Source organism: Cricetulus griseus, chromosome X (genome assembly GCF_003668045.3).
Source record: "Cricetulus griseus strain 17A/GY chromosome X, alternate assembly CriGri-PICRH-1.0, whole genome shotgun sequence".
Taxonomy (NCBI): Eukaryota; Metazoa; Chordata; class Mammalia; order Rodentia; family Cricetidae; genus Cricetulus; species Cricetulus griseus.
Window position 1 is genome coordinate 116,551,022 of NC_048604.1, and position 72,089 is coordinate 116,623,110.

The 72,089-nt window shown below is 42.4% G+C and overlaps 1 protein-coding gene and 1 pseudogene across 1 annotated transcript; one reads left to right on the forward strand and one right to left on the reverse strand.

The window, feature by feature from the left end:
* Positions 1-15,791: 15,791 nt before the first annotated feature.
* Positions 15,792-16,439, reverse strand: LOC100767129 (ferritin heavy chain). Its single transcript, XM_027433252.1, has one exon. It carries the CDS (start codon positions 16,437-16,439, stop codon positions 15,792-15,794), a length of 648 nt encoding a protein of 215 aa, XP_027289053.1.
* Positions 16,440-28,166: 11,727 nt separating this feature from the next.
* LOC100767417 lies at positions 28,167-28,851 on the forward strand (annotated as a pseudogene).
* Positions 28,852-72,089: the final 43,238 nt, after the last annotated feature.

A 72,089-nucleotide genomic window follows, 5' to 3' on the forward strand; every position in this document is an offset into this window, starting at 1 on the left:
CTCTCTCTCTCTCTCTCTCTCTCTGCTTCTAGGGGCTTTTCTGCAAGAAAAACTGCCACTTTCAAGGGGAAGTTTCTTCAAGACATTCAGGAAGCGCTTTGTTCGTCTCCATGGAAAGCAGCTCTCTCAAACCGACAGTCCATTCCTGGGGTTCTCCATTCCCTGTTCCAGGCCCCAGAGCTGGTCATCTACTAAAACCAGTCCTCTTTGGTACCCTCTAAAATGGGGTGTGAAGATGATGCAAATGAAGAAGAGGGGGCAAAACAGAGGGGCTGTTGGAGGAGCACCCAGGGAGCAATCCCATGAGGAGCTTCCACTAAAGTATCTTGAAAGGGAATGTTTCTAGGGGTACTAACTCTAACAATGAAGCTGGAGGAGGCCTATGCCCTAACATGAATTCAAAGGGGGCTGGCTGCCGTTTGAAGTCACAAGCTAACAAGGTCCTGTGACATCCATTAGAACTTGTGTTTGACTTGTGGGATGTAAGAAGAGGATAATTCACTCCTTTTCTCCATCCTCTTCACCAATGCAATTTCTCAGAAAGCCTTTCCTTCCTGAATGAAATCACAGGCAGGTACTGTAGGCTTTCAGTCCCCCTAGTCTCAAGTGTATTCTAATTTCAGTCCATAAAATATCCCATCCAGGCTAACCTGGAAGCTTCACTTTTACGTGTTTTCAAGCACCTTTCCAATTTACCCTCATGCAAGTCAGCTTCTGACTGAGACAGTACCGGGGACACAGAGTGTGGCACAGTTGCTGTCCTCTGTCCTCTCTTCCCTCCTCTTTTGTTACCTTTCCTGCCCTTTCCAGCCCTGTAACTACCTGCTATTTGTAGTCCTTCCAGAGCTGACACATAGGAAGTTGGAGACAGCACTATACAGAGTCCATCACCAGCCTGGTGCAGTTGTTACTAAACAAGGCACTTGTCAGTACAGAGCATTCAAAACTGACTGACTTCTACTTTGGCATCTGTGGGGCTCTCTGGGATTTGCATGGCTGGGCTTCTCTCATTAGCAAGCCTCCGATGACAGTGACAGCGAGACTCCTGGAGCTGTTTTACTTGTAGTGGGGGCTACTCCATTCTCATTGCTTGCAGGGTCCACAACTGTGTGCCCACCCCTGCCACTCCAGCACTAGCAATGCTGCTACTTTTCATGGCAGTCACCTCTCATTCATTCTGCTTTTAGGGCAGCGATAGATTTGGATCTTTATGTTTCCCCCACGGGGGAGGCTGGTGACTTGCCGTTATGTTCCTAAATCTCCAGGGAGCATAATTCAGGTGATAATTAGTTCTCCAAAAGCCCTTCTCACCCGGTTCAAGTGAAGAAGGTTCCTGTCCACCATGGTCGTGGAGGCAGTGGATCATCAATATCCCTCTCTTTTCAACATTGAATAAATATTGCTTACTTCTTTGACGTCGCCTGGGTTTGTGATAGGTATTGTGACAGTAATAGTAATCTGTAGCTACTTGTTCCCGTTGTATAAATCACCTTTACTTATTAAATAAAGCAATCATATAGCAAAGTGGACGAATCATTAAGTGTATGTCTCCATGCATTTTCACAAAGTAAAATTGTCAACTTCACAGGATTTAGAATCACCTAAGACTCGGACCTTTGAATATGTCTCTAAAAGAAGTTCCAGGGGAGTTTAACACAAGTAAGAAGAAACATCCTGAGTATGGGCAACATTGTCCCATGGGCTGGTGTCCCAGACTGAATTAGAGGAATTAAGTGCATCGCCAGCATTCCTCCCTCCTTCCCCTTTCTGCTTCCTGACTGCTGATTCAATGTGAAAAGCTATTTAAGGTTCCCAGCATTATGCCTTCTCTGCTCTGATGGACTGAACCCAAACTGTGAGGCAAACTAGAACCTTCCTCTTTTAAGCTGTTTTCTCTCAGGAATTTGGTCACAGCAACAGAGAATAACTGACAGTTCACATCTCTACATACTAACCATAGCATGTGTCTTCTTGATAAAAAGAAATTTTGGGTAGTGGAACAGGTATCATATACCCCTTATATAGTATACCTTATACAAGAGTTACTATGGTGATTGATCTTTGTTTTGTTGATTTTTAAATGTTTTTCAAGACAGGGTTTCTCTTTGTAACAACCCTGGCTGTCCTGGAGTTCTCTCTGTAGACCAGGCTGGCCTGGAACTCTGAGATCTGCCTCCCGACTTCTGTGTTTAAAGGAATATGCCACCACTGCCTGGCTTTTCATGTAATTGTATATACCTAATTTGACAAAAATTCAGGGTTCTCAATAATACCCCTAAGATGAGGTGTTGTTGATGTTGATTTAGTCACTGTCCAGAACATGTTGGTAAGAACCTCAGAGCCTAATGTTGAAAACACTTCTTACACCAAAGGAAAAATGCAGTGGTGGCACATGCTTGCATGCCTGTTAATCTCAATACTTGGAAGGCAGAGACAGATGGATCTCAGAGTTAAAGGCTAGCCTGGTTTATAGAGTGAGTTCCATGATAGCCAAGGCTATGCAAAGAAACCCTATCAAAAAAGGGAAGGAACAAAGGAAGGGAAAAAAAAACACTACTTACCCGAGTCATAGAACATAGGGAAATCTCAAGCTGATACTGACCTGGAAGTTTCATCCCTATGTACTAGCTTTCATAGTGCTGAAAGATTCTATTCACAACTCTGCAAGCTACAATAACAACTGAATTAACAAGACTTCCCCACGGGTGCAATAATTGCATAAATATTACAGGAGTAAACAACCACTCTATGATTTGATTTAAAGTCTGCTCCACAATATGAATCTCATGCCTGGTGCCATCAACTGGGTCCAAATCCTGTGGCTATCTAGGTCACAGACTCTAGAGGAGAACATAATATTGTTATTCTGCTAAATGGCCATAGCAATAGACTGCTTTCTGAGTCCTCATTTTTTATCCCCATAGGTCAGTGCATCTCACAACTTTCATTATGGAACTGCTTTTTGAAGTAGATAGAGATTAATGCAGAGACCCATACCCAGTCAAGGTACAGTGAATAGGGGTCTGTGCAGGGCTTAGCTCTAAATGGGACATCTATATCACACCTTCCTCAAGACTCAGGAATCACTGAAGAGGCAGAAAGATTCTAACAGCCAGAGGCAGTAGAGGTCTGCAGTGAAAATAGTACTTTCTGAATATGACCTAGTCAATAAACACATGAACTTTCCATGGCTGTGGCAGTCAATACACACAAGACTGCAAAAAGATCAAACCAATCAGAATCTCAGCATGAATGAGGAAAAGGGGCTTCTGAATCTCACCCCTAGCTGAGAAGATATTGGTAACTGATGGTTACTAGGGAAAGGAGAGTCCATTTGCCTCACAGGAAGTTAGGTGAAAAAAGATGATGGGGGGTGGGGTGGGAGGAATTGGAGGGGAGGGAATGGGGGTTGAATTTGATCAAAACCTATTCTATGCTTTATAAAATTCTCAAACAATAAAAACGATCACAAAACAAATTTAACAAAACAAGAGGTGGTGAAGAAAGCCTGCCAAGTAAGGAATGCTATTTCTTGAGGAGGAGGAGGAAGAGGAGGAGGAGGAGGAGGAGGAGGAGGAGGAGGAGGAGGAGAGAAAACAATTGTAAAGTATTTGTAATTAAGTCACAAACAATGAGAACTGTTTATTCATAATGAAGTGAATAAAACGCATGTCTTCTTTTGAAAAAAGAAACTGGGATAGTATTTCAGTTAGGAACGTTAAGCAATTGTGGCCCACTTCTGACTCTGAGTGTCCACGTATAACATCTAAACTACTCTGTGGAGAGAAGACTCTATGGGAGGAATATCTGAGTACCAAAAAATCAATATTGAATGTTCAGTTTAATGAGTTCAGCCCCTGCCCCTACTGCCTTCTAACTATACGTGCTGAGATTCTCACCTGTAGATCGAAATGGAAACCCCTTTTGGTCCTCAGTTACTACAAGTCACTCAAGTACAGGTAACTTTTGCACTTAGAAAAGAATTACTCATTAATTATTACTTACAATTGATTCACTTTGCTGTATGAAGGCTGTCTTTAAGTAAGCACAGCTTATATGATGGGGAATAAAAATAGTTAATCTTTGTTTTAATCACTTTTTATTAATTCCTTCATGCCTTTCCCAAGTGTTTTCCTCTCTTGACTTTCAATTGATCTGTGGACCCTTGGTGCGGAGACCATTCTGTGTTTCTTTTGCATGGCAAAAAGCCAAATCATGTTGACTACTGAATGCATCATAATTAAGGTGCCTTAATCATTACAGCATATTGGACACAAGATATCTTCTGTCCAAGGCAGACAAAGTCATATGATAACAGACTGTTGTATGGAGCTCTGTGATGCTCTTTTTGCCTTTGGTGTGATATCATGGAAGAAAGGCAAATAAAGTGTCTGCCTGGCTCCTTCTCACATTCTCTCCATCTACTTGGGGTAAATAGCTAGCTGATGATAGCCAGAGTGCATAAGTATAGAAGAATGAAAGGAGGCTTAGCCAAAGCTGGATAGGAACCAACGAGAGAATCATTTCTACTTATCCCTTAGAGGAGAGCTATTTGTCCTTTCTGAAAACTAAGACGGTCTATTTGCTCATAGGTCTTGACATGAGGTGGCAACATCTCTAGGCTTGAGTGCCAGCTTTTCTCTTGACATTAAGCCTTCTACTTGTGTAACTGTGTTTTTCAAAATGCTAGAGGAAATACAGGTTAATTTCAGGAGAAGTAGGAAAAAGGGAAATAAGAAATAAGCAGTTATTAGGATGTGTCTTCTATAGTGTCAAGCATGAGATGCAGTGTCAACTTTAGCATTGGATCACAGCTGCTTGATTAGTCTCTCTAGACGTTAGGTTATAAGATTTTTGAGCTGAGCAGCTACTGTTGTCCTTAGATCTCAGGCTTGGAGATGGCCATTGCAGCAATGCCCAGCTACTAGCCACATAAGCAAAGCGAACAAATGCAAGATCATCAATAAACTTTCTATCAGTTCTGCCTGACAGATTTCTAACTGGCTACCCACATTCAATGTTCCCCCATGATTCTATGCTACTATATTATTCAAAGCAGTCACTTGGCCTATCTCTTCTTTTCAATATCACAAATATGTATACCTCTGGTGACCTCAGGGATTTTTATTTATTTATTTATTTATTTTTATTAGTTCAAATTAAGAACAAGCTTGTTTCACATATCAAATCCTTTTTCCTCTCCCTTCCCTCACCCCTCCTACCCTCCACCCCATCCACCCTCCACTCCCCAGACAGGGTAGGGCCCTCAATGGGGGCTCCACAAAGTTCACCACATCATCCTGGGCTGGACCTAGGCCCTTCCCCATGTGTCCAGGGCAAGAGTGCATCCCTTCACATGGGATGGGCTCTCCAAGTCCCTTCTTACACCAGGGAAAAGTACTAATCCACTACCAGTGGCCTCCTAGAGTGCAGAGGCCTCCTCATTGACATCCATGTTCAGGGGTCTGGATCAGTCCTGTACTGGCCTCTCAGACATCATCTGGGGTCAATGTGTTCCCCTTGTTCAGGCCAACTGTTCCTGTGGGTTTCTTCAACCTGGTACCGACCCCTTCGATCTTCATTCCTCCCTCCCTGCAACTAAGTTCCAGAGTTCAGTTCAGTGTGTATCTGTGGATGTCTGAATCTGCTTCCATCAGCCACTGGATGAGAGCTCTAAGATGGCATAAAAAGTAGTCATCAATCTCATCATAGGGGAAGGGCATTTAGGTTATCCTCTCCACCATTGCCTGGATTGTCAGTTCGTGTCATCCTTGTAGATCACTGGAAGTCTCCCTAGTGCCAGATCTCTCCTCGGACCTATAATGGCTCCCTCTAATATGGTATCTCTCATCCTGCTCTCCTCTATTCTTCCCCCAACTCAATATTTCTGCTCCTCCATTTCCTCTTCTCCCCTCCTCTTCTCTCATTCTGGCAGCTCCCTCTCCCCTACCCTCATGCTCCCAATTAGCTCAGGAGTTTCTGCCCCTTCCCATTCCTGGGGTCCATGCATTTATCTCCTAGAGTCCTTCATGTTTCCTAATTTCTTTGGTGGAGAGGATTGTAGGCTGGTAATCCTTTGCTCTATGTCTAAAATTTATATATGAGTGAGTACATACCATGTTTGTCTTTTTGTGCCATGTGTGTTTTTTGTTACCTCACTCAGGATGGTTTCCTCTACTTCCATCCATTTGCCTGTGAATTTCAAGATTCCATTGCTTTTTTCTGCTGAGCAGTACTCCATTGTATAATTGTACCACATTTTCTCTATCCATTCTTCAGTTGAGGGGCATATAGGTTGCTTCCAGGTTCTGGCTATTACAAACAATGCTGCTATGAACATGGTTGAACATATGTCCTTGTTGTATGAATGTGCATTATTTGGGTATATGCCCAAGAAAGGAATTGCTGGATCTTGTGGTAGACTGATTCCCATTTTTCTGAGCAACCTGCATACTGATTTCCAAAGTGGTCTTATAAGTTTGCACTCCCACCAGCAATAGAGGAGTGTTCCTTTTTCTCCACATCCTCTCCAGCATAGATTGTCATTGGTATTTTTGATTTTAGCCATACTGGCTGGTGTAAGATGGTATCTCAGAGTTGTTTTGAGTTGTATTTCTCTGATGGCCAAGAATTTTGTGCACTTTCTTAAGTGTCTTTCAGCCATTTCAAATTCCTCTGTTGAGAATTCTCTATTTAGTTCTGCACTCTACTTTTTAATTTCATTGTTTGGTGTTTTGTTGGCTAGCTTCTTGAGTTCATTGTATGTTTTGGAAATCAACCCTGTGTCAGATGTGGGGTTGGTGAACATCTTTTTCCATTCTGTGGGCTTTCGGTTTGTCTTATCGACTATGTCCTTTGCCTTACAGAAGCTTCTCTGTTTCATGAGGTCTCATTTATTAATTGCAGACCTCAATGTCTGTGCTACTGGTATAATGTTCAGGAAGCAGTCTCCTGTGCCAATCCATTCAAGGGTATCTCCCAATTTCTCTTCTAGAAGATTCATTGTGGCTGGATTTATGGTGAGATCTTTGATGCATTTGCACTTAAGTTTTGTGCATGTTGACAGATACAGATCTATCTGTAGTCTTTGGCATGTCCAAATCCAGTTGTGCCAGCACCATTTGTTGAAGATGCTATCTTTCTTCCATTGTATAGATTTAGAATAAAAAATGCGGTGTTCATAGGTGTGTGTGTTAATATCAGAGTTTTCAATTCGATTCCATTGTTCTGTCTATTTTTGTGCCAATACCAAGCTGTTTTCAGAACTATGTCTCTATAATAGGGCTTGAAGTCAGGGATGGTGATGCCACCAGAAGATCCTTTATTGTACAGCGTTGTTTTGGCTATCCTGGGTCTTTTGTTTTTCCATATAAAGTTGAGTATTTTTCTTTCAAGGTCTGTGAAGAACTGTGTTGGGATTTTGATGGGGATTGCATTGACCTTGTAGATTACTTTTGGTGGCAAGACTGCCATTTTTACTATGTTGATTCTTCCTATTTAAGAGCATGGGAGATCTTTCCATTTTCTGGTATTTTCTTTAATTTCTTTCTTTAAAGACTCAAAGTTCTTACTGTACAGGTTTTCACTTTTTTGGTTAGTGTTACCCCAAAATATTTTATATTGCTTGTATATATTGTGAAGGGTGATGCTTCTCTGATTTCTTTCTCATTGCATTTATCGTCTGTATAAAGTAGGGCTACTGAGTTTTTGAGTTAATTTTGTATCCTGCTACTTTGCTGAAGGTGTTTATCAGCTGTAGGAGTTCACTGGTAGAGTTTTTTGGGTCACTTATGTAGACTATCATATCATCTGCAAATAGTAAAAGTTTGACTTCTTCCTTTCCAATTTGAATCCCTTTGATCTCCTTTTCTTGTCTTATTGCTCTAGCTAGAACTTAAAGTACAGTATTGAAGAGATATGGAGAGAGTGGACAGCCTTGTCTTGTTCTTGATTTTAGAGGAATCACTTTGAGTTTCTCTCCATTTAGTTTGATGTTGGCGGTTGGTTTGGTGTATATTGCTTTTATCATATTTAGATATGTTTCTGTTATTCCTGTTCTCTCCAAGATCTTTATCACGAAGGAGTGTTGGATTTTGTCAAAGGCTTTTTCAGCATCTAGTGAGATCATCATGTGGTTTTTCTTTTTCAGTTTGTTAATATGGTGGATTACATTGATGGATTTTCATATGTTGAACCATCCTTGCATCCCTGGGATGAAGCCTACTTGATTATAGTGGATGATTTTTCTGATGTGTTCTTGGATTTGATTCACCAATATTTTGTTTAGTGTTTTAGCATCGATGTTCATGACGGATATTGGTCTGTAGTTCTCTTTTTTAGTTGCATCTTTGTGTGGCGTGGGTATCAAAGTGATTGTAGCTTCGTAAAAAGAGTTTGGCAATATCCTTTCTGCTTCTATTGTGTGGAACAACTTGTGCAGTACTGGTATTAGATCTTGTTTGGATTTCTGGTAGAATTCGGCAGTGAAGCCATCTGGCCCTGGGCTTTTTTTTTTGGTTGGAAGGCTTTTGATGACTTATTCTATTTCATTCGGGGTTATAGGACAATTTAAACTGCTTATCTGTTCTTGGTTTAATTTTGGTAAGTGATATCTATCCAGGAAACTATCCATTTCCTTTAGATCTTTGAATTTTATGGAGTACAGGTTTTCAAAGTATGAGCTGATGATTCTCTGGATTTCCTCAGTGTCTGTTGTTGTATCCCCTTTTGTTGCTGATTTTGTTAATTGGCATTCTCTCTCTCTCTCTCTCTTCTCTCTCTCTCTCTCTCTCTCTCTCTCTCTCTCTCTCTCTCTCTCTCTCTGCCTTTTGGTTAGTTTGGATAGAGGTTTGTCTATCTTGTTGATCTTCTCAAAGAACCAACTCTTTGTTTCATTGATTCTTTGTAATGTTTTCCTAGTTTCTACTTTATTGATTTCAGCTCTCAGTTTGATTATTTTCTGGCGTCTACTCCTCCGTGGTGAGTTTGCTTCATTTGCTCCAAAGCTTTCAATTGTTCTGTCAATTCTCTCATGTGACTATTCTCCAGTTTCTTCATATGAGCACTTATTGCTATGAACTTTCCTGTTAGGACTGCTTTCAAAGAGTCCCATAATTTTGGGTGTGTTGTGTCTGCATTCTCATTAAATTCCAGGAAGTCTTTAATTTCTTTTTTCTTCCTCAACCCAGGAATGGTGCAATTGGCTGTTATTCAAATTGCATGAGTTTGTAGGTTTTCTGCAATTTGTATTGCTGTTGAATTCTAGCTTTAAAGCATGGTTATCTGATAAGATACAGGGGGTTATTTCAATTCTTTTGTATCTGTGGAGGTTTGGTTTGTTGCCAACTATGTGGCCGATTTTAGAGAAAGTGCCATGTGGCGCTGAGATGGTATATTCTTTTGTGTTTGGATGGTATGTTCTATAGGTATCTGTTAAACCCAGTTGGGTCATAACTTCTGTCAGATCCTTTGTTTCCTTAAGTTTCTGTCTGGCAGTCCTGTCTAGTGGTGTAAGGGGGTTGTTGAAGTCTCCTACTATAAGTGTGTGTGGTTTTATGTGTGGTTTGAGCTTTAGTAATGTTTCTTTCACAAATGTAGGTGTCTTCATATTTGGGGCATAGATGTTCAGGATTGAGACTTCATCTTGAAGGACTTTTCCTGTGATGAGTGTGAAATGTCCTTCTTCATCTCTTTTGATTGATTTTAGTTTGAAGTCTAATTTGTTAGATTTTAGAATTGCTACACCAGCTTGTTTCTTGGGCCCATTTGATTGGAAAATCTTTTCCCAATCCTTTACTCTGAGGTAACGAGTGTCTTTGAAGTTGAGGTGTGTTTCTTGTATACAGCAGAAGGATGGATTCTATCTTTGTATCCATTGAGTTAGCCTGTATCTTTTTATGGGCAGGTTAAGACCATTGACATTGAGGGATATTAATGTCCATTGATTGTTCTTGTTTGTTTTGAATTTATTGTTGGTGGTGTCATTGTGTGTTGATTTCACCCTCCTGTTTCTTTTTGTGTTTGGTAGAATTGGATTATCTATTGCCTATATTTTTATGAGTGTAGTTATCTTTGTTGGGTTGGAGTTTTCCTTCCAGAACTTTCAGTAGTGCTGGATTTGTGGATATGTATTGTTTAAGTCTGGTTTTGTCACGGAATATCTTGTTATCTGTATCTATAGTGATTGAAAGTTTTGCTGGGTACGGTAGTCTGGGTTGGCATCCATGCTCCCTCAGTGTTTGTAGGATATCTATCCAGGACCTTCTGGCTTTCAAAGTTTCCATTGAGAAGTCAGTTGTGATTCTAATAGGTCTGCCTTTATATGTTACTTGGCCTTTTTCCTTTGCTGCTCGTAATATTTTCTCTTTATTTCTTCTGAAGCTTTGATGTTTTGATTTTTATGTGTCGAGGGGACTTCTTTTTGTGGACCAGTCTGTTTGGTGTTCTGTAAGCTTCTTGTACTTTCATAGGCATATCTTTCTGTAGGTTGGGCAAGTTTTCTTCTATGATTTTGTTGAATATATTTTCTGTACCTTTGAGTAGTGTTTATCAACCTTCTTCTATATCTATTATTCTTAGGTTCGGCCTTTTCACCGTGTCCCATATTTCCTGATTGTTTTGTGTTAAGGATTTGTTGGTCTTGAGATTTTCTTTGGTTGATGATTGTATATCCTCTAGAGAGTCTTCAACAACTGAGATTCTCTCTTCCATCTCTTGAATTCTATTGGTTATACTCACATCATTAGTTCCTGATCATTTATCCAGCCTTTCTATTTCCAGCATCTCCTCATTCTGTGTTTTCTTTATTGTTTCTGTTTCAGCTTTCACGCCTTGGACTGTTTTGAGTGTTTCCTTCATTTGTTTGGTTGTTTTTTCTTGGCTTTCTTTAGATTCTTTGAGAGATTTGTTTACTTCTTGAATTCTTTGATTTGTCTTCTCCTCCATCTCATGTAATTTTTTGCTTGTTTTCTCTTCTCTTTCTTTAGGGATTTTTTGTTTCCTTTATAAAGGATTCTGTCATCTTCCTAAGATAATTTTTGAGTTCCAGCTCTTCTTCATGATCTGTGTTGGGATTTTCAGACCTTTCTGGTGTGGAGTCCCTAGATTCTGGTAGTGTCATATAGGATTTTCTGCGGTTGAGCGTGTTCTTACTCTGTCTTCCTGCCATGCCTTCTTCCAATGAGTGCAGGTGGCTCAGCTTCTGGTGGCAGGGGGATCACAGAGGGTGGTGGATGGACAAGGGTTGGGTGTGTTCAGACTCAGGGTGGACTTTCCTGACGTTTGTGCACCTGCTGAAGTTAGGGCTGCTGGAAAGAGGGCAGGGTGTAGACAGGGGTGAGGTATGTCCGGACTCAGGGTGGGCCTTCCGGTCTGGGCAGTTCCACTCTTGTCCGGTGGGGGGAGGGTTCAGGTAGAAGCGAGCAGGGGTTGATGCTCCGGAGAGGTTGGGAAACAGCAGCGTCCACACTCCTCTGAGGCTGGGGCACTGCTTCAGGACAGAGGGCAGGGTGTAGACAGGGGTGAGGTACGTCCGGACTCAGGGTGGGCCATCCGGTCTAAGCAGGTCCACCCTTGTGGTGGGGGGTTTTCAGGCAGAAGCAAGCAGGGGTTAATGGAGCAGGTTGGGGTTGGCCAGAGTAGTGTCCATATACACCCAAGGCTAGGGCACCGGCTGCAGGACAGAGGGCAGGGTGTAGACAGGGGTGAGGTATGTTCGGACTCAGGGTGGGCCTTCCAGTCTGGGCTGGTCCACTCTTGTCCGGGTGGTGGTGGTGTTTCAGGCAGATGCGAGCAGGGTTTGATGGGAGAGGTTGGGAAACAACAACACCCAGACTCACCAAGGCTAGGGCACCCGCCACCGGACAGAGGGCAGGGTGTAGACAGGGGTGAGGTATGTCTGGATTCCGGGTGGACCTTCCTGGACTGGGGAGGTCCACCCTTGTCCGGGGTGGGGGCAGGGGGGTGAGGCAGAAGCGAGCAGGTGTTGATGGAGGAGGTTGGGGGGCAGGCAAAGCAGTACCCAGACTAACCTGTGGCTAGGGTACCAACACAGGGCAGAGAGCAGGGTGTAGACAGGGGTGAGGTATGTCCGGACACAGGGTGGGCCTTCCGCTCTGGTCAGATCCACTCTTGTCCGGGGGGTCAAGTGCTTCAGGCAGATGTGAGAAGGGGTTGATGAGAGATGTTGGGAAACAGCAGTGCCCAGACTCACCTGAGGCTGGGGCACCATTGCAGGATAGAGGGCAGGGTGTAGGCAGGGGTGAGTTGTGTCCGGATACGGGGTTGACCTTCCGGGACTCGGGAGGTCGACTCGTTTCCTGGTGAGGTCAGGCAGAAGGGAGCAGAGGTTGATGGAGCAGGTTGTGGGTCGGGGAGAGCAGCTTCCATACTCACCTGAGGCTAGGGCACTGGCTGCAGGACAATGGGTAGGGTGTAGACAGGGGTGAGCTATGTCCGGATTCAGGGTGGACCCTCCCAGACTGGGGAGGTCCACTCTTGTCCGGGTGGGGCCAGGCAGAATTGAGCAGTTGTTGATGGAGCAGGTTGGGGTCGGGCAGACCAGTGTCCATACACACCTGAGGCTAGGGCACCAGCTCATGGACAGAGGGCAGGGTGTAGACACGGTGAAGTATGTCCGGACTCAGGGTGGGCCTTCCAGTCTGGGCTGGTCCACTGTTGTCGGGGGAAGGGGGTGGGGTGCTAGTGGGTGTTTCAGACAGAAGGGAGCAGGGGTTGATGGAGCATGTTGGGAGGTGGGCAGATCAGCGTCCATACTCACCTGGGGCGAGGGCACTGGCTGCAGGACAGAGGACAGGGTGTAGACAGGGGTGAGGTATGTCGGGACTCAGGGTGGGCCTTCCAGTCTGGGCTGGTCCACTGTTGTCGGGGGGGTTTCAGGCAGAAGTGAGTAGTTGTTGATGGAGCAGGTTGGGGGGGGGCGGCAGAGCAGCTTCCATACTCATCTGAGGCTAGGGCACTGGCTGCAGGACAGAGGGCTGGGTGTAGACAGGGGTGAGCTATGCTATGTCCAGATTCAGGGTGTACCCTCCCGGACTGGGGAGGTCCACTCTTGTCCGGGTGGGGTCAGGCAGAATTGAGCAGGTGTTGATGGAGCAGGTTGGGGTCGGGCAGACCAGTGTCCGTACTCACCTGAGTCTCGGGCTCTGGCTGCAGGTCAGAGGGCAGGAGGTAGACAGGGGTGAGGTATGTCCGGTCTCAGGGTGGGCCTTCTATACTGGGCTGGTCCACTGTTGTCGGGTTGGGGGGGCGTTTTCAGGAAGAAGCGAGCAAGGGTTGATGGAGCAGGTTGGGGGTCGGGCAGAGCAGCGTCCATACTCACCCGAGGCTAGGGTATCGGCTGCAGGACAGAGGGCAGGTTGGAGACAGGGGTGAGGTATGTCCAGATTCAGGGTGGACCCTCCCGGACTGGGGAGGTCCACTCTTGCCCGGGTGGGGTCAGGCAGAAGCGAGCAGGGATTGATGGAGCAGGTTGGGGTCAGGCCGTGCAGTGTCCATACACACCCAAGGCTAGGGTACTGGCTGCAGGACAGAGGGCAGGGTGTAGACAGCTGTGAGGTATGTCCAGACTCAGGGTGGGTCTTCCAGTCTGAGCTGGTCCACTGTTGTGGGGGGTGGGATGTAGGGGGGTGGGCGGGTGAGAGGTGGGGTTTCAGGCAGAAGCGAGCAGGGGTTGATGGAGCAGGTTGGGGGTCGGGCAGAGCACCTTCCATATTCACTAGAGGCGAGGGCACTGGCTGCAGAACAGAGGGCAGGGTGTAGACAGGGGTGAGGTATGTCCGGATTCAGGGTGGACCCTCCCAGACTGGGGAGGTCCACTCTTGTCCGGGTGGGGTCAGGCAGAAGTGAGCAGGGGTTGATGGAGCTGGTTGGGGTCGGGCAGGGCACCGTCCATACACACCCGAGGCTAGGGCACTGGCTGCAGGACAGAGGGCAGGTTGTAGACAGGGGTGAGGTATGTCCGGACTCAGGGTGGACCCTCCCGGACTGGGGAGGTCCACTCTTTTCCGGGTGGGGTCAGGCAGAAGTGAGCAGTTGTTGATGGAGGAGGTTGGGGGTCGGGCAGAGCACTGTCCATACACACCTGAGGCTAGGGTACCGGCTGCAGGACAAAGGGCTGGTTGGAGACATGGTGAGGTATGTCCAGATTCAGGGTGGACCCTCCCAGACTGGAGAGGTCCAATCGTTTCCGGTGGGGTCAGGCAGAATTGAGCAGTTGTTGATGGAGCAGGTTTGGGTCGGGCAGAGCAGTGTCCATACACACCCAAGGCTAGGGTACTGGCTGCAGGACAGAGGGCAGGGTGTAGACATGGTGAGGTATGTCAGCACTCAGGCTGGGCCTTCCATTCTGGGCTGGTCCACTGTTGTGGGGGGCGGGGTGAGAGGCTTGGGGGATTATCAGGCAGAAGAGAGCAGGGGTTGATGGAGCAGGTTCGGAGGTGGGCAGAGCAGCTTCCATACTCACCTGAGGCTAGGGTACTGGCTGCAGGACAGAGGGCAGGGTGTAGACAGGTGTGAGGTATCTCCGGATTCAGGGTGTGCCTTCAGTTCTGGGCAAGTCCACTCTTGTCTCCTGGGGGGGGGGGTTAAGGTAGAAGCGAGCAGGGGTTGATGCTCCGGAGATGTTGGGAATCAGCAGCACCCAGACTCACCTGTGGCTGGGGCATTGCTGCAGGACCTAGGGCAGGGTGTAGACAGGGGTGAGGTGTGTCTGGATTCGGGGTGGACTTTCATGGACTTGGGAAGTCCACTCTTTCCGGGTGGGGTCAGGCATAAGTGAACCGGTGTTGATGGAGCAGGTTGGGGTCCAGCATTGCAGCGTCCATACTCACTTGAGGCTAGGGCACCAGCTGCAGGACAGATGGCAGGGTGTAGATAGGGGTGAGGTATGTCCGGATTCAGGGTGGACCCTTGCAGACTGGGGAGGTCCACTGGTTTCTGTGTGGGGTCAGGCAGAACCTCGCAGGTGTTAATGGAGCAGGTTGGGGTCGGGCAGAGCAGTGTCCATACACACCCAAAGCTAGGGTACTGTCTGCAGGACAGACGTCAGTGTGTAGACAGTGGTGTGGTATGTCCGGACTCAGGGTGGGCCTTCCAGTCTGCGCTGGTCCACTGTTGTCGGGGTTGGGGGTGGGGGCTGGGTGGTTTTCAGGCAGAAGCGAGCAGGGGTTGAGGTTTGTCTGGACTCAGGGTGGGCCTTCCGTTCTGGGCAAGTCCACTCTTGTCCGGTGGGAGTGTTTTCTTTTTTGTTTTCCTTCTCTCATATAATCCATCCCAACCACAGCCTCCCCTCCCTCCACTCCTCCCAGTTTCCCTTTCTCCCCTCTCCCCCAAATCCACTGCTAATTTTAATCCCTGCCCATCTCAGTCCTACTTTGAGCCCAGGTGCCCCATGTGCTTAGACCAAGCACAGACCCCAGGGTTTCCGGCCACTCACCCCGTCACACCCCATCATATCTCACCACCTATGCTCACATGGTTTATAATGAAGGCTGTCTCTGCGGCCCTTGGATCATCTTTCCCCTCCACCCTTTGGGGATGTAAGAGGAAGAACAGGGGTGTGTGATGAGAATCCTGGTTGTAGTCCTCAAAGGGATTTGTCCTTCTTCTTGTAAAGTAATGGGAAGTAAACATAAATAAACTTAACACTTTAATTTGACTGAAATCGAATTACTTTATTGGAAACAATGGTAAAGGGAAAGGGATTGCTGGAATGCAATGTAGGCATCCTGTCTGGTCGACTGGAGAAAATGGGTTGGGAAGAAAGTTCCAGCTCATTTCCCTTTGTTGTCATCCAGGGTAAGTTTCCCAAATAGATATTCAGCTATGCCGTCATCTGGAGACCCCATTTGGCGTAATTTGGTCACGTAGCCGCTTATCTCCTTGAGGACCTCAACTTGCTTGGTCAGAAAATGGTTCTTCAGGAAGCTGCATAGATGGGCATCGCTCTTGCTAGAGGCTAGCTGGTGCAGGGCCACAAGGCTTTGGTTGGTGCTCAGCTCCAGTTGAAGGGCACACTCCATGGCTTGAAGGCCGCCGAGCCAATTATTACGGTCTGCCTCCCTGATACTGCCCAGAGAGATGCGGCCACCACGCTGGTTTTGCAGCTCCAGGAACATCTCAGCTTGCGCGGTACATTCGTGCGACTTGTTCAGGAAGAAGCTTGCCAAGTTCTTCTGAGCCACGTCTTCACTATCAAAGTAGAAGGCCATGGCCAGGTAGACAGAGGAGTTATGCAGTTGTAGCTGGACGTGGTTGTTAACAGCGGTCTTGCAGTCGAAGTGGTAGTTCTGACGCACTTGAGATGGTGGCGAGATGATGGGTGGTGTCATAAACACCAACGGATAGGCAACCGTAGCCCTTGAGACACGGAGTGGGCAGCGGTGGCGTTGGCGGCGATGAGACTTTCGCAGAAAACCCATGGTGGGCAATAGATCAACCCACAAGCTTGGGCTTCTAGCTGAACTAGTGTTAGAATCATAGAAAGTGTGTAACAGAGGCTCAGAACCGTTACGAGGCGTTAGAACGTGAGTGAGTTCCAAGTTCTGTAGCAACGCACGTGGCTGCACTGATCATCTCACTTATACAGTATTTTGAAAAGATACGTATAAAGTACAAACATTTTAATAAATCACCCCACTTATTTAAGCAAGCTATGTGAATACTGTTTAAATGTGATTGCTTCATTAATGCCGTGCTTTTCATGATTCCAGCAGTTAGTTAGGTTTAATATCGTAAAGTTTTATTTTAGTGACAGTTCTTCTCAGTGACTTCAATGTGTATACAAATGACATCCTTCAGTGAGGAGTCACAAGTTGAGCTCACAGGTCATAGCCTGGTGTATAATCTATGAATTTTTAATACATTTTCTGTGCCTTTGAGTTGGACTGCTTCTCCTTCTTCTATCCCTATTATTCTTAGGGTCTTTTCATGGTGTCCCAGATTTCCTTCATGTTTTGTGTTAAGGATTTGTTGGATTTAAAGTTTCTTTGACCGATAAATCTATTTCCTCCAAGTTATCTTCAATGCGTGAAATTCTCTCTTCCATCTCTTGTATTCTGTTGTTTATGCTTCCATTTGTGGTTCCTGATAATTTACCCAGATTTTCCTTTTCCAAAATTCCCTTGGATTGTGTTTTCTTTTTCTTTTCCTTTTTTGCTTCTCCATGAGTTTTTTTTCTTTTCTTTCTTTCTTTTTTATTAATTCAAGTTAGGGAACAGGCTTGTTTCACATGTAAGTCCCTTCTCCCTCTCCCTCCCCTCACCCCCATCCTCCTCCCCCCCCCAACCTACCCCCCACCCCATCCACTCACTACTCCCCGGAAGCATACTTTGTCAGGCAGACTTTTGAATGCCAGTGCTTCCCACTCCTCAAATTCAGGTTTGTGGAATTCCATCCTTAAGATGGCATACACAACAGGCCCATGATTAGGCTTTTGAGAAGAAAGCTATCATATTGGAAATTAAGGACAGCCTCTTGCCACATAGGAACTGAGACTTTCAGTCAGCCTGAAAGGAACTAGGAACTAAGAACCTGTCAAGAAGCAAGTTTAAAAATGAATTTTTCTCTAGTGGAATCCTGCAATGTGACTGTATTCTCTGCCCACCAACCAAAACCTTGATTGCAAGTTGTGATAGGGCCAAGACAGAGTACCTGATAAAATTGTCCCCAGACTCTCCACCCACAGAAACTATCAGATGATCCAAGTGTTATTTAAGCTCCTAAAATTTGGGATAATTTGTAAAGCCAAACACTCCATCAAGACACCCAACAGTGGCTTTTAATCTGGAGTTTACCTGCAGTATATTGATACAAGCAATACTTTAGTTTCAAGTAGATAATCTTAGAAATAAACACACATTGAGCTGTTTTCTGGAACCCATGTGGATCTTTAAAACAAAGACTTCTGGAGAGGAGAAAGGAAATTTTCCTGTTACCCTTCTTTGTTTACTTAATACATAGTATGCTATGATGAAAGCACTGTTTAAATGTGCCTAGTTTGATGAAGTAACAGGAAGGATGAGTTGGGGGAGGGATGAAGAAGGAGAACAATGAAAGAGATACCTTGATAGAGGGTATCATTGTGGGGTTAGGGAGAAACATGGTGCTAGGGAAATTCCCAGGTATCCACAAGGATGATGCCAACTAAGACTCGTAGCAATAGTGGAAAGGATGCCCGAACTAACCCTCCTCTATAATCAGATTGGTGACTACCCTAATTGTCATCCTAAAACCTCCATCCAGTAACTGATGGAAGCAGATGCAGAGATCCACAGCCAAACACTGGACCGAGCTCTGAGAGTTCAGTTAAAGAGAGGTAGGAGGGATTTTTTGAGGGGGGTCTAGGTCATGACGGGGAAACCTACAGAGACAGTTGACCCGAGCTAGAGTGACCTCATGACTCCAGACTGACAGCTGAATAACCTGCATGGGACTAAACTAGGCACTCTTATGTGGGTGACAGTTGTGTGGCTTAGCGTGTTTTGGGGACCTCTGGCAGTGAGACCAGGATCTATTCCTAGTGCATGAGCTGTTTTTTTTTTTTGGAGCCCATTCCTATGGTGGGATGGATGCCTTACTCATTCTTACTGCAGGGGTGGGGGCTTGATCCTGCCTCAACTTTATGTGCCAGGCACATGAAGACTCCCTTTCTGGGGAGACAATACAAGTGTGGGGGGGTGGAGGGAACAGGAGGAGGGGAAGGAGGGGGAACTGTGGTTGTTATGTAAAATGAATAAAGAATTTAAAATTTAGTCTGAAACATCCTAAAAATATAAATAAATAAATGTGTCTGGTTTAGAATTGGAAGTTACTACAGGAAGAAATCTCTGAAGAGAAAACACAGGAAGATGTTGTGTACCAGATTACCTAGGCTGGCAAAACCTGGAGTTTTCTCTCTTCATTAGTGGAATGGAAAAACATGAAGCTTCTCAAAGGATAACACATTGAAAAGGTACCAGTATCTTCATTAGTATCATGAAAAGGTACCAGTATCTTCATTAGTATCAAGAGTACAGTTTCAGGTGATGAATTAAAGTGTGTAAAAAGAGTGTGAAGCATCCTGTAGGGGAAAGAATGGAAGAGAGAAATAAATACATTTGGAAGGTACAGCCACCATGAGTTAATCACCCTTTGAGCTTCCTATTGACTGGAACTGTGAAGAGGTTGGTCTCTCTAGATAAGGCTTGACCAGTCAGTTGTTCAATTATCCTACTGACCCCAACTCTGAAGGTATATTTCAGTCACCATCTGCTGTCCTCCTTATAATGAGTGTTTCTTTCCCCTGTAGTTTCTTTTCTTGCCTCTGTTGAAAGCACTGTGTATTGACATGTATCACTTGCAAGTATGCAAGGGAATTAAAGCAAAAAAAAAAAAAACCTTTAAGAACCACAAAAAAGGGTGCATGCTTATAATAGAAGTGAAAATGGAGGTATTGAAAAGAGAAATTCAAGGCAGGCTCGTTGCACTTAGTACTGGAAACAGTTTCAGAGGGAACCCCTGCTTTATCTTCTCAACATTTAAACATCTTCATCTAAACATAGGGACTGAGCCAGGTGATCTCTTAAGGCTCTGCTGCCCTGAACTTTTATGATGCAATGACTTTGGTGATGGAAATCTGAGACCAGATGGAAAACTCATTTAGATGGTTTCTTTAAAAGGAAAGAGGTACCTGATTGCAGAAAAGAGTCTATAATTAGCTTGACTGATGAAACTGGAGGGCAAGTTAAAATGAGGCAAGATGATGAGATTTACCTTAACTGAGCTTTTAATATAACCTTCATATAATTTTTGTTTGACAAACCAAAAGAAAATTTCCCTTGCTCCAACAACTGGACCAATCCTAAGAAAAGATGAATGTAGTCAGCCTCTTCCTAGTGACTTGCATTTCTCCAGTGCTGAGTCACTTGGAAGGCATTGAGGGTCCTGAAAACATCCAGTACAGCAAACACTGAAATACTGAGTATTCTTGTGTTTTTGTTGTTGTTGTTAGACAGCCTGTGGCTTTTTAAAAAAAATATTTATTCACATGTCAATCCCTTCTCCCTCTCCCACCCTTCACCCCCAACCTTGCCCCACAACCTCCTACCTGCCCCCTCATCCCATCCACTCTCCACTCCCCAGGTTGGGTAGTGCCCTCTATGGGGGCTCCCCAAAGTCCACCACATCATCCTGGGCCGGGCCTAGACCCTCCCCTATTTGTCCTGGCCAAGACGTGGGATGGGATCTCAAAGTCCCTTCTTACACCAGGGAAAAATACTAATCCACTACCAGGGCCCCCCTAGAGTGCAGAGGCCTCCTTATTACATCCATATTCAGGGGTCTGGATCAGTCCCGTACTAGCCTCCCAGACAGCAGTCTGGGGTCGATGTGCTCCCCCTTGTTCAGGCCAGCTGTTTCTGTGGGTTTCACCAGCCTGGTACCGACCCCTTTGATCTTCATTCCTCTCTCTCTGCAACTAGGTTCCAGAGTTCAGTTCAGTGTATATCTGTGGGTGTCTGCCTCTGAATCCATCAGCCAGTGGATGAGGGCTCTAGGATGGCATAAAAAGTAGTCATCAATCTCATCATAGGGGAAGGGCATTTAGGTTATCCTCTCCACCATTGCCTGGATTGTCAGTTCGTGTCATCTTTGTAGGTCTCTGGAAATCTCCCTAGTGCCAGATCTCTCCTTGGACCTATAATGGCACCCTCTGATATGGTATCTCTCATCCTGCAATCCTCTATTCTTCCCCCAACTCAATATTTCTGCTCCTCCATTTCCTCTTCTCCCCTCCTCTTCTCTCATTCTGGCAGCTCCCTCTCCCCTACCCTCATGCTCCCAATTAGCTCAGGAGTTCCTGCCCCTTCCCATCCCTGGGGTCCATGCATTTACCCTTAGAATCCTTCATGTTTCCTAGTTTCTTTGGTGAAGAGGATTATAGGCTGGTAAACCTTTGCTCTATGTCTAAAATTCATATATGAATGAGTACATACCATGTTTGTCTTTTTGTGACTGGGTTACCTCAATCAGGATGGTTTCTTCTAGTTCCATCCATTTGCCTGCGAATTTCAAAATTCCATTGCTTTTTTCTGCTGAGTAGTACTCCATTGTATAAATGTACCACATTTTCTCTATCCATTCTTCAGTTGAGGGGCATCTAGGTTGCTTCCAGGTTCTGGCTATTACAAACAATGCTGCTATGAACATGGTTGAACATATGTCCTTGTTGTATGAACATGCATTATTTGGGTATATGCCCAAGAAAGGAATTGCTAGATCTTGAGGTAAACTGATTCCTATTTTTCTGAGCAACCTCCATACTGATTTCCAATGTGGTCTTACAAGTTTGCACTCCCACCAGCAATGGAGGAGTGTTCCTTTTTCTCCACATCCTCTCCAGCATAGATTGTCATTGGTGTTTTTGATTTTAGCCATACTGGCTGGTATAAGATGGTATCTCAGAGTTGTTTTGAGTTGTATTTCTCTGATGGCCAAGGATTTTGAGCACTTTCTTAAGTGTCTTTCAGCCATTTCAGATTTCTCTGTTGAGAATTCTCTATTTAGTTCTGCACCCCACTTTTTAATTTCATTGTTTGGTGTTTTGTTGGCTAGCTTCTTGAGTTCTTTGTATATTTTGGAGATCAGCCCTCTGTCAGATGTAGGGTTGGTGAAGATCTTTTCCAATTCTGTGGGCTGTCGTTTTGTCTTACTGACTGTGTCCTTTGCCTTGCAGAAACTTCTCAGTTTCAGGAGGTCCCATTTATTAATTTTAGGTCTCAGTATCTGTGCTACTGGTGTAATGTTCAGGAAGCGGTCTCCTGTGACAATTCAAGGGTATCTGCCACTTTCTCTTCTAATAGGTTCAGTGTGGCTGGATTTATGTTGAGATCTTTGATTCATTTGCACTTATGTTTTGTGCATGGTGACAGCTATGGATCTATCTGCAATCTTCTGCACATCCGAATCCAGTTGTGCCAGCACCATTTGTTGAAGATGCTATCTTTTTTCCATTGTATATAGATTTAGCATCTTTGTCAAAAATAAGGTGTTCTTAAGTGTGTGGGTTAATATCAGTGTTTTTTTTAAATTTATTTATTAGTTCTAGTTAGGGAACAAGCTTGTTTCACATGTAAGTCCCTTCTCCCCCTCCCTCCCCTCACCCCAACCCTCCTCCCCCACCCCATCCACCCACCACTCCCCAGGCAGGGTAGGGCCCTCAACGGGGGCTCTGCAAAGTCCACCAAATCTTCCTGTGCTGGTCCTGGGCCCTTCCCCATGTGTCCAGGGCCAGAGTGCATCCCTTCACGTGGGATGGGCTCTCAAAGTCCCTTCTTGCACCAGGGAAAAATACTAATCCACCACCAGAGGCTCCCTGGAGTGCAGAGGCCTCCTTATTGACATCCATGTTCAGGGGTCTGGATCAGTTTTGTACTGGCCTCCCAGACAGCATCTGAGGTCGATGTGCTCTCCCTTGTTCAGGCCAACTATTCCTGTGGGTTTCTGCAACCTGGTACAGACCCCTTTGCTCTTCATTCCTCCCTCTCTTCAACTAAATTCCCGATTTCAGCTCAGTGTATATCTGTGGATATCTGTCTCTGCTTCCATCAGCCACTGGGTGAGGGCTCTAGGATGGCATAAAGAGAAGTCATCAATCTCATATTAGGGGAAGGGCTTTTAGGTTATCCTCTCCACCATTGTCTGGATTGTCAGATCATTTCATCCTTGTAGGTCTCTGGAGATCTCCCTGGGTCCAGATCTCTTCTCGGACCTATAGTGGCTCCCTCTGATATGGTATCTCTCATCCTGCTCTCTCTCCTCTATTCTTCACCCAACTCAATATTTCTGCTCCTCCATTTCCTCTCCTCTACTCCTATTCTCTTGTTCTTATTGTAGCAGCTCCCTCTCCCCTACCCTCATGCTCCCAGTTAGCTCAGGAGTTCATGCCACTTCCCATTCCTGGGGACCATTTATCCCTTAGAGTCCTTCATGTTTCCTAGTTTCTTTGGTGAAGAGGATTATAGGCTGGTAACCTTTGCTCTATGTCTAAAATTCATATATGAGTGAGTACATACCATGTTTGTCTTTTTGTGACTGGGTTACCTCACTCAGGATGGTTTCTTCTAGTTCCATCCATTTGCCTGTGAATTTCAAGATTCCATTGCTTTTTTCTGCTGAGTAGTACTCCATTGTATAAATGTACCACATTTTCTCTATCCATTCTTCAGTTGAGGGGCATCTAGGTTGCTTCCAGGTTCTGGCTATTACAAACAATGCTGCTATGAACATGGTTGAACATATGTCCTTGTTGTATGTACATGCACTATTTGGGTATATACCCAAGAGAGGAATGGCTGGATCTTGAGTAGACTGATTCCTATTTTTCTGAGCAACCTCCATACTGATTTCCAGAGTGGTCTTACAAGTTTGCACTCCCACCAGCAATGGAGGAGTGTTCCTTTTTCTCCACATCCTCCCCAGCATAGATTGTCATTGATATTTTTGATTTTAGCCATTCTGACAGGTGTGAGGTAGTATCTCAGAGTTGTTTTGAGTTGTATTTCTCTGATGGCCAAGGATTTTGAGCACTTTCTTAAGTGTCTTTCAGCCATTTCAGATTCCTCTGTTGAGAATTCTCTATTTAGTTCTGCACCCCACTTTTTAATTTCATTGTTTGGTGTTTTGGTGGCTAGCTTCTTGAGCTCCTTATATATTTTGGAAATCAGTCCTCTGTCAGATGTGGGATCGGTGAAGATCTTTTCCCATTCTGTGGGTGGTCGTTTTGTCCTACTGACTGTTTCCTTTGCCTTGCAGAAGCTTCTCAGTTTCAGGAGGTCCCATTTATTAATTGCAGACCTCAATGTCTGTGCTACTGGCGTAATGTTCAGGAAGCGGTCTCCTGTGCCAATTTGTTCAAGGGTAATTCCCACTTTCTCTTCTAGAAGATTCATTGCGACTGATCTCATTTATGGTGAGATCTTTGATCCATTTGCACTTAAGTTTTGTGCATGGTGACAGGTATGGATCTATCTGCAATTTTCTGCATGTCTGAATCCAATTGTATCAGCACCATTTGTTGAAGATGTTATCTTTTTTTCCATTGTATAGATTTAGCACCTTTGTCAAAAATAAGGTGTTCGTAGGTGCATGGGTTAATTCGATTCCATTCGGGTTTTCAATTCGATTCCATTGTTCTATCTGTCTATTCTTGTGCCAATACCAAGCTGTTTTCAGAACTATGGCTCTATAATAGAGCTTGAAGACAGGGATGGTGATTCCTCCAGAAGACCCAGATTTGTTTTGGCTATTCTGGGTTTTTTGTTTTTCCATATAAAGTTGAGTATTGTTCTTTCAAAGTCTGTGAAGAACTGTGTTGGAATTTTGATGGGGATTGCATTGAATATGTAGATTACTTTTGGCAAGATTTTCATTTTTACTATGTTGATTCTACCTATCCAAGAGCATGGGAGATCTTTCCATTTTCTGGTATCTTCTTTAACTTCTTTCTTTAAAGACTCAAAGTTCTTACTGTACAGGTCTTTTCTTCTATTTCTTTAAGGGATTTTCTTGTTTCCTCTTTAAAGGTCTCTATCATCTTCCTAAGATAATTTTTAAGGTCCATCTTTTCTTCATCCTCTGTGTAGGGCTTTTCAGATCTTGCTGGTGTGGAGTCCCTAGATTCTGGTGGTGTCATATTGGTCTTTCTGTTTTTGAGTGTGTTTTTACTTAATCATTTTCCATGTCTTCTTCCAATGTGTGCAGGTGGGGTCTCTCTATCTCCTCTTGTCAACCGGTGGTGTGTGTGGGCCAAGACTTCAATGTCTGCATCTCTGGATAGTCTTGCCCCTCCTGGTAGTCTCCTCACTTGGTAGGGGTCAGGCCGTTGGCAGAGGGAGAAGGAAGAGTGAGGTGTTTCCAGACTCAGGGAGCTTCTTCCTGCCTGGGTGGGTCCAGTATAAGCAGGAGCAGACCCAGAGAAATCTGGGTGAATGGGAAGTTGGGTGGAATAGGACAGGAGCAGAGGGTACACTCACCTTGGTAGAGGTCAGGCCAGTGGAGGAGGGGAAGGAAGAGCACACACACACCCATGCCTTTCCTCCTTTCAGTCTGTACTCGACCCACTGTGCTCATTCTGGAAACCATGGCCTCTTTTTCTTTAATTGATATATATATATATATATATATATATATATATATATGTGTGTGTGTGTGTGTGTGTGTGTGTGTGTGTGTGTGTGTGTGTGTGTGTGTGTGTAAATATATAAATACAACCAGTTCATTCCCTACAGTGTCACTAGTAACAGAATTAATGAAACATAAGCTGTCTTTCCAAAGAGATTTTCTTTCAAGTGTTTGCTAGATTTCTTTATATCACAGTACTACCTATATTCCTGAAAAAAGGAAAAAAAGAAAAAACAACCAGCCAACAAACAAAACCCATGGTCATAGTATTTCCCCTTGATTTTGGGTTTTAGTTTTCTTTCTTTTTTTTTTTTTTGAGGTTAATGATTTTTTTTTTATTTTATTAGTTCAAATTAGGAAGAAGCTTGTTTCACATATCAATCCCTTCTCCCTCTCCCTCCCCTCGCCCCCACCCCTCCTCCCACCCCTACCTCCTACCTGCCCCCCACCCCATCCACCCTCCACTCCCCAGGCAGGGTAGGGCCCTCGACGGGGGCTCCCCAAAGTCCACCACATCATCCTAGTCAGGGCCTAGGCCCTCCCCCATGTGTCCTGGACGAGATGTGGGATGGACTCTCAAAGGGGAGTTCCTGCCCCTTCCCATTCCTGGGGTCCATGCATTTTTCCCTTGGAGTCCTTCATGAAGGGTTTTCACTTTCTAAACAGCCAAATTCACCTGATACTGAAATAGATAGGCATCTTTTAACCCCTAGATATTTAGTTAATCAACAATTGTCAATGTTTTGTAAATTTCTTTGCTCCCTGTTACTCAACATTCTGTTCATTCTTTGCCATTATTTTTCTACTGGTGCCATCTTGCACCTCATGGTGGATAATACATTCTGTCCAGAATCCACCCAGGACAGCTTCAGTGATTCACTCTCAAACCTGGACCCACAAATCTCAATAATACTAAATACTGAACAGATTTTCTACAGGTGAGAGATCATTGACTCTCTTTTAGGTCTATTTTCAAGTACTCACATGTCAATTTAATTGAGACTGATTTTAATTAGTCTTGCTTTTGGTATACTTAGTGGGTGTGGTGGTTTGAAAAAAAATTGCCTCCAAAGGGAGCAACACTATTAGGTGGCTGGCCTTCTTGGAGTACGTATGGTCTTGTTGGAGGAAGTGCATCACTGTGAAGAAGGGCTTTGAGGTTTCATATATGCTTACACTACACCCAGTGTCTCAGACCACTTCCTGTTGCCAGCAAGATGTAGATCTCTCAGCTACCTCTTCAGCACCGTGTTTCCTGCATGCTGCCATGTCCCACCATGATGACAATGGACTAAACATCTAAAACGGTAAGCCATTTTCTTTCTTTTTTCTTTTTTTCTTTTATTCTTTTATTAGTTCAAATTAGGAACAAGTTTGCTTCACATGTCAATCCCTTCTCCCTCTCCCTCCCCTCCCCCCAACATCCCGCATGCCCCTAGCCATCCCCCCTCCACTCCCCAGGCAGGGTAAAGCCCTCAAAAGGGGCTCCCCAAAGTCTATGCCATTTTCAATTAAATATTTTCCTTTAAAGGAATTCCTGTGGTCCATCTAAACACTGAACTAAACTGGAATCCAGTTGCAGAGAGGGAGGAGTCATGGGCAAAGGTGTCAAGACCAGGCTGGTGAAACCCACAGAAAAAGCTGACCTGAGCAAGGGGGAGGTCATGGCCCCAGACTGATCACTGGGAAACCAGAATAGGACTGATCCAGACCTCAGAAATCTGTTGGGCCTCTTATAGTAGATCAGTACTTATCCCTAGCATAGGAATGGACTTTGGGATCCCATTCCACACAGAGGGATACTCCCTGAGCCTAGACACACGGGGGTGTGCCTAGGCCCTATCCCAAAGAATATGACAGACTCTGATGACACCCTACGGAAGGCCTCACCATCTAGGGGGAGCAGAAAGGATACGTGATAGGTAGGGTGTTAGTGGGGAGCAGGGGAGGAGGGGAGAGAGAGGGAACTGGGATTGACATAAAACAATCTTGTTTCTAATTTAAATAAATAAATAAAAAAGAATTGCTGTGGTCCTGGCATCTCTTTACAGCAGAAGAAACCCTAACTAAAACATTGAGGAAGGAGCCATTGCTTATGTGGCTCCTGTGGCCTCTGGCACCTCCTTAGGGTAAGGAAGGGTTGAGGGTGACATAATTTTAGTGAGTGAAGAGGAGCTAGGGAGAACAAAATAAATGAAGTGGTGAAGTGTGCAGATAGGGGATAGTACTGGTAGGAATGGGGTGCAAAAAAGGGAAAGGCCGATTTTCAAGACAACAACATATGAATGAGATTTATCAAGTTGTAATTAGTCTTCTTGTATATTACATGGTGCAACCCCCCCATCAACATTATCTCAAGAGATTATTAGTGTTTTTAAATGCTCTTGGTACTTTATTTACCTTGGATACTTCACAATGCTGAAACAGAACCTGGCTTCAAGGCAACCCAATTTTATTTGAGTAATTCTTAAAAGAATCAGGTTACCAAGGCCTAAAAGGTAAAAGGTCAGCTTCTCTCCAGGAAAACAAAAAATGGAATTGAGATTAGTATACATTTCTCATTCAGTAGTTTTAGAAGTTATTTCTATATTTTAAGAATTCAGGAGTGAGGGACAGAATTCAAGATTGAAGTATATGTTCTTATCTTCAGTCTTCCACTTAGAAGCACTAAATGGTTGAGCAAACTCTCAACCTCCCTGTGCCTCAGTTTCTTCATCTGTAAAATGGACAATATAGTGTCCTTCACAAAGAGTTGTTAGGGGAATAAAAGAGTTAATACACATGAAGGGACTAGAATATTTTTTGACACATGGCAAACACGCTATAAAATTCAAGTATTATTTTTAGCTACCTGCCAAAAGAGATGAGTCAGAGCATACAAAAGACTTTGAAAACAAAAGGTATTGAAAATCAACACACGCTTCTTCTACTTCGGGGCTCATGGAGGTAAAGCCAAAGACAAGCAGTGGATCTCTGTCACCAAGCTGGGCCACCTGGTTAAGGACATGAACATCAAGTCCCTGGAGGAGATCTACCTCTTCTCCCTGCCCATTAAGGAATCCTAGATTATTGATTTTTTTTTCCTGGGCGCATCCCTAAGGGATGAGGTCCTAAAGATCATGCCAGTGAAGAAGCAGACTCGGGCTGGCCAGCAGACAAGCTTAAAGGCTTTTGTCGCTATTGGGGACTACAACGGTCATGTTGGTCTTGGTGTTAAGTGCTCCAAAGAGGTAGCCACTGCCATTCGAGGGGCCATCATATTGGCCAAGCTTTCTGTTGTCCCTGTGTGGAGAGGTTACTGGGGGAACAAGATTTGCAAGCCCCACACTGTTCTGTGCAAAGTGACAGGCTGCTGTGGCTCTGTGTTGGTGCGTCTCATCCCTACCCCCAGAGGTACTGGCATAATATCTGCTCCTGTGCCGAGAAGCTGCTGCTGCTGGCTGGTATTGATGAGTGCTGCACATCAGCCAGGGGCTGCACTGCCACCCTGGGCAAGTTTGCCAAGGCCGCCTTTGACGCCGTCTCCAAGACCTAAAATAGCTACCTGACCCCAAGCTCTGGAAAGAGACTGTGTTCCCCAAGTCTCCTTATCAGGAATTCACTGACCATTTTGTGAAAGCCCAGACCAGAGTCTTTGTTCAGAGAACCCAGGCTCCAGCTGTGGCCACCACATAAGGGTTTTTATACAAGAAAAATAAAGTGAAATAAGTCTGTTCAAAAAACCCAAAAACCCAACCAGACAAACAAAAGAAAATCAACACACACACACACACACACACACACACACACACACACACACACACACACACACAACCTTTTTAGTGGTCCTCACAACTCCATGATATATATATATATATATATATATATATATATATATATATATATGATTTGTACTTTAGTAATTACTCCAAGGGATATGTCCAGTACTTATTTATTGATTTATTCCATAGATATTTGTAAAAAAATATTACTGTCCCAGTAAAACAGCAAAACTCCACGTATGTACCCACAAACTGTGCAGTTGCTGATATAAGCACCACCTCACAGCTTGGGAAGCACTTCATGAATGTTAACAGAAACACAAGGAAAGATCTGGGGAGAAGATGAGGTGAGGTTTGACCAGACTCATGTTTTACCAGCAAAATTTAGAATACAGCAGGCCACTCCACCAGTCATTTATGCTCTCTGCTTTTCCACCTAGGCAGTGGAAATGATCACAGTAGCTTCATAAAAGGATTGTGAGGATTTGTGTGTCAAACATGAATTCTTGCTAGCTCAAGGATCTTCCTTTACTTTCCCTAAAATAACCCTGATTTTAAGACATAGGGATAATGACAGAAAGCAGATTTTCTATGGGCCTTGAATAGGTATTATAGTCACTTCCTAGTTTCTATTGGTGCTCATTTCCTTGGAACTTCTCTGCTTGTTCTCTGCTTGACCTGTCAGGGGGATGAGAGCTAGAATGAGCACTTAAGGGTAAAGACAGGAAAACAGGAATGAACATGCTGCAAAGTATTGATGTGTTGAAGGACAACTGCTTTAATTATGTAGATATGGTAGAACCCTAATGGTCATCTGGCACGCAAATATTTTTATTTGTTGTTTTTATCAGCATGCAGTTCCTCCATGTGCTTGTGAAAATATATGTGAGGCTTTGTATTCCTAGAATTCTTGTTTCTCCATGGATAGATCTAGTGTAACTCCTGGTTCTGATTCATTGGGAGCAGGCACAATTCTATGACAGGGAAGATGGAGGAAGAAAATCAAAACCCTTAGAAAGCCTTGGCTGTGGTTTTCTCCTGAAGAGATTGCATGCAGGAAAGCACAAGCAATGCTGCCTTTGCAATTTCACACCTCTAATGGGCATGTTGTGTAGTAAAGAAGAGCAAGGACATTGTTTGCTTTCCAGTGATATTGATGGTGAAAGCAAATTATGGTCTCTCCCTGCTTTCAATCAACTCTGATGCTGCTGCCACTGTCTTTCTAAAATGAGAATCTTACTTCCATCATGGCCTTGCATGAGAGCCTTCAATGGCTCCTTTTTACTTTCAGAATTAAAATGATTTCATATGGCTCAGCTTGCCTACTGTTCCAATATCATCTGCTGTGCCCCTTCTCATACCCTGCTATCACTCACCAAGGACAACTTGGGAATTAATTGACACATTCCTAATTATGGTTCAAATGATAGGTCTTGCAATCAAAATCTCTTTGTTTGAATAAATGGTCTTACTAGCCATCTAACTGCAGGCTCCATATCTAGAAAATGGGTGAAATGATACTAGTGGTGAGATTGCTGTGAAGGTTGGGCATGGTGATGCACACCTGTAATCTACTCAAGAGGTAGAGAAAGAGGAACGCCATCTCAACAGCAGCCTGGCCTATATTGCAAAACCTTGTCTCAAAACCAAAACCAAAATGCTACTGTAGGAGGTGACTGAGTTGCTACAAATAAGGCATTTGGAATAGTACCCATACATACCAAGTGTCAGAAAGGTTAAAATGTCTTTGATATTATTTACAAGTGCCCAGACATGCCATTCTTTCTGAGGAGTCTGAGCCTGTAGTATCCATAGCCTGTAACATTCTCCCTGTTCTATGCCAAAAGGCTTACTCACTTTCAGTGTATCATTCAAGCGTCAATTATTCCGACTCTCTCTGTTCAAATCCCCTTATACAACACATATCACAGCAGATCGTCACAACTTTTCAGAACACACCTGGCTCCTTTATAAGAGTACAGATTCCTTCTTTCCTTCCTTCCTTCCTTCCTTCCTTCCTTCCTTCCTTCCTTCCTTCCTTCCTTCCTGCCATCCTTCCTTCCCTCCCTCCTTCCTTCCTTCTTTCTTTCCTTCCTTCCCTTTGGGCTTATGATTAAACCTGTAATAAACTACATCCTCAGGCAGATTGTGACTTTCTTGAGGGCAATGGTTATATTTGTTTCTGTATCTCTAAGTGCTAGATTTTTTGATGTGGAACAGGCCCCAAAATCGATTTGTCTACACAAAAAGTTTATACACAAATATACTTTGTGGCCTCAAACTCAAATTGTGGAGTTGTACAGCTATCATTATGATCCATTTTGTTTTGTTTTGTTGTTTTTGATTTTTGAGACAGGATTTCTTTGTATAGCCTTGGCTGCCCTGGAACTTACTATGTAGACCAGGCTGGCCTTGAATTCATAGAGATCCTCCTGCCTCTGCATCTGGAGTGCTAGGATTAAAGATGTGCAGTACTACCCAGCATTCATGTGACACATTTGCTGTTTCTATCTGAAGTGATGAGGCTTTTCTAAAATGGATTGCGGTGATACTTGCACAACCCTACATCCATGGAAAAAACATTGAATTGTACAATTTAAATGGTTGGTGTGAGAGAGGGAAGAGACATAAGCAAGAGGAGAGAGGAGAGAGAGAGAGAGAGAGAGAGAGAGAGAGAGAGAGAGAGAGAGAGAGAGAGAGAGAGAGAGAAAGGAAGTAGGAGGAGGAAAAAGAAGAAGCAGAGGGAGAGGAGGAGGAAGAGGAGGAGGAGGAGGAAATCCAAGCAGCAAATCTCCTTTAGCAGGCCAGTGCTGAATCCCACCCCATCATTACTGCTTTCTTTTGTGAAAACTTTGCTTCCCTGGTGGCTCCCCTGGACCTCTACTCCTTTTAAGTCTCTCTTCTTTCCCCAAAGTTAGACTCTCCTTTCCTCTGTTATCTGAAATCAGCCCTGCAGCACAGCTTCCTTGGGGGAACTGGAACATGAGAGTCCAGAAATATCATTTCATCGGAACACTTCATTGTGTAAATAAACAAGTGGAGGTTCAGAAGGACCAAGGAACTTTTGCAACTTCATACACTGCATTAGTACCCAAACTGAATTAAACATCCAAGCCTTCCTTTCACCTGCTCCATGTTCTTCCTTCCACAGTCTGCCTTTCTCATTGTCCATGGATTTACCAATAAGTGTCCCCAAACAATAGCAGGTGCTTTCTGTTCATTCTTTCCCAGATACTGATAAAAGCCCATCACATTGAATTTAAAAATGTTTTGAACCTGATTTTATTTTCTTTTTTTGAGACAGAGTCTCACTATGTAGCTTTGACTGTCGTGGAATTCACTATGTATACTAGGCTGGCTTCAAACTCACAGGCCTACCCTTGCCTTCCAAGTGTTTGAATTAAAGGCATGTTCCTGCCAGAATTTTCTCAATGCGGATTACTTTACATAGAAGTGGAAACATAGGATTGAAATTGATATGGATATCTTTGCAGGTTGTGCAAGATCTTTAGTTACAGCCTTATTTCCTCATTGTAGAATTATAGGTTAATTATACTACCTCTCTCCATGGTTCCTCAGTTTGGTAATTGTAGGTTGAAAAAAAGATGTTAGAGACTAAGATTTGAGTATCTTTTCAGTAAAGAGTATTTCTTGAAGGGATTTCCATGACAATTGATTCTCATCAATATTAACAGTTCTTCAGCAGCAAATGAACACAAGAATAATTGAAGAAATCTTTTCTGTTCAATGTGGGTTGATACAGGGCATGGCTGCTATGAAAATATAACAATTAGAGCCCAGACACACTAAAATATAGGTGAGAGGAATATACCTGTCACCCTTGTTTTCATTCCCTCAGTCCTCAAGGATAACAGTATGTACCCACTGCCCAAATATGAAAACTGAGGATTAGAAGTCCATGTTGCTAAAATCACAGTGAATTATGGATGTCTCAGGGATGTGGCATTGAGTGTGCCTGTTACCAACAGTAACACTCCCAATATCAGTTTTGAATAGAAAAGAGCTCTATTTGTGAGTGTGGATCTCTAGCACTTTTATTGCTTCTAAAGCTTCAGTCATTCTGATAAAAATCTTCAATAAATCTGGCATATTCCTTGGTCTTAGGTAATTTTTAATTCAAGGGAATCTCTTTGATGCATGATTGACCTAATTAGGCTACGGAGAGTTTTCAGTTTAAGTGGGAGTAGGAAGAAACCTACCAGATTTGATCCTGAAGGAGTGTCTGGGTCCTTGATGTCACTTGAGGCTATTGGGATGACTGTAATTGCAGGACTAATGTGAGAGCTCCTAGTAAAAGACAGATGTGAAAAGACCCTTTTCTAGGGAACTGTCACAGATTTTACAGTTCTTCTTGAAAGTGACAAAACTATCATAACCCACATGATTCGAGTACTTATTATAATTTTGTAGCTTAACTCTGGACCTGCTGAGGGGCTCCAGATAACTTGGAACTTTCTTGAAATAAAGTATGTTTGATATTATATACGTGTGTGTTTGTGTGTGTGTGTGTGTGTGTGTGTGTGTGTGTGTGTGTGTGTGTGTGAGAGAGAGAGAGAGAGAGAGAGAGAGAGAGAGAGAGAGAGAGACAGAGACAGAGACAGAGAGAGACAGAGACAGAGACAGAGAGAGACACAGAGAGAGAATCTATGATTTTCATCTGATTCTTAGAGCCAACAAAGGCCTAATTAAACTCCCCTGCTTGGTGTCATGAAGCCCTCCATGTCCTTCCATATCTTAGAGATGGTCTTCTTGAAAAGTATATACTTCTTTCTCTTTGGGGAAAAGAAAGCTTGGCTCAAATCAGTCATGGTGCTCCTAGATCACCTAGTAGAGAGACAACGAGAAATGAAGTCAAATCGATGTATAGTCCTGTACCTACTTTGGACACTTTGTCCACAGACAATTTGTGTAGCTCAGGGTCCGTATTTGGCAGATAAGCAACGGGCCCAGTCTTTCTAAATGGTAAAACATTGAAATTCTTGTGCACTATTTGTACATTGCTCTTTCTCCATTTCCCCTGGGCTACTTTGACTCCTTCTAGGAATCTTTCTTAACGTGTTTATTATAGGACTTTGTAAGGCAGGTCATATTTAAACTGTAGTTGAAAAGAACTTTACTGGGCAGGACAAGCAGATGTCTTCAGAAGGCTGTATCTAATGTATAACTCTTCTCATTGACACAGGTTTCATTATGCCTTTTATAGCACACACTGCTAGTGGCTGGCTTTTGTCCCTTTGTCACTCACAATTCTGTAACCCAGGGACATAGTTCCCAAAGAGTTTCTTTCTGGCATTGCACATGGGGCAGATTGGACGTATTGCAGACTTAATACCCCTGGGAGAATCCCTTAGCCAGTATTGGATGGAAATTCTCTAGCTTTAGTTCACTAGTTCTCTAGCTTTTCTCCTCTCCAATAAGAACAATCATTCACATCAGCTCTCAGAGGTCCCTGACAAGGCTAAGCCCTATTTTCCCAGTGTAGCAACAAATGAGCCCTGTATTGGCTTCTTCCCCTTTCTGTTTCCCTCCTCCACTTCTCATGCAAGACATCAGTGCTTCTTGCAATCATCTCTTCCATAAGCTATCTGAACCCAAATCCTTATCTCAAGACTGGCTTTTGGGGAAATGCAGCCCAAGACACATTTTTAAAACAAACATTTACACAAATGTTAATACATACACAATATTTTATAAATGGTGGGAAAAGAAAAATTTTCATATACGATCTCCTCCCTAACATCAATAAAAAGGCAAATTGAGAAATGTGAGATTTAATATTCCACAGTGGGCTGTCAGCAATTTCAAAGCCCAAAGATGTCTGATAAAACATGTAATTTATTCAACCTCATTTCCTATGATCCTCCAATATTTGCTTAACTGTATTAATACTGTAGGACTCGTCTGCCTTAGTTGGAAACCCTCTCCTTAAACTCTTCTTTTTTTAAATTAACTAACAAAAAATTTTAACAAAATCCTCTGCTTCTGAAATGTGTGTCATCTTATATGGCCCTGGAAGGAACTTGAGGGACAGCAGAGATTCCATTTTCCTTAGAGTATTATGGAAAAATTTCCCTACCCCTGTTATTACCACTTTACCTCCCCCTTAGAAACCCTCATCTTTTCCTTGCATCTGTATACTTGCCAGGAGAGATAGATAACAGTTTTCTTCTATGGCTTAAGTCTCTATTGTTATAGGACACATTTTAAAAATTGTTCATAGTCTTTAAAATTAGTGTATTTTAGAAATCCATCTTCAGGCTTTCCTGCTTAATGGAATTGATATGACTACACTAGATTCAGTGCTGTGCATACACTTTTCTGAAGGAGCCATCCATTTTTAATATAGAGCAACAAGAAAGAGAGCTGTGGATTAGATGAGGATGGGGATTCTAGTCTTCATTCTATTTATTATGAAGGTATCTTAGTGTTCTACTACTGTAAAGAGACAGCATGAGCGTAGCAACTCTTATAAAGAAAACATTTAATCGTGGCTGGCTTATAGTTTCAGAGGTTTAATCCATTATTGTCATGGTGGAGAGAATGGCAGCATGAAGTAAAGCACTGGAGCAGTAGCTGAGAGAAACATCGAGATCAGAGAGAGAGAGAGAGAGAGAGAGAGAGAGAGAGAGAGAGAGACAGAGAGACAGAGAGAGACAGAGACAGAGACAGAGACAGAGAAATACTTGGCCTGGCTTGGGCCTTTTGAAAGCTCAAAGCCCACCCCCAGTGACACACCTACTCTAAGACATACTTCCTAATTCTCCAAAAACAGTGCCACCTCCTGAAGTCCAAGCATTTAAGTCTATGAGTCTATGGGGACCATTCTTATTAAAACCACCATATCCCATTCCATAGCCCCCATAGGCTTATACCCATATCATCATGCCAAAGTATATTCATTACAACTTCTCTCAACCCTGTTTAAAAGTCCAAAGTCTCTTCTGAGACTCATGGCAATCATTAAACTATAAACCCCTATAAAACCAAAATAAAAAATCAGATCACATACTTTCAACCCACAATGGCATAAGATATACACTACCATTTCAAAAGTGACAGGAAAGGAGCATAGTGAGGAAATACTGGACCAAAACAAAACCTAAAACCAGCTGGACAAACTCCAGACTCTGTGTCTCCATGTCTGTTGTGAAAGTGTTGTTCAGATCTCCAATTCCTTTAAGGTTTGTTGAATTCAATCCACTTTTCTCTCTTGGGCTCCTTGCACTCCCTGTTAGAAAGCTTTCCTCGGCAGGTATCCCATTACTCTGGCATCTCCAACATCTTGGAGTCTCCAAGGCAATCCAGGCTTCACTTTCACAGCTTCACACAATGGCCTCTCTGGGCCTACATACAGGGACACCCCTAAAACATGCCTGGCCTCAGCAGCTTTCCTTAGTCTCAGAGGGAGATTCCGTAACTCCTTTCTTGCATCCTTGACTCTAAAGGTGGAACCATGTGGCCAAAGTTGCTCAGTACTCCTGCTTGCTGAGGATGGAGCATGGCTCCTCTTTAATTACATTTTCATCAGCTTTCTATTGTTGATGGATTTCTGAGATTACTTCACCATTTAAGTTTTTTTTTAATTCCTTTTCACAAGTTGGAAGCTTAGTTAGGTGGGGTCTTGCGCTGACATCACCCTTCCCTTTATTCCAGTTTGCATCAGGCTTTTCTTTAATCTATTTATCTCCTGAGCACTTCCTGGGTCTTATTTTTTCCTCAAGCTGTATATTTTATATTTTTCCTTGCTCACTTTCTCTTTTTCATTATAGATCTCCATAAAAGTAGGCACTAATAACTACACAACAGCCAATACTAAACTGTCTTGAAATCTCCTGTGCCAATGCCATTAATTCAAAACTCTCCAATTTAGCCTCAGTCATAGTTTTTGGACAAGGCAGAAAGCAGCCACATTCTTCACCAGAATATCACAGGAATGGTCTCTAGGTTACTTACCTATATTCTTTTCCTCAGAAACCTCTTAAGCTGGGCCAACATGACCTACATCACTCTCAGCACCACTGTCTCAGTATGGCCAATTAAGCCCTACTCAAAGTGTTCAACTGCTTTCCTAATCTGAAGTCACAAATCCATATTCCCACCAACAAGCAGCATGGTCTGGTCTGCCATAGGAATATCCAACTCCTGCTATCAACTTCTGTCTTAGTCAGTATTCTATTGCTGTGAAGACACACCATGGCCACAGCAACTATTATAAGAGAAAGCATTTAATTGGGGGCTGGCTTACAGTTTCAGAAGTTTAGTTCACTATCATTATGGCCAGGAGCATAGTGGCATGCAAACAGGCACTGGAGCAGTAGTTGAGAGCTGCATCTTGATCCATAGGCAGAGAGAGAGAGAGAGAGAGAGAGAGAGAGAGAGAGAGAGAGAGAGAGAACCTAGGTGTGGACTTTTGAAACCTTAAATCCTACCTCCAGTGACATACTTTCTCCAGCAAGGCCACACCTCACAAGTCTTTTCAAATAGTGCCACTCCCTGATGCCTAAACATTCAACTATATGAGGCTATGGGGGCCATTCTTATTCAAACCACCATAGGAGGTATCTATAAAATGGATATATATATGTATACATGGGCCCATCATTGCCCTAACACAATCCATATGGAAGTTTAATTTGTAGGACTGGCAATATCAAGAACTCTAAAACTCTTCTTTGGAGGATGTGTGTATATATCTAGTGGTGGAAGCATGGGAAGAGAATGATGACAGACCAGAGCAACAACAAAGCTTTCTTCCTGTTTACTGTGTCACATGCAAAATGACCTAGCTCAGGCAGTAATTTATACAATGCAGCATAACAAATTACCCTAAAGCCCAACTGCATAGAAGAATCATTTATTTGTTACTTCATTGTATGCGAGATGGCTATAAGTTAGTTTATCTAAGCTGGGTTCAACTGGATTTGGTTAGCAGGCTATACATTGGATTTGGGTCATCTCCTCTCATTTCTCAACCTTCTAGATGTGTTCTTTCTATGGCAATGAGAGGCACAACATGGCTAGCTCATTTCAGCCACTGCTTACACTTGGTAAGTCCTTTGATCTGAGTCAATCATGTGGCTAAGCCTGATGTCCAGGGACAGAGGAGTACTCCCCTCTCTACTGAGGTCATGGGAAGACTTTAGATGTAGGTGTATGGTATCAGGGAGGTGAAAATGATGAGACCCATCATTTTGTTTAGCGAATTTTATGATCTGGACACTGCAGTGCTTTCTAATGATCTTATCACAGGGCATGGGCATTGTGTGTTCAGATATTTGAAGCAACTACTTGATTGAAAGGCCAAGACTGTGATTTTTTATCTATGATCTTTAGGACATAGCAAACTATACAGTACCTAGGACCATAGCAGTCCAACATGAAAACATGGCTGCTCAATAAATGGAGTCTTCAAAAGAGAACTGAATTGAAATAATCCAAAGAAAGCCTTACAAAATGGGTCTTTTATCTGTCCATTAGATATTCCTTCCCCTAATACAGTATGCATAAAGTAGCTACAAGTTTTGTTTGAGTCTTCTTACATTCACAGTAAGATGCAATTTTGAAACATCTATCAACTAATCTTTCTTTTAAACATGAGATATTTGAATGGCAACATAAAAGAGTAATTGTGAATGTTGACTTTCCCAGTTGAATTGCATTGTTCAGGTTGGCCCCCTTTGCTAAGACTATTATTCTTCGTTCCTTAACAGTCAAAAGTCTATAGTTTATCCATTTTTCTTCTTTTACAACTCATTTTATTCTGTCAAATTTGTTTCTAAACCATACACCATTATATCTAGCCCAGCAAGCTTTTGTACCTAGTTTAATGATTACACACAATCCATCTGCTCTCATCTGTATTGGACTGCATAATACGTACATCCTCAGCACTGTGATTATTATACTTAGTGAAAACTGACTATGTGCCAAGCACAGGGTTCCATCATATGCATTATCAAATTACATGATGAGAAGGCTGTGGAAGGCATTTGCCAGGCCCCTTAATTCCCCCTTCTCCATTCTCATGGAAAATGAGCCGACCTTCGTGATCCTCAGTTTCTTCCTTTGCAAGTGGAAGTTCACCATTGCCTTATCAACCATGCAAAGCAGCTGTATGTGGAGATACATTAGAAATGCACCACCCTACTCAAATCTTTAGGCGTTTTTACTACAGTCACTTCTACTGCCCCCAGAACTCTTGTGCTGCTAGTATTTCCATCAGCAGGAACCCTGCTTCTGTGTTTCTGCTTCCCTTTGCAGACGAGGCATACTTGGCCTTCTGTCTGGAGAAATTTCAATTCCCTTGAGCCTTTTTATTTGTTTGTTGAACAAACCACACATCACCAGAAATGTCATATTCCCAGGCATTCTTGATGTCTCTTGATTAGTTTCGCCTTTATCCTTGCAATTCACTGTTTCCCAGTCACTCTCCTCAAAAGAGTTACAGACTGTGTTTGTGCATGTCTACACTGGCCAATGACTAAATGGGATGTGGGGCACTTCTGATTTCTAAAGAGTTGATTTTTGTGTAATTGGTTCCAAGGAGTTGATTATTTTCAAAACTAATATTCTGTTTGAAAAAGTGGTTGACCCAGCTACTCAGCCTTATGGTTTCTATTTGGGGCCTTCATCCTTCTCTTCATCTCTCGCTTTGCAGAGAAACAATAGTGCAACAAAGCAGGCAGAGCCCGTATTCTCTATTTTCCAGTCTCACTCTTGCACACGTGTGTGTTTGTACATACACACAAATGCATGTATGTGTGGCTGTGTGTGTGTGTGCACAGGTGTGTACATTTGTGTGCTTGTGTGTGACTGTGTGTATGTCTGTGTGTGTGAATTGGTGATGATCATTTCTACTTAACTTGTCTTGGCCTAATAGGAAAATCACAAAGGCAGACATTACATGCAAATGAAGCCTTTACACTGAATGCACATCTCGTGGGCCAAGGTTTCCTAGTAATTTGAAAACAATTTGCAAAGTACTACAAAAATTAAACCATTGTTTGACCTATGGTTACGTAAGCATAATATTCCTGCTCATACTTAGTACCAGGTGCAGTGTAGTTTCGACAAAATAATACCATCTATTATTTGAAATCAACGTTGTTAATTAGAATTGTGTGTTGCAGTTCTGTTCACATTAATTTGTAAATGTTTAAGGGCTTCAAAGATGCAGGCATGCAAGCTGCAATATAAGGAATCTGTGTCCCTACCCTTGCATAGAATAAGCAATATCTTCACTAAATCCTTTTATTTGAACAGATACCCAAGAAAAGAATTGCTTCTGAAAGGCCCATGTACTGCTCAAGTTTGGATGACATACAGACTTTAGCCTTTTCTCTGAGCCACCTTCAAAAGAGGATAAGAAGAAAGTAGGCATATGTCTCCCAGTCTCCTGCCACTGCCTTGGGAGGTCTGGGGCAATGGCCTGAATACAAACATGATATATCTTTGAAATCCATGACTCTATGTCAAAAGTTAAATTCAAAGAGGAAAATGAACATGATTCTTTTTATTTTTAAATAGTACTTCATTCTTTATTTGATGTGTGTGCTTGTTTGTGTGTATGCTGGTGTTACCAGTGCCTGCAGAGACCAGAAGAGGGCTCAGATCCCCTAGAACAGATGGCTGTGAGCCACCGTGTGGGTGCTGGGAATTGAATCCCTCCAATCCAGGGTGCTCTGAAGAGCAGCCAGTACTCTTATTCACTGAGCCATTCTCTCCAGCCTTCCAAAAGTTTTTGTTTTGTTTTAGTTTGGTTTTTCAAGACAGGGTTTCTCTGTGTGGCTTTGTAGATCAGGCTTGTCTTGAACTCACAGAGATTCACTTGCCTCTGCCTCCTGAGTGTTGGGATTAAAGAGGCATACCATCACTGGCTGGCTCAAAAGTTTATTTATTTATTTATTTATTTATTTATTTATTTACTTATTAATTTATTGGTTTTTCGAGACAGGGTTTCTCTGTGTAGCTTTGGAGCTTGTCCTGGAACTAGTTCTTGTAGACCAGGCTGGCCTCAAACTCACAGAGATCCGCCTGCCTCTGCCTCCTGAGTGCTGAGATTAAAGGTGTGCGCCACCACAGCCAGGGTCAAAAGTTATTTTTGAAGAGTTCTTCATATACAACAGAATCATATTTTGTTCTCATAGATATAGATATGCCAATATCTTTATGTGAGAAAGAAGAAGATAGACATATACACAGGCACATGGAGAGAGGAGGAGAAATAAGGGGGAAGAGAGAGAGACAGAGAGAGACAGAGAGAGAGAGAGAGAGAGAGAGAGAGAGAGAGAGAGAGAGAGAGAGAGAGATCTGAGAGACCGTTCAGCAAACCAGTTATTTCTTGGCTTTGATTGGCTCTGAGCAGGTACAATGAGACAGTATCTGTCCTCCTGTGCTCATGAAGCATACCCATCCCAGTTTTTCTCTGATGCTATAGAAGGAGGCACTGGGAAGGACCAACCCTGTTGTGTGTGCACTTTGGGAAGTACAACAGGAAAGGGCTCCACCGAATGGTCTGTTCATTATCCCCTAGGAAGGCAGTTTTCAGGTATGTGTAATAAAGCTCCAAAGAACATCCAGCAGTGCAAAACAATCATTGCCTGTCACACTTGCCAGCTTTTTAATGTACTCTTATTAAGGCTTCCCATCCCACCCCTTCTCATTGTGTTTTCTCCTCACTTCTGTTTCCAGTATACTACCTGCATGTCAGCCTTTGTCTCAGCCTCTTGGTCCTAAGGAGTAAAACAATTGCTGAAAAGCAAGTGAGGCAAGTTTTTCTGGTGCTCAACTGCAGAAAAAATTGAGTACAATACGTCCATCTTACATTTTGATTCTTTTATTATTATGCCATTGCCTTTAACTGTATAATAATATACTGTTTATAATTACCTATTGGCACAAATAATACACAAGCAGATTATCAACATGATCATTGTTTTGTTTTAGAGGTAGTATTTTACTATGTAGCTGTAGCTGACCTGGAGTGTGCTACATAGTCTAGCATGGCCTATAACTTACGATTCTCCAGGTTCAGCCTCCTCAGTACTGGGATTCCAAGTAGGTACCATGGCATCCTATGTATGCAGATTAGTAAATGGACACTATATATGCCTATCCATGTGTCACAGAGCTACAGCTCCCCAAATACTCTTTCCCATAAAACAATTGGATGCCATTTATGTACTGTGTTTTGAACTTGACTGCATTTGCATCTAATGAAAACATTGCTGTGAGTGCAAAATGGTAACAAGAAATTTGAAAGCCAGTTTGACAAATTTTTTTTAACGAAATTAAATCTAGGTTTGCCATACGACTCCACAATTCCTCTCCTTGATATTTACCGAAGAGAAAATGGAACTGAATCCATGCACAGACTTACACAACAATGTTCCCAAGTCTTTAATGATAAATTCTCATCACTGGAGAAAGGTTCAAAAGCCTGCTCTGTTCCTACAATGTCTAATGATCATGCAAAGGAAGATCTGATGATCCAAACACAGTGGGTGCATCTCCAAATCAAATGGCAGAGGAAACCTGGCATACTATAGGAGTCCACTGCACTGAACCTCTGAAAACAATAAATCTCTATTTTAGTGACATAGACAGCTCAGTGTTTGTTTGGGGCGGGCACAAGCATTTGCTGTGAGCAGCAGAGGTCAAATCTGGAGGATGATGGGAATGATCTGTATCTTGGTTGTGGTGGTCTTTCTACAGCTGGATACATCTGCTAAAATCCAGGGACACTTAAATTATTTGTTTGCATTTATTTAGTTATGGGAAGAGAGGGTGTCGTGCAGGTCATGCTGTCAAGTGTCTTTAGCCACTGAGCTTCCTTGTCAGAAACCATTTATTTTGTTTTGTATTTGAAAAAAGCTGATTTTATAATGTGGAAAACAGTTTCTAAATTAAAAGGAGCAGTTTTTCAAGTTCTGTCACTAGGATCAGTGGTTTTGCAAGATGGGACGTTTCCCCATGATGATATTACAGTACCTTCTCTTGTATTAGAAACTTAAGCCTGCTTAAGTGATAAAACCAGTGGACAGTGTCAGCCTAGGACATCTTGTTCCCTTACTTCAAACCTGCTTCCTGGATTTCTCAGTGTTCTCTGTAAATAGCTTCCTTGCTTTCACAACTAACAGCAAAACAGGTTTTGAGCTGGTTGCCTTTGACTAGGGTTGTAATGTCCTTCAATTCAGTTCAGAGTTGCTTGTGTAGATCTACGGTTTAATCCTAGACTTCTCATGAGATTAACAAGAATTAATTTTAAATCAATTTCTTCTAATTATCATTCTATACTTGCCATAGTTGGCAGGAATCCTCAAACTCAGACACCTCATTCTAGTGGTCCTTGCTACTGTATCTACCTGTGAGCCCACCAATCACAGAAGCTATGCTGGTATTCTTGTCCCTTGGTGTGGGAAGGTAAACTGTTGGGTAATTCGTGTGCAATCTTTTTCATTGCTTGCCATCTTCTTCTGTAGGGAGGAATGCTGACAGCTGAGCAGGCTGCCTCATTAGAATTCACTGGGTGAGCTGATTCCCCTGTTAACTGACAAGGGAATTTGTGCACCAAACGGGTGGGTGAGAAGTCTATTCTGTCAGAAGTCTGCTTTCTTCCTGCTTTGTGGGCAGGAGGCAGGGAAGGCAGGGATACATCCTACAATGGCCTGTACCAGAAGACATCAGGACACACCCCACCACTCCCTCACCAATATGGGCTTATTCAACATGTTGCATACGCCACATATTCCTTTTGAAAAATGATGGCTGCTTTTTAATCCCTCCTCAGAATACAAAGCCTCATGTCAAATTGGTATTCCTTTCTTTTAAGAGGCCCTTATCCACGGGACTTTTGACCCTTCACTAAAAGGGGTAAAAGAAAGAGAGCATGTTCCTTTAAGTTACATTGAAGCTTTAGCATTCTGCCTGTGAGCACACCCCAGGAAAATCGTCTCTGCAGTAATTTGCCTGATACAGTGCAGAGCAAGATCTGCACTTCTCCTCCAGTTTTGTGCATTACTGTTCATAACTACAGGGAGTCTTCAAGACCATCAGGTTAAGCTCTTTTGTTTTATGGAGGCAGAAGGCAAAAGGAGTATTAATGTTCCCCTAGTTGTAGAACAGAAACAGCAGACGAATCCTAAAGACCACTTTCCTAATAGGGGATGTCTGTCCTTGCCAAAACCATGCCATACTGATTCTAAGTTTTAGATTCTAAATGTTCCTCTTTTCTCTTTTTTTGGCAAATTTTGAATCAAAGTGGTTTATGAATAATGGCATGATTACTTGTGCATGGAAATACGTTCAGGGTGATTTACCAACCTCAAAGGAGATGCAGCCCTTGTCTCAGAAGCCCTAAAGGGCTGCGCCTTGTACTCACTCGAAGCTATTTGGAATAGAGTCTATTTTTAGTGAGATGACAGGAGGCATCACGTGGTGTTCTCATTAGAACTGGAAGGGGACTAGCCTATTACAATCAAACATGAATGAAGAGTGAGAGAAGGTTGCTGAAGAAGTTAGTGATATGGAAAGTACAGGATATCTTCTCTTTCAGCTCTAAGTTTGCCTTTTATTTTTTGCTCCTCTTATTTTCAAACTAAAAGGAACATGTTGATTAGGAAAAGATGAAGACAAGAAAGAAATTCACTTTACCACAGTTGTGTATTCCTATGTACATTAATTACTTTCCATTGCTGTGACAAAGAGTAACATGAAAAGAACTTCAGGAGAGGACAGAGTTATCTTAGATCCATTCCAGGTGCTTTACCCTGTGGTCACTGGGCCCCGTGTTTCTGGATCTGTGGTGAGGTAGAACATTCTGGCGGCATACATGTGGAGAGGAGGCCATTCACCCATTGCACACAGGAAATAGAGAGACAATACAGGAAGAGGAGAGGGGAAAGCCGCCCTTAAGAACTCAGCCTCAGTGAACCACTTCCTCCAGCTATGCTGTACCTTCTAAGTTTTCAGGCACTCCCAAAATAGTATCACCAGCCCAGGATGAACACATGAGCCAGAGAGAGCAACATTACATATTCAAACTGTGGTACTATGGAACAAACAATCCTAAAACTTAGCAGTGAAAGGAAAAGACCTGAACCTGATATTTAACTAAGACTTTGAAGGGACAACATATCTCTGTTCTTTGAGATGCCTGAACCTCAGTGAGGAATGACTAGATGGTCAAGGACCTGGAGAAGCACTTCTATCTCTTTTATATGGTTTCAAGTCCTCTCCATGTGGTCACTCCATATGTTCTTTCCAACACTATGGAGACCACTGGATAGCCAGACTCCTTATATGATGCCTTAATTATGTTTTCTGTTGCTGTGGTAAAACCCTGACAAAAGCTATTGAAGGGAGCAAGGTTTTAGTTTAGCTACAATTTGAGGGGATCATTCCATCATAGTGGGGAAATCAGGAAGCCAGCTGGTCATATTGCATTAGAAATCAGGAAGCAGACACTGAACAGGAAACATGGGAAACAAATTTTTGAACACAAGCGCCTATGGAGGACAATTTCACATTCAGACCACAGCACATGGTAGTAGGTGCCATGCACCTAAGCATCCCAAGAGACCCCGTAGAAGCTGCTGCTTGTGTTCTCTTGACATAGCCTCAGAAGTCTTAGAGCAACACTTCTACTTGTGTGCTTTTGGGGAAGCAAGTTGCTGAGTTAAACCCAGATCCATCAAGTCTTTTGACTCTACTCCTTTGAAAGAATAGAAAGACTATTTGATAACTGTCAATGTATCCCCAGGACCATACTTACAAATGTTAGCCACATGAGTTAGAGGTAACTTATGTTAACATAGTGGTGTGCATTTGACCACATGCAAGAAGCTATGCATTTGGTGTTGATTTGATTCTATTTATGTTTTGTTTGACTGTAGTAAGAGGTGAGGGGAGGCATTTACTGTGGATACTGCTGCAGCCAGTCTTCTAACAATGTAGGTCTCTTGAGACTTTTATCAATGGTTTCACACTAAAAAATCCATGACAAGTGTTCACAGTGGTCTGTCTGGTGCTCTGAGTAACCCAAAGAGCTATAATCACACACATTACCTTATTTTGTATTCCCAGATGCTCCATGATGTCAGTACAGCAGAAATGTGCTTTACTTCTTTAGGAAAATGGAATGGGTGGTACTTTAATCCTCATTTTCCAGATGAATTCAGAGATGTTAGCTAACTTACCAAGGTCATCTAGTTAGTGACTGAAAAGACCAGCTTCAAATCCCATCAGCCTGGCACTCCAATCCATCCCTAGAACTTTCATTCACTACACGTTTGTAGAAGATCAAAACAAAACATCAGGAATTCCCTTACATTCTTCATTCCCCAGACCAGTTACAACAGGCACAGAAGCATGGCTATCCCATAGTCTGGAGTGTTAACCTTTCATGAAGTGTGTTTTGTGTTGCCTGTAGCAACCAAGTTCATTGTTGCTTCTACTTGTGGGAGCTACCTCCACAGGTGTAACATTTTGAGTAATGTTTAAGGGGAGTGAGGATTTTATTGATATTGTTGACTGGAGAGGGCTGGAAAAAATTCTTGGAAACTAAAATAATAAATTGAGAGCAACTGGATTCTGAATTTGAAATATGGTTTTAAGTAATTCTGTCACAGTAGATTTTTTGTATTAATTATTTCATTGCTTCTACAAGAGATATGAAGGAACTACAGACATACAATTAGGCTGGTTCTGGAATAAGTTCTATTTATCTTTTGTCACCTGTTTCTGCATTTTACTTTGATTTGATTCAACATTCATATACCACTGGTCCCATCCAGCCACATCATTCTTAATGAGCTGAGTCGTTAAGATCAGGTGCTTTCTGGATTTTATTGTCAATCATTCAATGTTCAAAGCAGAGGGCTTCTGTTTTGTTCTACATAGATTTCTCCAATTGTGTTTCTATTGTCCCATCTCTTTTTGTTCCCCTGGACTCTTTCTTAAATCCATACTGGGGTGGAGTGTATCTCTCAGTTCAGCCACAGACTACAAAGGTTTAACTGGAGCCTTCTGCAAAATGCTTCTAGAAAAAAGAATGTGTACTGCTCCCAAGTATCTATAAATGGCCTTGACCCATGGATGTCTGTTATTGTTAAGATAGAATGAGCTCTGGTAGACAGCTTAGATTTTAGAGAGAGAGAGAGAGAGAGAGAGAGAGAGAGAGAGAGAGAGAGAGAGAGAGAGAGAGAGAGAGCTTTAGTTCACAATGCTGCCTTTCCTTCATACTCACCTATCCTTCATCCTTTGATTTGTTCTTTTGTCATTGCCTTCATTCAGGAAGCAATTTTTGTGGTCTTCTAGTCCTGGTAGTGGCTAGACATGCAAGGGCATGCAAAATTAGATAGAAAATGATGTCTGGACCTAATGCTTTGGATCTTAACTTTTAGGTATTTCATTGTTCATTCTTCCTTTTCTCTCCTGTTTTCTTTTTCCTCTGATGCAATTTTTTAAAAGAAATTGCTTTCTTTAAGTTTTGATGCTTAACTATTAAATTCACTCTAAATTCTAATTATTATTCTTACAACTTATCATTAGTCCAAGTTTATTTTTATTCTCAATCAGGTTGTTCTCTGTACTATGCTTTAACTTCATCAAGATGCCTAATTATGCCTTTATCTTATATCTTCAGGATGTTTGTCTCAGATTCTTCTATGATTTCTTGTGGTTTGGTTGGTTCTACTGGTTCTCTTTGCATCACTGGCTAACTATTCCTTATGGCAATTCATTTCCCTGTGAGGCCAGCATGATCTATGGTTATGAGTTTATATTTGACTTTTCTTTCCCTGTGTTAGAACTCCTATGGTCTTCAGATTTCATATTGATTTTGCCAATACTCTAGTGTTTTCCAGGCCCTGGACCAGTTTTTATAGCAATATCTCAACTTGGGTTTTCTATACCCACAGGTAGTTTTAACTCAAACTTCACATCTAAAAGACATAGAAATCCTTTTTAATAGCCCTGCTGAAGCCCTCCCCCAAATAGCAAACATCCTCATTACTTCACTGAGTCAGTGGACAGAGTATTTCTGTGTATCCTTAATAAAGAGGATGTTTTTGAGGCTCCAAGCTCTATTCAGGTGGCTCAATTAGGAAATTCCCTTTACCTGGGCCTAAGGTCACTGATTCTGTGTATGGAAGGATGTTAAAGCCCCATCTTAGTCCCCACAGCCTCTCTCTTGGCTAAGGCTCCCAGTGGGCACCAGCAATATAGTTACTACCCTGCCTTTCATTTTCTTCTTCTTGACTAGAACTTGGGTGTTTTTTCATTTCTAATGAGATCTGTATTGTTTGGGATGTCAGGAGAAGTTGTCTTATTTTATCAGACTTTCCCCATGTTGTAGCAGGAGGCTTCTATGTAGTTCTTAATATTTTAAAACAGGTTTGGAGTCCTTGGAATATTTGAGGTGCTGTGCCTACTGACATACTATTATTACTTGGAGATTATGTATTTTCCCCTAAATGTTACATCAGAAATAGGCGAAGGGAGAGTGGCCTATGCTTTTGGAACCAAGGCAAAATAACACCAGCAAGTAGAGCTGAGAGCTGATAATAGCAAAGAAATAAGAAGAATGCCCTTAAAGACAGATACAGGTGCTCAAACATTATGATGTTCTCCAGCCAAATAGAAATAACAAACTACCTGACACATCTGTACCCCATGATGACCTCATTATACTTCATCACATGTAATAGTGGATATTCACAATGATGCCTCTGTTAATGACTCTTCCTCTTATAGTACCATTGACTGCTACTGTGTCATCTTTTCAATGCATCTGGTATTCTGCACTAGCCAGTTGAGCTATAAGAGCTCACATGAGTAAGGACGTGGGAAAGAGACTGTGTATGTCAGTGGTGGAGAAATGCAGAAGCTGGGGGAATGCTATATTGCTCATTCACTGGATTTGTGTTACAGTGATCATATCTGTTTTGAAAACTAGATGCTCCCCAGTACCTGGAAATTAAATTGTAGTGGGAGGCTACAAAAGGGCACTGCTATTCAAATAGGGGTAGGTATAATTGGAAATTGGTGGAAATTATGCTGGAAAAGATCCTTAAGAGTCAACTCATAGATTCCACCAAACATGATGAAACTGCCATTGAAGTTCCCAGGCTGCCAGCCAACCTGGGACGGAAGCTTTAACTAGTAGGGAAGAATTCCAAGTTCATCAGAGGCCATAGTAGTTTGCAAGACTACCAGAACAGGGCAGACAAAAGCAGGAAAGGAGAAAGAGGTAAGTTTTGGAGGTCAGAGAATCATTAGCTTTGGAAGAGCAGCAATGGTACCTGCCCCGATTTTTGGCAGCCAACTACAACAGCATCTTCTTTGGCCAAAAAAGGCTGCCAGAGGACACTCCATGTCTAAGCTGCTGTAGAATGATGCTGTCCTGAGACCAGCAGATTCCTGCCCCTCTTTGAATAAAGAACAGAAAAAACTTCTGGGACCTGAGCAGGTGACTGATTGGTTGTGGGTAAGCTTCTGAAAGCAAGTTAAGATTGCTTCCAGAAACCTCCTTTCTTTCATTTCCCTCCATCTCTTAGGCAGTGCTTTACCCATCCTCTGCTCAAGTTCAAATCTCCCAGTTTCTCTCTGGTTGTATTAACTTCCTTGCCATTTCTACCACTTCATGGGAACTTTTGTCTCCAACACCAGGAGTGAACACATGCTTTTTCTTTTTAAAAATCCTATATTTTTATTTTTATTTATTTGTGCGTGCGTGCGTGCGTGCGTGCGTGCGTGCGTGCGTGCGTGCGTGCGTGCGTGTGTGTGTGTGTGTGGTGTGTGTGTGTGTGTGTGTGTGTGTTTTGTATGTGGGTATTTGCACATGAGTACAAAGTGCCTGCAGAGGCCAGAGGCATTAGGTGTTTCTGGAGCTGGAGTTTCAGAAGACCATGAGTCATTCAACATAGGTAGGTGCTGGCAATCAAAGTCAGGTCCTCTGAAAGAGCAGTATGCTTGCTTAACTGTTGAGTCATCATTCCAAACTGCAGATGCCCATTTTATTTACTATAACCTTGAGACCAGCAACAGTCCTGCAATGGCTTGATAAGGAAGCAAATGAGAAGGATGATAAAAATATTTATGTATTTTTGTTCTTTTTAATTAAACATTTATATGGGTTTTGTTTGTGTGTGTCTATCTGTCTGTCTGTCATCCAGGGGCCACAGCATACATGTAGAGGTCTGAGAACAACTTGGGAGAATTGGTTTTCTACTTGCACAATGTGAGACCTAGAGTTTGAACTTAGATCAACGGACTTGTTCAGCAAGAGCCCTTATCTGCTAAGCCATATCTTCAGCCCTGGGTTTTTTTTTGGGGGGGGGGATAGTGTCCTTCCATATAGTTCAGGATGGCCTGGAGCTCACTTGGTAGCCAAGGCTGGTCCTGGACTCATGATGCTCTTACCCCTATCTTCCAGGTGTTGTGATTACAGGTGTGCACCACCGAACTTAGTATATTTCATGTATTTTCTAAGGTTTATTTACATTTTATTAATGTGTGTGTGTGTGCCCCCATGAGTTTGTGTGCATCACATGTGTGCTGGTGCTCACTGAGGCCAGAGAGCATTGGGGCTCCTGGAACTGGAATTAAAGGGTACTGGGAACTGAACCTGGTACTTTATATGAGCAGTACATTCTCTTAACCACAGAACCATCTCTCCAGCCCCCATTACACATACTTTGAAAGGAGAGAAGTTACTGACAATAATTTGGAAAAATGTGATGTGATTTCATGGATGCTGGGCTCTTGCACTTAAGTCACTATGGATTGATGTAGGCTGTGTTTTTTTTAAACTCTCTAAAACCTAGGATAATAGAAGAAATGAGAAGTACCACTGTAATACTTTCTCCTGGGCAAGATGGGACCCAACTCTCTCTCTCTCTCTCTCTCTCTCTCTCTCTCTCTCTCTCTCTCTCTCTCTCTCTCTCACACACACACACACACACACACACACACACACACACACAACACACACATACATGTATGTATCCTTCATCCCAGATGAGAATAAAAACAAATTATTTCCCCTCATGTGAATGAGTTTTATTTTGTTTCTTTATGAAGCAATACACACTGAATGTGAAACAGATAAAATTGTGAATTTTTAGGGATTTCAACTCTAAGGTCTGATATTTAAAACATACCACTTGAGGGTTGACCATATGGTTCAGTGACCTGAGTTTAATCCTAAGAACACACATAAAGGTGGAAGGAGAGAACAGACTCCACAGAGTTCTTCCACATGTACACCATGGCAATAGACACACACCAGGAACAAACAGAATAATAATAAAAATTGAAATTAATAAATGCCACTTGACAACATTTACCACATGATAATAGAAAAAGTAGAATATGAGTTGACAGGTCTGTTTCACTTTTATATATCAACTGATATATTTCCACCAATCGAAAATTGTTCATGATAGTTCAAAAGGAAAGAACTGGAAAAAAAGTGAAATATCAAACCATGGTTGAATGTGTAAATGAATTGTGATGGATCATGCAGTGGAAAAGTATTCAACATTAAGAAGAGATGAGCATCATCCTGAGTGACATAACCCAAACCCCAAAAGACAAACATTGTATGTTCTCACTCATAAGTGGATACTAGATATAAAGCAAAGGATAACCAGACTGCAATCCACAGCTCCAGAGAAGCAAGGCAACAAGGAAGACCCTAAGAGGGATGCATGGATCACCCTGTGAATGGGAATTAAATGAGATCTCCAGGCTAAACTGGGGCAAGGGGCAGTAAGGGAGAGGGGATGGGGGATGAGAACATGAGGAATGGGATGGTCAAGTTGTGGGAGGGACAGTGTGAGAGAGCAATGAAAGAGATATCTTCATAGAGAGAGTCATCATGGCCTTAGGGAAAAACCTGGTTCTAGAGAAATTCCCAGGAATCCACAAGGATGACCCCAGCTAAGACTCTTAGCAATAGTGGAGAAGATGCCTGAAGTGGCCTTCTCCTATAATCAGATCGAGGACTACCCCACCTGTCATCCAGTAATTGATGGAACCAGATACAGAGATCCACAACCAAGCACCAGGCAGTGCTCCAGGAATCCAGTAGAAGAGAGGGAGGAGGGAATACATGAGCAAGGGAGGTCAAGATCATGATGGAGAAATCTATAGAGACAGCTCATCCAAGCTCATGGAAACTCATGAACTCTAAACTGACAGCTATGGAGACTCCAGGGGACTGAACTAGGCCCTCCATATGTAGGAGACAATTGTGAAGCTTGAACTATCTGAGGGGGTCCCTGGCAGTAGGACTAAGATCTATCCCTGGTACCTGAGCTAGCTTGTTGGAGCACATTACTTAGGGTAGGATGCCATGCTCAGCCTCAATGCAGGGGAGGGGGGCTTGGTCCTGCCTCAACTTAATGGGCCAGGCTTTGTTGACTCCTCATGGGAGCCCTTCGCCTTTGGGAGGAGTGGATGGGGAGTGGAGTAGGGGGAAGGCGAGGGGTGTGGGGGGGGGAGAACTGTGGTTGGAATATAAAATGAAATTCAAATAAATTTAAAAAATGAAAATAGAGCTACTGATAAACACAACAGTATGAATGAATTGAGAAAATATTCATGTTAACAATAGAAGTTTTACACAAGAAACAGCACATTTGAACTTATAAAATTAACTTACAGTAAAAAAAAAAAAAGATAGACTCTGAAGTTTAGGGACAGAGAACTGGATAGGAATATGACAACTTTCTGGGTGATATCCTGTATTTTGATAGGGATTTGGGTTGACCAGTTAGTTTTATGCCCTTGCTTGGATTTACCAAATGGCATAATTAAGATGTATGGCAGCACATATGTTTAATTGTATGTTAATTTAATCTCAAGAGACAGAAAAAGCCATAAACCAATATTGAACTTCAGTTAGTGGTATGCATGCTGATGTATTTGAGGGAAGTGAATTGGTGTCTGCAAATCAATTTGGAATACACCCCAAAATAACATGAACTGATGGAGGAGCAAGAAAGTAAATGCCCATTGCATAACCTAGGCATTGGGTATATGAGTGTTCCCTGTAAAGTTTGTGTATTTGGTTTTTCTTTTTTGCATCTTAAAGGGAGAAAACTTAAACCAATTAAGAATGCTCTTCATTCAGGAAGAGTTTGTGTCTAGAATTCTGAATACACCCCTGCCTGAGTGGCCATTGTTGCTAGGCCTCCTTTAATACCTCCTCTTCTTTGCTGCCTGTCCTTAGAGTCCAGGTTTTTAAAATTACCAGGCAACCACATTATATAGAATTTACCCATATACCTGCCTTGGGGGAAGGGTCACCTGGCCTGCCTACCCTTCTTGCAGTAGCTACAGATGACTTACAAATGCACAATTGTTGAATGGATATTATTCAGTTGTTACCTAAGATTGCAAACATTTCCTTGGAAGCTACTGTGATTGCTCTTGGTTGCACAAGGAGAGCATTAGGGACATTGAGTTTGATAAATTGGCTAACAATACTCCCACCTCCCTCCTTCCTTACCCATCCCCTGAACTATATTGAATTTGTAATGACAGTATCTCTCATTTTTTCCAAATTGTATTATAAATCCAGAAAATATACATTCTCTGGAATTGGCATGCCCATCTTACAATCTCATTTGGCCAGAGGCTTGGCTGCAATTTGTCTGCAGGCTCTCATGGTCCTATGTGGGCTAGGCTGACACTGCACGACCTTCCTACCATTGCAATCAATTGCTCATGCACGTTACTCAAAATGTTAAGCATAGGTCAAAAGAGGCTGCCAGGAGAACACTTTTAAGAAGGTTCCTTCTTTTTCTTGCTTGTTAGTTTGGAAGAGAATGCTGCATTTGATATTTTGTATAGGGCAATGAGAAATAGATGAACACACATGTAAACCTTAGCTTTGTTGCAGGGGGTTGCATAAATTAACACTTGCCATAACATGGGAAGTAGTTTCTACCAGAAGGTTTAGTTGAGAGAGAGGGCACTAATTCATTTGATATGATCTGGGCCAGAGTCACTTGAAGAGCAAGCTGCTGGCCCACATCTCAGTTTCTAAGGTAATCACAAATCATTTGTGCTGACATTTAAGATCTGACAGTCAGCGTTGACCTTGGAATGAAAGCCAGGCTTCAGCAAGGATAGCCAAGTTCATTTGCATCAAGACCTGAAAACAGGGATGAAGTTCCGTTTCTGTGGCCAGACTGCAGTATATTGGCTCAATCAAAAACCATCTATTGAGGGCATAGTATGTGCCAGACTCTGTCATTTCTCCATAACTCTTGTCTTTTGCTGGGCTCCATCCCTTCTTGGTTAGGCTTTTTGCCTCTTTCCCCAGGTGTTCTTTCAACTCTATTTTCTCATAGAGTGGAGCAGTGCGTTTCTTAGGATGGCTCAGAAGCAAATATTTAATGATTGTGACTAGAGCATAGAAATGGCTCACCTGAAAGCCTCTGGGAAGTTACAGGACTCTAGCAGTGTGCTTGAAGCTCTCTAGAAAAATCAGGTGGGGCTTAGTAGTTACAATGCAAAAGACTATCAGGCTTGGGGAAGAGAATCACTTCCTTGCTGGAATATTTAATTTTGAGTAACTACCTCCAGATGTCGAGTCAGCTGGCATTGCTACATATACATATTCCTGTCTCATTTGGGTGCTGGGCAGTTTCCTTCATGCCTGTGGGCCTAAGTGAAATGCCTTAAGTAAGACTTAATTCTTGATTATTAGTTATTGGTTAATCTGTATCCCTACACTTAAATGCTGAGACAGGAAGGTTGTAAGGTCAGGGTTATTTTGGACTACATAGTAAGACTGTCTGAAAACACAAAGCTAGTATCCTTTTTTCGCCCTGAGTTGAAGTCAAAGGATGTGTAAGCTTATGTGTCTTTCCTGGTGCACACATATGTGTGTTTGTGATGAATGCCTTTTTAGGATTCTAAGTGAAAAAGTAAAGCAATTCAAGATAAAAATAGTGACAATTATCAAACATCAGAGGTACTGATGGTGGAATGTTGCCATTTGTATTAGCTAACTTTTATTGTGTAACAAATAAGACCCCAAATGATAAAGCAAAAATAATTGTTGAAAGTTCTATAGCTTCTGTTTGGGCGAAATAACACTAGTGTCTGTGGGTTTGTGCTTTGCTGTTGACACAGATACAGATTAATTAAAAAAAAACTCTTTTCACCAGTGCACCTAATTAGTAATGGAAAAGAGAAAGTATTTAGGGACCCTACTAACTTTTTAAATTTTCTTTTGTCACACACCCTGGATCTGTGTTTTCTTTTATTAAAATTGCTCACTGACATGAATTGTGTGGTAGGGGACACCAACTGTGTTTTGTGGAATCTGTAAGAGTCTAAGTAAAACAATGTAGCACAACTTTATTACTTAAAAAGAAGAAACAATGTGTAGGCAAACTGTGTGACGTTTGAGTAATCAGGAAGACAACTTCTTTGAAGTTCTGTTCCATAGGCAAGCTGTTGTTTATCACTGTACAGTGCTTGGTTTCTACAGATCACTATCTTATGTGGAAAGAACTGGAGTCTCTCATTTGGATTTCAAATAAAAAATACTTGCCAGGCAATTTGGGTGCACACCTTTAATTCCCACACTTGGGATACAGAGGCAGGTGGATCTCTGTGAGTTCCAGGCCAGCCTGGTCTACAGAGCTGGTTCCAGTACAGCCAGGGTTGTTACACAGAGAATCCCTGTCTCTGAAAAAACAAACAAACAAACAAAACAAAAAAAAAACAAAAAAGCAAGCAAAAATCCCTAAAACACTTATTGTACTAATTGTCAATCGTGTCTTTGTTTGGAATTATTTATACAGCCAATTTCAAGATACCTAGAAAAGTTTGAAGATTGGAATTATAAGCCCTAACTACAATTGTCTGTCCCCAGGCATTTACAAAGGTTATATGTTTAGCCCTGAGTACTTTGTATGAATTATCTTATTGATTCCTTGTGGCATCATTAAATTTTGTTTCTATTTCATACACATACCTATTTTGTACCAGAAGATCTGAGATTTTAAGGGTCCAATCAGTTGTCTAAACAATAGAGCAACCAGGAAATGAACTAGAATGGGACTGGCAAGTTTGGGGATTTCATCTTAATCACTGTTGCTCTAATGTCATGAGTAGGAGAAAATAGAAACAGAGAATAAAATGTTTGTATATACAACATTAATGATAGAAAATGTTGACTATTTTACCTACTATCATGTCTTCAGAAATGGTAGGTGTCGTGTCTAGAGGAACTGAGCTCAACAAATGCCCAATTCATTGTAGGCTAACAATCATTGCTTGAAAAGATGCCATTGATTAATGGGGATAAAGAATACCCCCTAGTCCAACATTTTACAGATTATGATAGGCCCAAGAATCCTCTGGAAGTCTTGTTAAAATATAAGCTGAATATTCCATGGTTGTGGGTTGGACATGAAGTTCTGCATTTCTGTCAAGCTCCCAAGTGATTCTAATGCCACTGGTCACTGTGTCACACTTGAAGGCATAAGGCATTATTGAACAGCTGAATGCTTGTAAGCTTTACGCCTCACTTTTCTCCTCTGTAAAGTGCTGTTAATCAAGGTATCTCCCTCAAAGGTCTATTATAATAAAATAAGAACTTAAAATGGAGCATTCTATATAGTAAACAATGTTATTTGCCACTATTATTATTCTTTATGACCGCACACTTGCTTATTCTAGCTTACAACAGCAAATGTCTCAAATTTGAAAGTGTACTAGACTGGCCCTTCCCTTTTGATGCTAACATATCTGTGTGGCAGTGAATCCAGGCAGCCACTTTCTCAATCCCTTACACATTCTCAATACTCTTTAGATATGTAGCAAGTTCAGCCACCAGTCCCTGCCTCCCCACCTTGCTGTGACTCTCCCTCACGTGTTCATATGATCATGGGGATATTGAGAGGTGGCAGATTCTTTAAGAGCTGGGATAGAGTGGAAGGTAAATAAGTGACTAGGGGACACTGCTTGTAGAAGTGATTAATGCATTTTGAAGAGGATCCTATTTAGTTCCTGTGGCAGCAAGTTGCTGGGAAGGCAGAAGGAAGATGGAAGGAAGAGAGGGAGGGAGGCAGGCAGGCAGGCAGGCAGGCAGGCAAGCTGGCCCATGAATCTATCTGGCTTCCTTTCTTACCTTGTGGTTTCTTCCGTATGTACTCATCATGGCATCATTTACCATGAGGCCCTCAGCAGATACTAAAGAGTTCTTGATCTTACAGCCTCTAAAATGATTAAATAAACATAGCTTCTTTATAGGTATTTCCTTCAGTATTTTGTTGTGTAAACAGAAAACAGACTGAGGCAAAGTTTCTTCGAGGTCAGGTTTTTTGTTAGTGTAACAATCCTACCTTTTATCTAGCACTTTCTGTAGTTCATGTCTTCCTGAAACTCCATTGCTTTGGTGTCTTATTCTTGCAAGGGATCTTTTTTATTCAGACCACTTAATATCTTAAGACCTTTAGTGTCAGAGAAGTCATAGCACAGAATATAAGAAACTATACCTTAAAATCAGAATATGTGAGTTCAAATTTCATTCCAGCATTTATCAACATTATGATATCTTAAAGATCCCTTTATTGTCTTCATCACCTTATTTCATCAGCCAAAATAAAAGACAATACTAGTGATTTTATGAGCTTGTTAGAAGAATGAGATGGAAAAAATCCTTGCAAAACAGGTTAGCATCATGCCTGACACATAATAAATGCTTAGCAATGGTTATGATTTCTACATTTGTATTATGCAACTGTGAGGTCAGCTTCCTTCTTCAGATATCAAGTCTTATCACACTATCAAGACAAATGCTGGTACCATCTTACTGCCTGTGTCACCGCCTCCCTGCCACCCTTGGGCTTCAGTACTGTGGAATGACAGAACTAGTCTATTAGGAGCACCTTCACTCCCAGCCATCTCCAGTCCCTGATCCCATACACCAGAAATCAGTGTGTGTGTGTGTGTGTGTGTGTGTGTGTGTGTGTGTGTGTGTGTGTGTATGAGGGGGGAGGATGTTATGAAGGCCTTTCACTAGTGATCTCTGCCTATTGATTGGAACAACAATACAATAATCAAGGCATGCTATCTGGACAGAAGCCCCAGGAGAAGTCACCCTGCCTCTTCTGGAACTTTTAGAGCTGTGAGGAACTCATTGAGATAGCATCTGTGCTATAGTCTTAATATCTCCACCCCCTTGATTCCAGTGTGGAAATCCTGCCCCTGAAGGTGATGGAATGAGGAGGTGGGAGTCTTGGAAGGATAGCAAGATCCTGTGCCACAGGATCTTTGGTTCCAGGGTTGTTGGAAGACTTACAGAAGGTTAACTCTTGAGCTTTGCTGGCACTCAAGAAGCATATGCGCCTAGCTCACATCCTCCCTTCAAGTGGAAATGCTACCCTACCATGACGTTGCCATTTAGAGCAGTTATGACAGGGACTGTCCCCTACTTTAAACCTCAACTGACCTGTTCTCTGAGATGATTGGGTGTCAGGGACCTAAGTAGCAGATAGGTTCAGGGGGAAAAGAAAGTCTGGTGCTTTGTGTGATGGAAAAAGCACTCCTCCATTCAGAGGGGAAAATAAGCTGAGATTCAGTAATAGGAAAAGTCCTGGGCCTTGCACTCAGAGAATGTTAAAAGGTTTCAATTGGCACCTACTTTTGGAGACTATAGTAGAAAGGTAAGTACGTCACAGCACAGCATACACTTGGCATACTGATTCATACATCAGTTTATACTCTGAAGTAACTTTCTTTGACATTAGTTCAGTCATTCAGCCAACATTACTGCGTGTGAAGTTTGTGCCAAACACTCATTCTCTTGGGTATTTGTCAATAGCACTCTTATATTGGCTCTCCTCTGGGGATTCTCTTTATCTTTACTAATGTGAATAATTAGGACTAACCTTAATTTCTTTTTTTAATTTCAGCCAGGCTTTAGGAAACTTCCATTTGCATTCCTTTCCTTCAGTGTTGCCTGACTGGTTAGCTAGTTGAAGAGAGTTAATCCTGTTGGTTAATGGAGTGAGCAAAGAGGTTAAGGTCACAGTGTCAATCCCTTGGAGCTAATTTACCTGAATGCTTGTGTACACTGGCTTTCTTTCTCCACCTCCAACGTGAATGGTCCCTCCTCCCTTAAGGTCTTTGCACAATTTCTTTACTTGGCCATCTGCCATCTTGACTCTAGTTATTGCGATTCAATGTCATTTTTCAGCCAAGTTTTCTTCACCTTCCTAACCTGGTTAAGTATTGAAGTTTACAGCCTGATGGAGCCTTGTGCTTCTCTAGACTGACATCCATTACTATTCATAATTATATATTTATTATCATCACTATGTGATGTGTCTCCTTAAAATCAGTTAAGGTAGGTTTAAGCTGCACGCAATAAAGTACTTGGCTGACTGCAGTTGAAATGTAAGAGATTTATTCACCTCTTGTAATAGCATAGGCAATGCAACATATCTAGGGTTCCATCCTGAAATGCAGGGCTTGATATTATCTTCTATCTCTGGCATCTATGGAAAATATACTTAACCCTCATGATTACAAGATAACTGCTACTACTCCAGGCATTGTGTTCATATTCCTGACAGAAAGAAGGAAGAGGAAAAATGAGTACCAACTGATTACTCTTTACGTCTTATTGGCCAGAACTAGGGCAGTGACCATTCCTGGTAGTGAAAGAGTTCAAAAGAATAAAATTGTCCTTTGTGGTTGTTCTGTTTTTATTTGGAGCTCACAACTTATGTGGCAAAGGCAAGCCTGAGAGAGAGACTGTAAACCATCTTCAGTAGACCAGTCCACAGTGCTTTTCGTATGTGCTTACGACTTCAAAGCCAAAGATGGGAAGGGCCATGCTTTTTTTCTTCATCTTGTACAGTGTCTATTTTGTTGTAGACATACTGTTGAATGTAACATTTTGCTAACTCTAAATGAATAAACAAATGAATTCTTATGGAAAGTATTTCCCACCTTGGACCTGTTGCAGTTTGAATGTGCAATGCCCTTTGGAGGCTCATGTGTTTGAACACTGTCTCCAGATGATGGCCTTGTTTTGAAATATTGTAGAATCTCTGGGACATGGGATCTGGTTAACAAAAGTAGGTCACTATGGGCAGGCCTTAAAGTTTATACCTACTTCTGATTCCAGCCTGCTCCCTCTGCTTTTTTGTCCTCCATGATAGAGTAGCTTCTGGTACATACTCCTTCCGCCTTACTGTCACCAGGTCTACTCCATTATGGTGGACTGAAATACCCATAGAACTTTGAGACAAGGAAGACAGGTTGCATAGATCTTAAGAGGAACCAAAGGAGAATAGATGGATCCATGCTGGTGTGGCAAAAGTCTAATAGAGACATCCAGGGACTAGACAAACTGCATATTATTTTTATATGAATTAGAAAAGGGTACCCTTCCTTAGAACATATTACTGTCATATAATGAAAAATTGACTTAACGAAAAGTCCAAATTTATCATATCTTTGATGTTAGTGTTGTCCCTTCACATGGAATTAGATGATTCACTAAAAATTTGACACAGCCCTATGAAGCCACCCTGCTTCACATGTAAGCTGGGTGGATGTAACCAAAAAAAGCTGACATACTTGACTTCCAGAGTCTAGAAATTATGTGGTACATAGGTCATGTTGCTAAAAAATGCATCAGAACAGATGAGCAATGACATAGGTAAAGATTTAGTCTGAGGTAATAGGCATGTGGTGAGAAGGCCAGAAGGTGTTTTGGATCCTTACTCTCCATTTGCTAGGATAATCAATTAATTCTTTTAAATTTTAGTTTCCTGAGCTTTTAACCAGAAACAAGAAATCCTGATTCAAAGCTGTATTGAGAATTCAGTATTGTAATGAACACTAAAGGGCTGGCAGTCTCAGGAAAACACATAAAGTTATGGTTAACATGAAATGCTAATAGGAAATAGATGCTCAGTGACTGATCACATCTTTTTTTTCTACCTCTCTTCAGACATTGACCTTGCTTATGTTATTCAGTTTCTGTGGAGCTCAGTGTACTCAATAACTCTTTATATCTATGCTACTGGTTTTCCTTGTCTCTGAACAAAATACCTTACAGACACAAGTTGAGAGAAGAAGGTTATGCTGTAGCTCACAGTTTTAGGGGGATTTCGGTCCATCTTAGTGGAGTAGACCTGGTGGCAATAAGGTGGAAGGAGTATGTATCAGAAGCCACTCTATCAGGTAAGACAAGGAAGCAGAGAGAGCAGGCTGGAAACAGAAGTAGGTATAAACTTGAAGTCCTGCTCATAATGATCTACTTCTGCAAGATAGTCCCCATGTCCTAGAATCCACTGCTCAGGAAAGCTGAGTATTAAATGTCATAATTGGTGTTCAGTATACATTAACCAGGAACTTTAAGGCGGTTGTCCTTATACTGTACTCTGCTTTTTGTCTTTAGCATTACATTAAAATATTTGTTTAGAGCAAGGAAAAGGATAAAATGAAATAATAAAAGGGTCTTTGGGCCTTTGCGAAGAGAGTGGAGACTGTAAAAAAGAATGATTTTGCATATTTTCTTGACTGTGAGTCTGTTGTGATGTCTCTTCCCTTCTCTACCCCATGCTGTCCCCAAACAGTTTTGGTTGAATTGCATACTAAACCTACTGGTTTGTTGCTGCAGTTTTAAACAAACTGGCTAATGAATTGATTTCCCAAAAAATCATATGCTTGATGTGGTGGTTTGAAAGAAAATAGGCCCCCAAAGGGAGTGGTACTATTAGGAAGTGTGGCCTTGTTGGTGTAGGTGTGGCCTTGATGGAGGAAGTGTTCCACTGTGGAGTCAGGTTTTTGCAGTCTCAAATGTGCTCAAACTATGCCCAGTGTCTCAGTTCACTTCCTGTTGCTTGCAGGATGTAGGGCTCTTAGCTACCTCTCCAGCACCATGTCTGCCTGCACACCACCATGTCCCACCATGATGATAATGGATTGGATCTCTGAACTGTAAGCCACCCAATTAAATTGACAAGGTAGAGAGGAACACAAATGGAAGAAACAACAAGATAAGTTGGCAGGGTAGAATCAGGCTCTGGTTCTCAGCTCTTCTTTCTTCCTCCTCAAAATGGGGTCTGTGAATGCTAGACAAATCTGTTACGATCCTGCAGCAGAGAAAGAGGTGAATGGAGGAGATTGATGGGGCAAGCAAGTAACAGAATATTAATTCTAGAGCTGTGTAATAGCACACTTTCTCATAAACAGTTTTCTGGAGCTCGATTGACCTAACCGAGTAGTAACATATTTTGTCCTGTCCTCTTCAGCATGCATCTCCACTTCCCCAGCACTCTGTCCCTACCTTTAATCTCTTTGGGCTATAGAGTTATGGGGGAGACAAGATGCTTTTTTAGCTTCAGTTCTCACATTACATTTCTCTGGAGTAAACAGCACTTCATTTTCCTTCCCTATGTCCCATCAAAGGCATTTAAGGAAACTGTGCTGCAGGCCCATGTTCCTGGGCTTATTTGCTATGTGCCTAAAACTGACATCTTTTGTGCATGCTTCATGGTTTATGGTAGAGTGGTTACAAATCAGCTCCCATTCTGGTAACTAAATTTTATTGACTTTTTCCAGGGCCTGTGGTGGGACTGACATGTCCCCTATTTAATTACTTCCTCCTTCTTGACAGCAGATTGAGTTAAGCAGAGGATATGCTGGTGGCTTCAGGGCCAGAGAACTTCAAGTGGCCTTGGCTAGGTGGCTGAGTGGGGCCCGAGCAAGCGCAGGCCTGGGGATGTAACAACCTGCTGGCAGTTGTGCACTGTGGTTTTACGGCTGCATTGGGGGCAATAACTGAACAGTGGGGCCTTTGGACTAATTTGAAGAATGCTTTGCATACATCCCAGCTGCTTGCCATATGTCTGACCCATGTAGATCGGAGGGGCTTTCCCTGAGCTCTTGTTTCCTTCCCTGGAAGTCAAGACTAACGGAGCCTTTAAGTGCCCAGCCGGGGGTGTTTTGGAGGAAGAGCCTGGACCACAAAAGCTTCAGCTGATTTAATCATAACCCAAATACATTCTATGCTTTGCCAGATTTTTCCATTCCAATGACATTGTATCATTTTGTCCTCACAAAACCCCCGAATGTAGGCTAAGGGGAGAATCCTCCATTTACAAATGAAGTGACTGAGATCCAGAGAGACAACCAAAATAAAAGCAGATGTTGGTCCAATTTCTATGTATCAAACACTCTTGTACACATTTGAGAAATACTGATTTATTTCATGCTTGTGTTAGGCCAATAAAACAGACACCATTGCTATCATTGTTGAAAGAGATGAGCACAGAGAAACTGTTTAGCTTGTCTGTGGTCACACAGCTAGTAAGGAGTGGAGCTAAGGTTCAAAATCAAGCAGTCTGGCTCCAGAAACTGTTTTTCCACTATATCTGCTGCCAGCCAACTTGGCATCGATGGAACTGGAATTCACACCAATCACCTGAAATTTGCTCCCTATAGTATTTTAGATCTGGACTGTTCTCTTCTGATATGGCTTGATGTTATTTAATTATTCACTTAAATTTACTCACTTAAGATATTCACTTAAAGTTAGTTAATTAACCCCTCTTTCCCTACTTACCATGAAGTCAGAGGCCTATCCATTCCATAGAACAGTAAAGTCTTAGGAAATTACTGCCCGACCAGGCCTTTGAAAAACACAGGTATCTTGGGGGTAAAAGGCTTCTAAATCTTAACAGTCCAGAACAGATATTTTCTCTGCCCATTGCCTGGAAGAATGAGTGTTTCTCACTGGACTATTTGGCTATGGGAGCATGTATACTCCCCAGTTTCACGAATTGAGGCAATGTGCCTCTCCTTTCTCCTCTGACAATTGCAGGGCAACTCTTAGCTAAAGGGAGCACTTAGCCTGGAGTGAGTGGAACTAAATCATGTGAAAGGCATGGAGCTGTATAAGTGTGATATTCTCTTTGGCTGCCAGGATGACTTTCTCACAAGACACAAGTGAAAGCTTGCCTCCGCATTCATTGGTGTCCCAGTGAAAAGCTTTGGGTGTGTCTAAATGTAGGTCAAACCCAAATTATAATTTATAATGATGACCAAAAATCAGGGGCATGATTCTCATTTTCTTTCTTTTGTTTACAAATAAACTCTGTAACTATGCATTGGGCACCATGAAAGAAGGAACACATTACAAATCTGATAGAGAACCATTAATAAGAATGTATGCATTAGAAGGATTTAGAGTATAAGAACCATTTGTTAGGGGCAACTAATTTTAAAGATTGGATTCTCCCCAGAAGTAGACCTTGTAGTAGGGATTAGTATGCTAACAGTATTTTGGGGGGGTTTATTACAAAAATAACTTCATACAGATGAACTGGGAGTATGGCTCAGTGAAAGAGTGCCTCCTCAGCATGTGTGGGACCTGTGTTGCACCCACAGCACTACATGCCAGAGCCAGCATCATTAGGGATTAGATAAGTGAGATGGGAAAGAAAAGAAAGTCAATTTGTAGTGTCAACTGTGGGCTGAAACCACTAGGCCACTGTGCTATGTGTTGGGACCCAGCCCCCATGGGGTCTGTATGAGTTGTTTTCTAGCATAACCACAGGTACCTTCTGTTTTCTTGACCTCGCCCCACTAGCATCAGCATCCTGTTTTGAACCCTTACACCTTGGGTTTTTCTAAGTTTGTACATAAGTCTGCTCCACAATAAAGGTGAGAGAGACATTCTCTCAGAAAACGACCTGGCGTCTTGTCATTCATCCAAATTTCCAGGCTGCCGCTCAATATTCAGACTTAGTTGTGCTGCGGCAGCCACACTGGGGACCTCAGTTAGGTGGTGTGGGGCATGCCTTCAGATCCTACTTGAGGGGCAAAGAAGGTAGGCTATTTAGCCATCATTTCCTTTTAGTTGGTTTGAGATTGCACTTATGTGTCTTACCAGTAATCACGTCTCTCCTACTTATTGGTTGAAAGGACCATATTTGCTAAGAGTAATAAGTATAAGATCACATGGGAACAATGAGTATCAAAGAGCAAAGCACTGATCCTTCCTGATATCTGTAGGACAGGAGATGAGGAAAGACAATATATTACAACTAGAACTCTCAGTTTTAAGTGATAAAATCCCAAATCAACATATCCCAAGAAAGCAAAAGTAATTTTTGTGAGCCATAAAACTCTAAAAGTTCAGGGTAAAGTGAACCAGGGTATAGCTAGCTCCAGCGGGCCTTTGGTTTGGAGCCGCCCATTGTGTATGTTTATTCACTAGGACTACAATCTGTGGGTGTAAAATACATACACAAAGAATGCTATATTGAGGCTCTGCCATCTGTATACTTCTCATTCCTCTCTCTTCTGTGTTGGTTTTCTTATCTGGATGCCCAAGAAGAGTGAAAAATATGGTGCCCCTATGCTTCTAAGATCCTTATTTCTCCTAAGCACTTTGGTTAAAAATCTTGGAGAACAAAGGAAAAGAAGTCAATACAATGAAGAGATATCCAGTTCTCGGGTTCATCTGAGGCCTGTTTACAATAGTTGGGACATGGAATCAACCTAAGAAATCATCAGTGGATGAACTGGTAGGTGGAAAGGGCAGTGCATACACATGTCATAATGCCACGCAGCCTTACAAAGAAGGAAATTCTGCCATTTGCAGCACTAACATGAATAGAACAAGAGGATATTAGTCTTCATGAAAATAAGTCAGACACAGGATGTCAAATACCGTGTGATCTCACTTAAGTGTGAAATGTGAAAATGTTGACCTCAAGAAGCAGGCAGTGAGACAAGTAGCTGGCAGGGGGAGAAGGCCTGAGAAAATGTTGGGCAAAATATACAAAAGTCTCCTAGAATAAAGTTCAAGAGAGCCATCCTAAGCATAGTGGCTACAGTTAATGGCAAGCATTTCTGAAAACTGACAAGTGGGTAGATACGAAGTGTTCTTACCACAAAAAGTAATAAGCATGCTAATGGATATGTTAGCTTGATCTTACTATTCTACAATGTATGCTGTATATGATAATAAGTGTGTATAACTTATTTATCAAATTAAAATATGTATGTATACATATGAGTAAAAAAAATTAAAAAGCCTTTAGATGAGTTTAATGTTGGTCAGACCCTCATCCTTCTTCCAGTTGACATGGACAGAAAGAGAACTCTAGTCATGTGTTGTGTTGAAGAGGGTTGTATTATTCTACTCCAACATCCTATCACCTAAGCTGATATTTACACTGGAAGGGAAGGTGTTTCTATTAAACAGTCTTTTTATTTCCTGTAGATACATTCCAAGACACCTAGTGGATGCCCAAACCACGGATAATACTGTACCTGAATTGTTTTACACAGTTATACTTACTGTAAAGTTTAAAATTTTGGCTCTTTAGTTTATATTTAGTTAATTTTTGTGACAGGGTTTCTCTGTGTAGCCCTGGCTGTCCTAGAGCTCACTCTGTAGACCAGTCTGGTCTTGAACTCAAGGAGTTTGGCTTGCCTCTGCCTCCCAAGTGCTGGGATTAAAGGAATGTGCTACCACTAACATGCCTGGCTTTGATAAAATTTAATTTTTGAATTAGGCATAGTAAGAGATTAACAACTAGTAATAAAGGATAATGATTGCAGCAATATACTCTACTGAAAATAATGTGAATGTTCTCGCTGTTTCTCAAAATATCCTTCTGTGGTATGTGTTTGCATTTAAATGAGGTACTTTCTTGTTTGTCTTTCTCCTTCCAAGTTGGTAGCACCCCTAAGATTTGGGACATTATTAAGCCAAATGAGGGTCACTATAAGCATTGTGCTACAATGCCAGTTGGCTTCATAACCAAGATGACTACTGATCATGGGACCATGGCATACACAGTATGGATATGCTAGAAAAAGGTATTGTTCATATCCTGAGTGAGACATAGATTTTATCAGGATATTCAGAATGTTATACAACTTAAAATTTGTGAATTGATTATTTATATGTTGCATTTTCCACTTAATGTGTTGGGTCTGTTGTTTACTGTGTGTGACAGAATCTATGGGAAATAAACCTTTGCATAACAGAGAACTACTGTAGTTACTGGAAAATGAACTTTGAGAGGAATAAACAAATCAAAATCCTGATTTGTAGCTGATTTCCAAGGTATAGATTTCAAGTGAGCAACGTGATGGCATGAAACAATGAATGAGAGGTTTGCACAATCAGCCCTTGTAAGCCAGGGCAAACTGGCTCCAGCCTGCAATTGGGCAATTATCCACAAAGATTGTCCCTAGGCAGATGATGTGTATGATCACTACACATGTAGAAGACCACAGTCTATCTTTTATAGCCGTAGTTACCATGAAGACCCAGTTTAAGAACTGACAGAACAGGTTGTTTTGTCTGGCTTACAGGATGCTTGGATGGCCTAGTATAGTAACACAAGCGGTCTGTTGCTCCCCACCCTACTCACTTTGAATGCACCTCCAGCCAAATCCTTAACTGGCCATTTGATGGTGTAAAATGATGCTTAACAACATAGTCTGTCTGCTGTGTAAGTAACTGTGAAGGTAGGGATCTTACTGGCCTTGTTCAGTGCTTTATTCCCAGAGGCAAAAAGAGAGTTTGGGAAAATACACAGACACTCCAAGTGTACACATGAACACTGTTTTGTCTATGAAGTTGCATGAATTCTCCGATGTTATAGATGCACCCACTTTGTGATCAAACCTTCCCCTCCTCTGTGATATCTCAGCTTCATATCTCACTGTTGCTGTCAGAGACTCTCCTAACTTTCTCATGGTAATCCTAGGAGGGATCAGTTGCTGACTAACACTCTCACTCCATAGGCTGCAAGGACAAAGTGCTGTTGGGCCTTTTGCCCTGTCGTGGCTCCATTGTTCCATTGTTCCTTGGTTTCTCTGACTTGACACTTGTGGCTTTTGGTCAGGAGAGCTGTCTGTTCATACCCGGGGGTTCAGCTCTTCCTAGGTGGGAGTAGATGAAGATGGCATCCTTTCATTAAGTCACCAGAGCCTGCTGTGGCTTGTCTGATTAGAGTCTCCTTGCACACTGGGACAGAGAACTTTCCGCCTTTGCAGTGCTTTTGTTTCAGGATAAAAAAGCCTAGCTAGGAAGCTGCAAGGTTGAGATGTTGTTAAACATACGCACACAGTCTCACCAAACCAGATTTGCTGATAACAGGAGAGTGGAAAGGCCTGAAGCTGAGGGAGCTTTTCAAGGTCACAGGCAAGGAGGGGCCTGCAGTGGTGGCAATGGAAAAGATGAATAGACAACAGTTGAATGCATTATTTAGTGTGTTCCACATCGAAAAGTCAAGAATGGTTCCTTCGCACCAGAAGATTTGATGTATCAGCCTGGCTGGCTCTGCAGAGGCCACCCCCCAGTCTACTCCTGACTTCATGGAGACATGGTTGTCTAGGTGACAACTGTCAGGCAAGAAGCTGCAAGCTGAAGAATAAAATCGCCTTAGCTAATAGAGCGGCATGCTATTATGTACCTGAAGGTTTAACTGCTATATTAGCCTGAAAGAATCATTTGGAGGGGCGGAAGGAGTTCACTTTTCCCTGGGCTACATCAGTGAATTCAATTTCTATTGAAGAGAGACTAGCATTTTAAAAAACCACTGTGTGTGGAGCTTCGAGTCCTTTTCTTCTTTCAGTGAGAAATGATTTAATAATGAACTTACAACTGCAGGGCCTCTAGTCAGCTCCTTGGAGCCCTGGAAGAGGGAAGAGGCAGTGTGCAGGGGCCAAGGGCTGGCAGGCTCCATCCTGTTCTGTCCTTGCTCAGGCCTGGGCTCTGTGACTGAGGTTACCCCAGAGCAACTTGGTTCAGAAACGTGTAGAGTCTGAGTGATAATTTTCCTCCCTCACAAGATTGCCGGGTGCCTCTAATTAACGGTTGTGAATTCCTTAGATGGGGTTGTTATCAGATGGAAAGGGGCTAATTGTACCGGTCACAATAGTTAACCTCTTCCAGAAGGAAGGGTGTGTGTGTGTGTGTGTGTGTGTGTGTGTGTGTGTGTGTGTGTGTGTGTACAAATGTGTGAGTGCATGCCTTAGTTCTTTCTGCAAATGAGGCAGAAAAGCTTGAGAATCATTGAAATTCTCTGGCATCAAGGCACCAGAAAATGAAAGACTGTATTCACTGAGACTTTTTCAGCAAGCCAAGTGGCCAGCATTTACTGGACTCTTTAGAGCACTAAGCTCTTTACAAGTCTCATCATGTTTAACTCTTAGTGTTCCTGAGTCCTAAATGGGATAATTATTAGCCTTGGTTTACAGATGTGAAAACCAAGTTTGAGTTAAGGATACTTGCTCAAGACAGCACATTATTGGTACATTATTCTAATGATTGAGTAAAAGTCCTTTAAGTTGGAAATGTCCTGCCACTGAGCACAGAGTAGGAAAGGTGACACCTCTTGCATTAAAAGGCAAGCTCTTCTGCTATGATCTGGACAACTTGGCCAGTGCTGTCTCACTCTCTGGGCATCAGAACAACCTGCCTTGCCTTTTGCCCCAATTCCTCAATCTGCCCTCTGTTCCCATTGATCCCTTCTTTGAACTACAAAAAATCCTGGCCCTGTTTCCTTATGACTCAAGTAGCTTAACTCCAAATTGCCTACACACCTTCAGAGGCAATGTTACAAAGACAAACCCATGTTGGTCCTCTTACTGTGTTCTGGGAGGTGGTGGGGTCTGAAGTGACAGTGGTAGGTGATGTGAAAATGCTCCTATGGAGAAATTTGGTCTGAAAAAAGAAAGAGAGAGAGAGAGAGAGAGAGAGAGAGAGAGAGAGAGAGAGAGAGAGACTGAGAGAGGGGGGAGAGGGAGGGAGGGAAGGAGGGAGGAAGGAAGGAAGGAATTCTGGAAAGGGAATGAAATCAACACAATATAATCAAAACTATAAGGAAAATAGCAATAGTAACTCCTTTGAAGTCCTTCTCATGTGTCAAGTCTACTGCTGAGTGCTGGAAGAAAGTTCACTAAGAAAGGACTATGATTATTTCTGTTCTAGAGAGAAAAAAGCTAACATATAGGAGGTTAGAGCACCTGCCCGAGATTGGACAAGTAGTAAATGGCAGAAAAGAAGTTGGAACTGAAGCAATATGGCTCTAGCTTCAGTTCCAATGACGTTACTGACCACTATGCTCTATTGCCAGTATACAGACCAACTAGGAACATGAAAATATTATATGGAAGGCCCAGATGAAGAGTCCTAAGGTCCTTTCTAAGTAGAATGCTTCACAGGAATTGGGAGAAAGGTGAGAGAAGAAAGGATTGAAAGTTTTGTAACCATAACATTAAAAATGCTATCTACCTATCAGGCTCCTGATTTGTACCTCATGGCATATCTTTCTTAGCTTACACAGCCAATGACTATAAAGCTTACTGGTTTACAAGGACACTGATTATTATTGAGCATCTTTCATGATTTATATAGGCTGGGTATTAAGAAGTGGCCAGTTTGGTGTTTTGTGACTTGGATTCTCATGTGAAATTTCACTTACATGTCAGCTGTGGTTGTACTCATCCAATTTGATGTACTCACATGGATGGCAAGTTGGTGCTCATTATTGGCTGGGGCTAAGTTCTTCACAATGTGGACTCATTCTACAGGTCTGTTTGAATACCCTCATAACATGGGGGCTGGCTCACCTAGCTAAGAGTACAAGAGACCAAAGAGAGGATAGAGGACTTCCATGCCTTAAATGGAAGTAGTGCACTGTCATGACTTCTACATTCTACTGGACAGATACACCAAACTCTGATTTAACCTCTGCTCAAAATTCCCATGTGTTGAATATGATATTCTTCATAGCTTTTCCATAGGTTTATTGTTTCAAGTGGTTGGATCCCAGGTCTTAATATTTTATGAAATTATGTATGCCTGGAGCTGGATAGATACCTCAATGAGTAAGAAAGCCTGATGTGTAAGCATGAGCACCTGGATCCATGTCACTAACACCCATGTAAAATGCCAGAGAGGCTGCATGCATCTCTAATACCAATACTGCAGATTGGCAAAGACAGGGGGATCATTTGAAATTCCTGATTCCAGGCCTATGTCCAGGTTCAGTGAGAGACTGTCTCACAGGAATGAGGTAGAGATTGGCAGAATGTTGTGGTTGAATGAGAATGGCTGCTATAGGCTCATAAGTTTGAACATGTGGGCTCCACTTGGTGGATATTTGGGGAGGATTAGAAGGTGAAGCCTTGCTGAAGGAAGTGTGTCACTGGAGCAGGCTTTGAGATTTCAAAATACTAAAGCCAGTTTGAGTTTGCTGTCGCTTCCCACTTGTGGATCAAGATGTGAACTCTCAGCTGCTGCTCCATCTGCCTGCCTCCATGCCCTGGCCCCATGGACTCTAACTCTCTGGAACTGTAAGCCCAATTAAACTCTTTCTTTTAAAAGTTGCCTTGGTCAAGGTGCTTTGTCACAACAATAGTAAAGTAACAAACACACAACAGTGACACCCAAGCACCTCCTTTGGTTTCTGCATGTGTGGACATGGTTGGACATATCCATATACACATGTGAATACAACACAAAATGAAGGAGAGCGGGGAGAAGAAGAAGGGAGAAGGAGGGAGGGAGGGAGGGAGGGAGGGAGGGAGGAGGGAGGGAGGGAGGGAAGGAGAGAGATGGAGAGAGAGGAGCACATGCACACACACATGAGATAGCATGTTTGATATCTTAGAAGTCACACACACACACACACACACACACGAGATGGTATGCTTGATATCTTAGAAGTTCTATGGCGCTATACCAAATGGTGGTTTTGAGGAGGAGGTGATAAATAAGGAAAGAGGTTGGAACTGGGGAGACCTTTGAGTCTCTTGGTGTTTAAATCTTAAGTACCAAAAGCCTTGGGGCTCTTTGGCCCCAAGGCACATGCCCTGTTCTGGGAATCACATGGGTACAAAACATATTCAGGTGGAGTTTCTGGCTTATGAGTAGGCCTGTTGATCACATGCAAAAGCAAGCTGCCAGCATCAATTTTAGTACATAAACTCTGATCATGATATTTTTTTCTTATGTGCTTTCTGTTTTGTGCATATGGAATATCAAGCCAGTGATGAGTAAGTAGATTTTCCATGACAACTTAAGATGTTTTAGTGGAAATAACTTTGGAT

Coding starts and splice junctions, on each gene's coding strand:
- LOC100767129 (XM_027433252.1), bottom strand. CDS start 16,439: ATGGGTTTTCTGCGAAAGTCTCATCGCCGCCAACGCCACCGCTGCCCA.